The 72,089-nt window shown below is 41.5% G+C and overlaps 4 protein-coding genes across 4 annotated transcripts in view; 2 read left to right on the forward strand and 2 right to left on the reverse strand.

Annotated features, from left to right (window-relative positions):
- The window catches only part of LOC307268678 (uncharacterized protein), a 17,690-nt gene extending 9,734 nt beyond the window's left edge, over positions 1-7,956 (forward strand). The window contains exon 2 of the mRNA XM_080051411.1: positions 5,681-7,956. Coding sequence (XP_079907537.1) covers positions 5,681-6,802 — 1,122 coding nt within the window. The 3' untranslated portion in view covers positions 6,803-7,956. The remainder of the gene's footprint in view (positions 1-5,680) is intronic.
- A 22,749-nt stretch (positions 7,957-30,705) lies between these two features.
- Positions 30,706-57,606, reverse strand: aldh1l2 (aldehyde dehydrogenase 1 family, member L2). Its single transcript, XM_080051180.1, has 23 exons — positions 57,389-57,606; positions 55,516-55,660; positions 53,500-53,734; positions 50,547-50,712; positions 49,357-49,458; positions 48,394-48,483; positions 47,486-47,620; positions 47,174-47,299; positions 46,430-46,521; positions 45,384-45,531; positions 44,376-44,495; positions 43,383-43,510; positions 42,187-42,337; positions 39,445-39,515; positions 39,161-39,266; positions 38,239-38,326; positions 37,455-37,548; positions 37,256-37,355; positions 36,555-36,653; positions 35,776-35,941; positions 34,639-34,744; positions 34,087-34,286; positions 30,706-33,197 (listed from the first exon to the last, which is right to left on the reverse strand). Exons 1-23 carry the CDS (start codon positions 57,434-57,436, stop codon positions 33,142-33,144), a joined length of 2,772 nt encoding a protein of 923 aa, XP_079907306.1. The 5' UTR covers positions 57,437-57,606; the 3' UTR covers positions 30,706-33,141.
- On the forward strand, positions 40,190-41,508 carry LOC307268518 (uncharacterized protein). The gene is made up of 2 exons (XM_080051181.1): positions 40,190-40,695; positions 40,920-41,508. Exons 1-2 carry the CDS (start codon positions 40,192-40,194, stop codon positions 41,205-41,207), a joined length of 792 nt encoding a protein of 263 aa, XP_079907307.1. The 5' UTR covers positions 40,190-40,191; the 3' UTR covers positions 41,208-41,508.
- Positions 57,607-60,234: 2,628 nt separating the features above from the next.
- Positions 60,235-70,652, reverse strand: samm50l (sorting and assembly machinery component 50 homolog, like). The gene is made up of 15 exons (XM_080050710.1): positions 70,513-70,652; positions 69,508-69,621; positions 68,523-68,624; positions 67,845-67,932; positions 67,070-67,176; positions 65,899-66,029; positions 65,166-65,253; positions 64,701-64,829; positions 64,336-64,407; positions 63,812-63,898; positions 63,173-63,243; positions 62,686-62,753; positions 62,420-62,566; positions 61,908-62,049; positions 60,235-61,410 (listed from the first exon to the last, which is right to left on the reverse strand). The coding sequence occupies exons 1-15, from the start codon at positions 70,531-70,533 to the stop codon at positions 61,365-61,367; spliced, it is 1,413 nt and encodes a 470-aa protein (XP_079906836.1). The 5' UTR covers positions 70,534-70,652; the 3' UTR covers positions 60,235-61,364.
- Between the last annotated feature and the right edge of the window lie 1,437 nt (positions 70,653-72,089).

Below are 72,089 nucleotides of genomic sequence, written 5' to 3' on the forward strand. Positions count from 1 at the left end.
CCCCCCATTTCTTATTGGTCCACGGCCCCGAGATCCGATGGAAAATTTTCCGAGCGACAGCCATGTTGTTTTCCCCGCTAAGCGACAAGATGCCCTTAGTACAGCCTGAATGTTACATACACCAACACAGAATGCTTTTGCTCATACTCCACTAATTTATCTTAACCACAGCAGTCTATTAATGCCTCGTTTTTAATAACACAACGGATAGGAAGCTACCTGTGCTTTTTTTTAAACGGTGAAAAGCAATGATTAGGTTGATGATAAAGGTTCAAAGCAATGATTTTCATAAGGTACAGGGATGAGGGTGTGAAGTAAGAGGGTAATTATAATTATATGGATATATATATATACTGATTGTATAGATATGTATGTATATAATATGGATATATTGATTGTTTATAAATATAAATATAGATATATGCATTATATAAATATATAAAATATAAAAAATGTTTAGTATATTAAGTTGTATGTAATTGGCAAATATAGTATCGCCAATAGTACAGAGAATATAGATAAGAGAAGCGAATATAATTGTTGTTTTTGTTTTTATTTTATTTTTTATTTTATTTTTATTTTTATTTTATTTTTTTATTTAATAAATATTTTGATTTTTTATTTTTTTTTTAAGGAAAGGGGTAGGATTAAATAAGTGTATACTTCTTCCTGCTCCTTTTCAGGCATATTTATTGTATTTCCATGCTTTTCATTTTCATTTTGTTTTGTATGTGGATGTCTGAAATAAACTAAATCAAATCAAAAAAAAAAAAAAAAACTAAAATAATAGTTTTTATTGGTAGTTTTGCCTGACTGGTGTATAGCTATTAGCTTTGGGACAAGCAACCAGCTTTTGCACATAACACGCTGTTTATATTCCCCACAGCAGTCTGAAAATGACTCGTTTTTAACATGACAAAGGATGGGAAGATATTCCTGTAGAAATCACACTTTGAAGCTACTGTTTTCACTGGTTTAAATCGTCTGAGTCTTATTTTTAGCGTTAGCGCCCATGTAGCTTCGGTTGTAGCACCAAGTTTTGCTCCTAATACACTAACTTAGCTTTCCCCTTGCAGTCTACTAATGCCTCGTTTTTAATAACACAACGGATAGGAAGCTACCTGTGCTTTTTTTTAAACGGTGAAACTGAAATAATAGTTTTTATTGGTAGTTTTGCCTGACTGGTGTATAGCTATTAGCTTTGGGACAAGCAACCAGCTATGGCTTAGCTCCGGGTAAACACTGTGTTCGCAGTCACGCAGTGTCTCTCTAGTATCGCGAGAGCACGGCAGAGACGGTGGGAGAGCCCCATGGACATATAAAGAAAGCCCGGCAGAGAGGTGGGAGGGGCCAGCCAGATCGCACAAATATAGGTCATCCTGAAACCAGAGGACAATCAGGGTATAGAGGCTTGCTACAATAAATGATCTGAACGGGTTTTTCAGCAAACATCTAAAAAAATAAGTATTAGGGACTACTTAGACCATATAAAATTGACAGCAAAGTGCACAATATGTGAGCTTTAATGCAATCATTCATGCAAAATAAGATCCCAGACCAAGTATTGAGTTGAAATAAAATATATTGTTTTTATAAATATATGAAATTAATGAAAATACTTCAAATAAAAGGTCAACATTTTTTTATTAGGAATAATTTTTTTGATTGGCCTTATGGAATATTCTAATATCGTGAGATGCTGGATTACAGAATCCTGAAAAATTAAAGACAATTTCTGAAATATATCACTTCATGTCTAATACATAATATATGGCAATTTCACTTTTTGAATTAAATTGCATAAATATAATGAGCTTTCCCAAGATATTCTAATAAACAGGTGTGTGTGTGTGTGTGTGTGTGTGTGTGTGTGTGTGTGTGTGTGTGTGTGTGTGTGTGTGTGTGTGTGTGTGTGTGTGTGTGTGTGTGTGTGTGTGTGTGTGTGTGTGTGTGTGTGTGTGTGTGTGTGTGTGTGTGTGTGTGTGTGTGTGTGTGTGTGTGTGTGTGTGTGTGTGTGTGTGTGTGTGTGTGTGTGTGTGTGTGTGTGTGTGTGTGTGTGTGTGTGTGTGTGTGTGTGTGTGTGTGTGTGTGTGTGTGTGTGTGTGTGTGTGTGTGTGTGTGTGTGTGAGGTATATTATTTTTGTATTCAATAATTTGGAGTGAATGGACAAAGTGTGGCAGCTGATAGCCAGGAGGGATAGTAGAAGGTTAGAATGAACTGAAGGTCAGAACAGTGGATGCTCATGTGGGGTGGGGAATGTCTAACCAGGGGCTAATGAATAGGCTCCACTCTTTACTGACTGGTTTGGAAACTCTCAATACATTTCAGACCTTCTAACCTGTCCCATGGTGAAGGAGCTCTGACCCAGCTGTAATATTTCTGTTATCAGAGAGACAACCTGCTGATTTACACATTTGTTCCATTCATAAATCTGCCATTGCATCTATGAGCTAGATGCTAGGGATTTTTTTTTAATTATTTTAACTATGATTGTAAAATTTCAGATCATCACTATGTGATATAGCACACATTAATTTTTTAATTGGCAATCCGAAATTTGAGTTCTAATGTTCTGAATTCAAACAGTTCAGGGCCCGGTTTCCCGATAACGTCCTCTCTTAGCGAGCTACGAAGACTCCTACGTTATGACTTACCAAAGTTGTTTACCTCTGTAGTCGTGGTTCCCGAACGGTGTCTTAGGAGAAACACTCCTTACGTCGTTCGTACACTGCTGAAATTGTTTGCTCCGAGTTCGATTATCCTGCTCATTTCATGCGCAGCTGCATCTGTATGCTGTCTAATCAAATCTACCTGTGCACTTCTAGTGTAATATAAAGTCATACATTAGTTTGTTGAATCATCATCTGTGTTTTGGAACTCTTGTTTTATAATCTAAGTATCTTTAAGAACACTAATCACATTACTTGGTGGGTCAGTAATGAAACTGAAAGTAGATATAATATCGCCAATAGCCTATATAAATAAAAACAGATGGCCCAAACAGCGTCCAAATGAGCTAAAATCCTAAGTACAATAAACAGTAACATGGCACACTTATTTTAAGGTAAGCTGTAATTGATTATTCATTCATTTTTTCGCACGTTTACATGTTTTGAGGCGGAGGATCCGACACACTCTGCCCGGCTCAGCTGAGCTGGTATGGAACACAGTGCGGAGGTTCTAGTGTTAACCATGGTCGAACATACTACCATAGCCTATACTGATTTAAAAAAAATATATAGAAAATATAGAAACAGCGGAGGAGATGAAGATTGTTTACAGCAATTATTTTCATCATGAATGACTTGTGGCAGTTCCATGCGCAACAGGGATGTCACTCGTGTCCGTTTTACGCATCGTGCTTTACGGAAGGAAATGTGGGGGTTTGTATCTCCGGCGATGCCACAGCGATCGCAGGGACTTTCACTTGTGTCATTAAACTTATAAATCTGACTGTATTTTATATCACAGGAACACAGCGATGACTGTATTTAATAACAAACTGATAAAAACGATCCGACTGTAGACTATAGTGTATCACGTAAAGTATTTTCATATTGACGGACATCGCATCCATTCAGTTAATGCTGATTGTCAAGTCAGTTAGATGACTAAAAAGTAGGCTACTTGTTCATATAGTTTGAACACTTTGTGAATCAGAGTTAATGGTATTCTGCTAAAATATATATTAGCCTAAGCATACTATACGTGATATACACTATACAGTTGGATCGTTTTGAACAGTTTGTTATTAAATACAGTCATCGCTGTGTCCGTTTGATATGAAATACAGTCAGATTTATTAGTTAAATGACACAAGTGAGAGCTGAAACATCCCTACGGTAGAGCTAAGAAGACTCTGAGGGAGCTCCAGACCAACCTTACCAACGTATGACGTACGAAAGAGATTCGTAGCAAAGAACGTTTCGGGAAACGGGCGAAACATTAAGTAGGAACTCTAAGTAGGGGTTACGAATGACATAGCGTTAAGAAGGCTCTAAGAAGACTTTCGGAAACCGGCCCCAGAGCTGTTACGATAAACCTATGTATATTTGTGTATATGTGTTGCTCATAAGAATTGCTGTGTTGCTTAAGCCATCACAACCTTACTCTTAACATTACCGACACCAACAAAGAAATATAGAATAATTATGATATCGGAGTCGGAAAGTATCAGTATCGGCCGATATCCAAAACACAGATATCAGAATCGGATAGGAACTAAAAATAGTGGATCGAGGGGGCGCCCTTAACTCAGTTGGTAGGGCCCTCTCCCCCCCCCCCATGGGCCTCGGCCAGCAGCGGACCCGGGTTAGATTCCAGCCCGTGGTCGTTCTCTGCATGTCACTCTCCTCTCTGCCCCATTTCAACTCTGTCTCTACACTAACAATAAAGCATAAAAATATAAAAAAAAAAAAAAAAAAAGTGTATCGTGCATCTCTACTATACACTATTTGGCAGGGCAGCTGAACAAACGCACAATAACTTTTCTGTTGTCTCCCGTTCTGAGCGAAGCATAAACGGTATGCTACAGCGTGGAAGAGGAAGTCAGAATCCGTAGCAACCCGATCCCCACTTTCTACATCCGGGTAGCCTGAAGCAAAGATTAGGGACTCCCCAGGTGGGATCGCTTGGAAAATGTTGATTGAGTGGAAATATGTAGTTAAAGGTGTTTTAACCTTTTTATTGATAGTTGTAGAGCAGAGAGGAAATGGGGAGAGAGTAGGATGACCTGCAGTAAGTGGCCTGGGTCAGATTAGAACCTGTGACCACTGTGATGAGGACTGAGCCAATATGGTATGTGCTCTACCCACTACACCACGGAGGAGTGCCCCAAGCTTTGATTTTTTTACTACATTTTAATATCACACTTTTATTACGAGAGGCAAAATAAATAGTACCTCAACCTCTGTACTCTGTTTCCCTATCCCCCCTTTACACTGGAGCGTTAAGAAATACAGCAGCAGTGTAGCTCCGAGCTGGCTTCATATGTGGCGGCTGTGGCGAAGTGGGTAGGGCGGTTAACCCTCAACCACAGTCGAGCCACTTGTATGCTCCTTGTCTGTGCTTTTTGTCTTTTTTTAAATACTTATGTGTTTTAATCGTGCTATATGTTCATGCACCTTTATCTGTTTCTGTATGCTTCATATTTTTCACACATCACCAACCTGTTATGTGCTGGAAAAATTATTGTGTCATTTTAATTGTCTGTGCTTGTGTCATTCTGTTTTTGTGCTTATGTGTTGTATTTTTGTATTTTTGTATTTTCTTTTTTTAATGTTTCTTTTTTTCTTTGTACCTGCCAGGGACTACAGATGAAAATTAGCCTGCATGGCTAAATCTGGCACATTTACATGTTGAACTTTGGTGCTCATGTTTATTAATGTGCACTGTCCCTTTTTAAATAAAGAAATCTAAAAAAAAAAAAAAAATCTAGAGGGTTCAATCCCCGTCTACCCGCCACAGGTCGAAGTGTCCCTGAGAAAGGCACTGAACCCTAAATAGCTCCCGATAGGTAGCCTGTTCTGTTTGTGAATGGGAACAGGTCTTCCTTGAAAAAGAGTATCCGGTCTCAATGGGATTTACCAGTGAATAAAGGTTTTAAAATTAAAAAAAAAAAAAAAAAAAAAAAAACATCTCACTAACTGTCTCTTTCGCTGTGTTTGTCTGTCACTACAGAAACGGAGTGGAAGAAAGAGAGTCAAACCTCACCGCTGTCAACACTGTGACCAATCCTTCACGACATCTGGAAGTCTAAAGACTCATTGGAAAACTCACAATGGAGAGAAACCGCAAAGTTGTGACCAGTGTGGAAAAGCTTATTCCAGTCTGCGTAAACTTGATACACACAAATGTATTCACAGTGACAAGAAAACATACAGCTGTGACCAATGTGGGAAAACCTTCACTTCACCACGTCGATTAAAAATCCATTATTGCATTCATACTGGGGAAAAGCCACACTGTTGTGATCAATGTGGGAAAACCTTCAGTGAAGCAGGTAAATTAAAAAGCCATTATCTCATTCATACTGAGGAGAAGTCACACTGCTGTGATCAATGTGGTACAGCGTTCAGGCATTTATACACCCTAAGAGTCCACCAGCGTATCCACACTAAGGAGAAACCGTATAGCTGCGACATATGTAGGAAAACCTTCAGCACAAGCCAACAAGTACAGTCCCACCGACGCCTTCACACTGGAGAGAAACCATACAGCTGTGACCAATGTGACAAAACTTTCACTCAGTTAAGTCACTTTACTACTCACCGTCGTGTTCACACAGGAGAGAGACCATACAGCTGTGACCGTTGTGACAAAACGTTCACTCAGTTAAGTCACTTTACTACTCACCGTCGTGTTCACACTGGAGAGAAACCATACAGCTGTGAAGAGTGTGGAAAGAAATTTGCACTGTCAGAACACTTAAAGAGCCACAGACGTATTCACACTGGAGAGAAGCCGTACAGTTGTGACGAGTGTGAGGCAGCTTTTACACAGTTACATAGTTTAAAATCCCACAAATTCACTCACACTGGAGAGAAACCACACAGCTGTGACCAGTGTGGGCTAGCTTTCAGGCAGTTAGGTACCTTAAGAGGCCACCAACGTACTCACTCCGTGGAAAAAAAACACAAATGTGACCAGTGCGAAAAAGCTTACACCACACGAGGTGGTCTAGTAAGCCACCGCCGTGTTCACACTGGAGAGAAACCGTTCTGGTGTGGACAATGTGGCAAAAAGTTTGCTCATGCCAACACCCTTAAATCCCATCAACGCAGCCATGCTGCATCGCTTTGAATATCTCCATGAGCCAAGCTAGCTGCTGTTTCCCCATGTCCACATCCTGACAGCTGTGTGTTTATACCCTGAGCTTCTCTACTAGTTGAGAGTGGACTAGTCTGGCTTAGCGGAAGTAGACAGTTGGACTAGACCTTCCGACTGTTTTGATTAGAAAGCTCCTCCCCTTCCTCCTAAGCACCCGGCATTGTGGGGAAACAACAAAGTGTGTGTGAAGCACCAATGGTATCTAGCTGCACACAAAGACACACGTCTGTGCGTTACGGTGATGACAATGAAAGATCACCTGAAGATCAACTTTAGCCGAGTTGATATAAAGTACGCTCGTAGTTACAATAAGTTCAGCAGCTAACTGCTACAAACAAGCATAAGAGAAAGCTTCTCTGCTTCAACTAACTCTGCAATAAAGGAGTGGGATATTTTCCAAGTATTTTCTCAATTAATCCATAAGTTGAGTATGCTTCAAAAATGACTTATTATAGTTCTGTTGCTTGTCCCTGGTCAGCTGAATGTGTCACCAGCTTGTTGTTTACTTTTATTGCCAATCATTTACCCCTGATTAGTTCTTTTTATATGATGAAGTTTACTTAATTTTCTATGATATCACATGTATTATGTCTTTGTATTCTGCAGTATTATAATTCTTCAATATCCATATTCACCTGTTTCATAAAATGCCATGAATAACTGTATATGCATGTCACTTATATTGCTTAGCAAGATGTAACAGTTGCAACAGGGAAATCCTGTATGATAAGTAAGTGTGTGTGTTTGTTTGCAGAGGCCCTGCGTTTGTTAACATGTAGAAGGTGCTCTTTATTAATTGTTTTGCCAATGTCCCCTATAGTCTGTGCAGGCAAATCGTGTGTATTGTGTGGCCAAAATACGACCTCATGAGATAGAGCTTTTCATTTTGACCATAACTTAGTTGAGCAGTGCAAACTCAATGGATGGATGTACTGTATATTCATGTGCCTTTTATTTGCCTCTCAACTCTGCTTTATTCATGTATGATTTCAAAAGCTCAGTTTTTACAGGGCTTTCTGAGGTCGATTACAGTTTAATGCAATAAACAACGAGTATTAGTGATATCCAACATGTTGAAGTCTCTTATTGCTTCAACCAAGATACACGGAGTCTAGAATGTTCCAAGGAGAAGAGGTGGACTGATGTACATGTGTTTGTATGGAGTGAAATAAAGATTTTTAACTCTGGCTCTATCCAACATCTACATCTTTCGTTTTTTCAAAGAGATGCACATATAATTAGACATATTGTGTGTTGCATATTGTACCAAGCCCTTAGTGTCTCCAGAGGGAGCTGTGTCTGATTAATGTCCTCCAGTGATCAAGTCCAGTGGCGTGGACGGGTAGACCCAAAGTGGTGCTGTAGCACCTGCCCTTTTCCCCTGGCCCAATCAAGTGCCCTTTTGAAAAAAAAAAATAATAATCTGATTTTTTTTTTTTTGCCGACATCTTTAAATGCTCAATGATTTAAAAACGTTTGACAATAATGCCCCAATACATATGCCCCCCCTCCTCCTCTGCACACACTTCCTTTGTGAACGTGCAGAGTGGACACAAACGGAGGCGCGTTGCAGCAGCAGTTCACAGCTGCTGCACACACACACCTTTTCCCCGGCCAGCCCTGCCCCACCAGCGAGGTAACACATTAATTGAGTCAAGAGTGCCAAGCTATAACTTGCATTTATTTGTCTCTGTTTTAAAGTAGCCTCTATCCTGTGTGTCACCGAGTTGAGTACCCAACTCCCGTCTCTCTCCTCGGTCCCTTCTTTTTAATCAAAGGGGAGGTGTCCCTATCCAGAGAAAACTCATGGGAGGAGCCTACCAAGAGAAACACATGAACATCTCCCTTTATCGCCCTCTCTGTTCCCCTTCGTAAATACACCCTGTCACTATCATAACTTACAAAAAATAACCAACACTTCCTTTGTTTTTTCACAATAAACCCACATTTTCTCAACCCAACCGGAAACCAACTTTACTCAATCTGGACTTCAAATTAAAACAGTTTAACACATAAAATGTACGAACGAAACAGTTTTATCACATCTAATAGCCACAATACATAACAACGGCCAGCAACATACCGGTAACTTGTTCCGCTCGTGCTAGCTGTTAGCCAGTTATCTGGTTGATGTCATCTGAAAATCTGATTGGCTGATGTCACACGTCAGTCAAATGTATTATCCAATAGGAGATGGCAGCTCCAAACTACACACACACACACACACCAAAGACACAATAGTCCCTGCAGGATTTGGTTTAGGAACTGCCTAACCTTTCTATCTTTGCATTTAGAGGTCCAAGTGGCCTGCATTTTCCACTGCTTCTTCAAGAACCTTGCGTGTCTTTTTTTGTTAAATGCTCATTAATATAGACATTTAGGCTTTAATGTTGTCTGTCTATATAGTCTATAGAGATATGTTTATCAGGAAGGAAGGAAGTAACCTGAGCCTCGGTTGAATCATCATGGCCAAAATGTTATAGTTACTTAGACATACAGTATTTTTTTTTATTTTATTTTTTTATAACAAGCCATTATTGTGATCAAAGTTATAAGGAAGTAATATTTTAACGAGCGGAACTTTAGTCTGTGTTACACACTTACCAATATGCAGTTTTGAAGCAGAAAAGGATCTAAAACAGAAATGTTGATCTATCGTTTTGCTGTTCAAGATTTAAGACTTGCCATTGTACGGCACACAGACTTCCATTAAAACCACAATGTTTGACCCTCCTCCCAATGCAAGATAGAAAAAAAGGATTATTCTTTTTCTTCCTTGCACTAATGTCTTGAAACATTTAATTTTTTCGTGTTTTTTACAAGTTTGTACCATTTTCTCACATATGCCACCGGTTTCAGTTACAGACTGAGACGTAATATTGCACTCCCCAGACTTAGGCCACTGCAAGCCACATGAATAAATGATTTAAGATACAATGCACTCTCTGTGTTCTTAATAATGGCATAGTGCTGTGTTGGGGAGAACGGGGTAATGTGAGACACTTTTTACATTTGCTCTCCTTTTAGCGAGCTAAAATGATTTATCAGTCGAATTTACACATTCCCCATTAATTCAGGATGTTTCCTAGAAAAGAGCATTAGCAGAATTTATTCATGACAAAGGGCAGTGAAAATATGATTGTTTAAAAAAAAGTTGTATTGTGTCTCAGTTTACCCCAGCTGTGGGGTAAACTGAGACAGACCAGAGAAATCAAGGGGGTAAACTGATCAACTTACTTTTTCCACTCTGAAACTACCAAAACAACAAATGTTGTAACAGTTACAATCCTGACAGCTAGCTAAAAACCAAATATTCCAAAACTAATGTCGGACGAGTAACAGAATCATGGGGTTTGGTCAATTAAGAAAAACATTTTCTAAACACTTGAAAGTAACTCTGATCAAATACACCATATAATTCATATTCAATTATTAACATTCAAATGACAGCTAAAACCAGTTAAGATTAAAACACAGTCTGGGGGTCAGAACACAGGACCCTTAGAGCCAGCTAGTGTCTGGGGGTCAGAGCAAAGAGCAATCAGAACCAGCTAGAACAGCCTGGGACTCAGAACACAGGACTAGACCCAGCTGTTATTTTCCATCTTTTGATTAATATTTTTCTGCATTTGTTTTATTGGGATCATTCATTGAATAAAGACATATTACTTAGAGTCTATTGGTGTTAAAGGTCACTCTCCTGTCCCCCACATACATATGTGCCAAACCATGCCCTTGCTGACACCCCTTCAACCATCAACCCCCACCTCCAGCCCACATTGTCTTTTGTCTTAATCAAACTAGTCTCCTTGCTACCTGAAATATAATGGATTCATTAAAAGGGGGCACAGACAGTCTCACTTTACCCCACAGAATTTGTCTCACTTTACCCCACTGCCACAATTTGAGAAAAAAACTACCTCTCTCAGCAAATCAGGCTAATCTTCAGTTATCATCATCACATGGTTTCATATGTTGGTAGTTCATTGACATGTATGATAGAAATTTTTCTACCAGAATCAATTTGCTTTGGCACAACAATCGATTAAGTTGACAGCAAGAAAATTTACTTTTACATGCAATAAAGACATTTTTCTGAAAACAAACGATGCTTACAACATCACCATGAGGTCCTCTCTTTTATGGCCAAGGGGAAATGAGAGGGGCTTGAAAACATATATCTCACATAGGGCTGTCAAGCGATTACATTTTTTTTATCTAATTAATTACAGGCTCTGTGATTAATTCATCTAAATTAATCACACACTTATGACACTTTTATGCCTGATTATAAACAGCTGTAGGCCTATAGGCTACCGTTCGTTTCTCTCTCTCTCTCCCCGTCTCTCGTAACTTCTGTCTCCTCCAGTCAGCCAGGTTTCTACATGAAATACATTTAGGAACTACTAGCGCCGAAAAAAAACCACAACAAAACAAGCAGGCTAAATGACGCACACACACACAAAGGAGGAAAAAAGACAGGCATATGCTAGGAAGAGTGAGAGGGAGTGAGTGTCCGTTTGTGGGAGACGATCGCAGCTAGCAAACAAAAGTGAGACACGGAGGAAGATTGAGAGATAGGCCTACTGTTTTGAACCTACATTGTTAATTAGGCACCCACTAAATCAATAATGCATAGACACTGCGGAGAATAACATAAAGCTGAGAACGCGCCCGATCTGGCGCTTGGTCATTTTGTGTCAAAAAGTGGTTCAACGCGTCGCTTCGCAGCTAGTCTCCCCCCATATATTTATTCCCCTAATCAACCATGGCTGCGATCAGAACCGACCCGACACAACAGCGATCATGTCCGCACAAAAACAACAACAACACAGCCAACAATTGTGCCAAAAGACAAATAAACAGCAACTGAACGGAACAAATAGCCTTAAAACAGATTCACGCCACTCGGAAATGAACACAAACAGCAAGGCAGCACCATACCAAACACATTTACAGCAGCATTGTGTGCAGGGCAGTAGAAAATAAAGGCAACTAGCCTACATTACCCTACCTGGCTGTGACAGGGGACCGTGGCTGGCGTAGATATAAACACCGGTGCTTCGCTGTACTCGTTGTGAAAGTTCCCCGGACTAAGCCGTTATGTTTGGCTTCATTAGGCTATATGGAGGTGGTGGCCGCACACAACCGGGTGAGTTAACTAATGCTATCCGACCGGTGCTAACTTGGTTTATCGGCTAATGCACAGCCGCACATATTCACTGAATTAACCAGGAAGCCCATTCTCCTGGTTCACTTTCCCCACTTTCCCCACGTCTTGTAACCCCGAGCGGCTTCATACAGCACCAGGCAGCCAGCCGTAAATACATTCCCTCCTCGGTGTTTGCCTCTGTGTTGTCCTCCGCCTCCGGTCCTCGTGTCTGTGACGTCGGGTCAAGCTCACCGCTGATTGGCCAACGCGGCTAAACGTCACGCAACGGAGCGTTGAAAGTTAAATTTTTTCATCTTTTTTCATGGCACGTTGACGCTTTGCTGGCGCGTTGACGCTTTGGTAACGCTTCCAAAGCGCCCAAAGCGCCGCTTTGCCGTGGCCAACGGATCCTCGCGCCTAAACCAATGGTTCCCTATGCAAAAATAGGATTTTTCAACGCCGCCACCACACCCAACGCGCCCGGTGTGTTCTCACCTTAAGACGTATTCCTACCTTCATGCTTATTTTCCCGGAACAGCCCATAACACATCCATAGAGCCCTCGGCCCCTTTCCCCTGCTTCTTTCTTTACTCTTTAATCCCGTGCGGGCCGTGTCCGCAAGCTACAGGTGCAGCTCCGCTATCATCTCACCTCTTTTGCACCGGGTGAAAGGGCAATATAGAAGTGCGATTAATCTGCGTTAATTTTATTAATCGTGTTAATTTTTCTGTGATTAATTCATCGAAATTAACGCGTTAATTTGACAGCCCTACGATGACCAAAAATGTGTTCCATTGCCTAGATACAGGGGGTGTCTCACATTACCCGATGGCTCACATTCCCCCGTTCTCCCCTATATGTGTTTTTCGACAAATAAGTATGTGTTCATCCAAACATATTACTGCAATTCCTATTACCATAGGAAATACACTTCAATGAAAATCCATTTTTCTTTATAACAAGCCATTATTGTGATCGAAGTCATACGAAGTTATATTCAGAACTTTAGTAACACCCTTACCAATATGCAGTTTTGAAGCAGAAAAATAAAAATTCTAAACAGAAATGTTGATGTTTATTTTTTATTTGATTTTTTTAGTTATTCTTCTGATGCTTTCTTTATCTGATGTTTACATTTTTATTTTTTATTTTTTGGGAGGAAACCGAAGACCTCGGAGAAAACCCACGCCAACACAATGAGTAGATGTACATTCCTCACAGCAAGGGGGTTAAGGCCGGGATTTGAACCCTCACCTTATCGCTGCGAGGTCAAAATATTGACCACTAAGGTACCTGTCTAGCCCTTTAAGAGACCTGGAGTCCTGTGTCATATCCAGTTTAAACTCTGAGCATACCATCTGAAACAGAGGCTGGTAGCACAGAGAATAAGCTAGACATGATTTGGGACTCCGGGCCCCAATAAACCTTTTTCAAAGTGGAGATTTGGACAGCTGTGAAAAAGGTCTGTCCCGCCCACCAACCCACCCTGACCGCTAGTGATTAAAACTTGCGGCAAAATCTAAAACGGCCAGAAAATAGTTTTTTTTTATGTGGGAGGAAACCGAAGACCTCGGAGAAAACCCACGCCAACACAGTGAGCAGGTGTACACTCCTCGCAGCAAGGGGGTTAAGGCCGAGATTTGAACCCTCACCTTATTGCTGCAAGGTCAAAATATTTAACACTGAGGCACCTGTCTAGCCCTTTAAGAGACCTGGAGTCCTGTGTCATATCCAGTTTAAACTCTGAGCGTACCATCTGAAACTGAGGCTGGTAGCACGGAGAATAAGCTAGACATGATTTGGGACTCCGGGCCCCAATAAACCTTTTTCAAAGTGGAGATTTGGACAGCTGTGAAAAAGGTCTGTCCCGCCCACCAACCCACCCTGACCGCTAGTGATTAAAACTTGCGGGAAAATCTGAAACGGCCAGAAAATACTTTTTTTTTTTATATGTGGGAGGAAACCGAAGTCCTCGGAGAAAACCCACGCCAACACAGTGAGCAGGTGTATACACTCCTCACAGCAAGGGGAATAAGGCCAACATTTGAACCCCCACCATATTGCTGCGAGGCCACAGCATTAAACACTGAGGCACCTGTGCTGCCCTTTAAGAGACCTGGGTTGTTACTGCTAAGTAGGTCTTAGTTAAGACCAGGCATATGTCCAGTTTGTGCAACCAGCCCCTGGAGCTGTGTTTCATATTTAGGTTAAAATCTCTGAGCAAATGCCAAACCTAAGGCTGGTAGCACAGAGAATAAGATAGACAGGATTTGGGACACCAGGCCCCTATGGACCTTTTTCATAGTGTAGATTTGGACTGCTGTGAAAAAGATCTGTCTCACCCACCCTGACCGCTGATGATTACAAATTGCGATCACTTATGAAGTAGGCAGAAAAGGGTTTGCCTATGGTGTAAAAAAAAGATTTAACTAACTTGTTAATGGCGCTCGTTTTTTTGGGTTTCACCATGTGCTGTTTTAGAGTCTCAATGATGTATTGATAGACTACTGGATCCTGTGACAGGAGGTTCATCCTTAGCACCCCTGCACTGCCCATCTTCTCACACAGGTCCTTGTGCACCGCCCTGACAGTCCTTTTCATATGGTGACCACTTGGCTTGACAGCAATGTCACAGCCTGCAATTTCGGCACAAAGCATCTCTTTCAAGGTCTTCATGGCATTTTGTGTGGTTTTCCCAGATAAATGAATGGGATGACCTTTGAAAATCTGATTGACCAGCCCAGACACCATATTTACGCAGCACAGTTCGTCCCACTTACAGACATTGTGTACTGCGGGCTTACAAGCAGATGGGTCGGCTGTTGACTTGCATGCACCTGAGTCTGCTGCATCCTCAGCCTGGTCTTTCTTAGCCTCATATTCAGCTTCATCATTGTTGGCTGGTTCATAAGTGATAAAAGCCGGGGCATCTTCAAACAGGGCAGAATTCTCATTTGCCAGGACTTCTGTAATTGATGTCAGGCTCCCCTGTACAGCATTTATCTGGCTCACAGCAACGGTCACCTGGTCCGTCTTTTCCTCGTGCTGTTGTGACTGACGGGTAAGCCATTGCCACATCTTTTTCACCAAAGTGTCCATTTCGGTTTTAATTCTGACCAAAGCGTTCCCCTGTTGTCTATCTTCCTCTGGTTTCAGGTGCTGGTATACTACCTCACTCAGCTCTTTGGCAAAAATTTCATGCTTGCCGCTGGAAATCTCTTTGGCAATTCTGCCGTAGAGGCAGAGTTCATCTGTGCTGCCTCTTGACCTTCTGTTTTCCTCTGTTGGGATAATGTCATCCACCAGGCATTCCACCCCGTAAATCAGCGATTTGATTGAAGCTTTGTCTTCGTTTCGTGGGGGGCTGTCAAATATAATCCTCAATTTTGCCACCAAGCTGAGGATTTTTTCCTTCGCATATTTATGGACAAAAAGAGCTATGACTTCACTTCCCACTCTGTCACAGCAGGAAGCTTTGTAAGAGGTTGTCTCTGATCGGGACTCCCTCTTAGGTGAGCTATCTGTCTCCAAGTTAAGTTCATCAAAAATAACTTTGACAATCTCAGAGGCTGCTGCATCCTTATCCTTAGAGGTGCTGGACACAAGTTGGTGGTATTCCTCTTCCAAGATGTTTGGCTTGATATTAATGGGACTGGTATTGGTAGTTTGTTTCTCCAGGATATTTTTGACAGCTTCTGTTGTTGTAATAACAAAGCTTTCTTTGGAAGAAACATTTTTTGATGTCTCGTCTTCAAAAACTGTTACAGGGGCATATTCCTCCTCTGAGGTCGTTATATTATAATTACCGACACTGCTTGTAGCTGATCCTTTCTCCAGGATAGTTTTCACAGCGTCTGTAGTAGTAATAATGAAGCTTCCCTCTGAAGAAACTTTTTTTGATGTCTCGTCTTCAAAAGGAGCTAGAGGGGTTCGAGGTGACTCCTCCGCTGGGTCTGCTGCAGCCTCACCTGCTGCTTCAATCACAGGTTTTGAAGCATCATTTTCAATTGCCAGGTTTTCGGTATTTGAGGCCAGACTTCCCAGTACTCCCTTTATCTGGCTCACAGCAATGGTCACCTGGTCAGTCTTTTGCTCATGATGTATTGACTCAAAGGTGAGCCACAGACGCATCTTCCTCATCAATGTGTCCACTTCACTACTGATTTTGGCCAAAAGGTTTGCATTTGGTCGATTGTGCTTAGGTTTCAACTGGTAGTATACTACTTCACTCACCGATCTTGCAAAAGCGTCGTGCTGACCGCTTGAAATATCTTTTGCTATTCTGGCGTAAAGGCACTGTTCATCTGTGCTGCCTCTTAGCTTTCTATCGTCCTCTGTTGGGATCATTTCCTCCACGAGGTAATCCACTACGTAAATCAAAGTCTCAAACGATGAATTGTCCACATGTTGTGGAACGCTGTCAAGGTCGCTCCTCATTTTTGCCACAGTGCTGAAGATTTCTGCTTTTGCATATTTATGGACAAAAAAGGCTTTGATTTTATTTACCACCCTTTTCCAGCAGGAAGTTTGGGAAAATGTTGTCCCTGATTTGGACTTCCTCATAGTTGAGCCATCCGTCTCCAAATGAAGTCCTTTAAGTATCACTTGGACAATCTCAGATGCTGCAGCCTCTGTATCCTTTGTGGTGCTGGACACAACCTGGGCATATTCCTCCTCTGAGATCGTTTTATTATAATTACCGACACTGCTTGTAGCTGATCCTTTCTCCAGGATAGTTTTCACAGCGTCTGTAGTAGTAATAATGAAGCTTTCCTCCGAAGAAACTTTTTGTGATGTCTCGTCTTCAAAAGGAGTTGTGGGAGTTCCACGTGACTCCTCAGGTGCTTCCAGCTTCTCCGCTGATCCTTCCATCGATGTTTTAGGTCCACAAGCTTCCATTTTGGGGCTCTGTCGGCCTTCTTTCTTCCTTGCCTTGCATGTCATCTTTGATGCATATATTTTCAGTATTTCTATGATATGTCCTACCATTACCTTAAGTGTCTGGGTGGAAGGCTCGGACACCGGGGATCCGCTCTCCTTGCTGCTGCCTGCACTGCTTTCACTGAGGTTGGAGAGCTCAGAGTTGACTCTCTCCGTTACCTCTTTAACCATAAGCTTGTTAATCTCCTTTTTGCTCTGGTAACATTTGTGTTTTTCTACACCCATCACCTCTGCAAAAGTTAGGGAAATAGTGTCACCCAGACATCCAAGGACTTGGTATTCTGAAATAACGATGCTCTTCCGTGATCCGCTTGATCCAGAAGAGCTACTGGACACTTTTCTATGACTTTGAGTCAAAAGAGGGCCACCACCCTGTTGGAGGCTTTGTTTAAGTGCCTCAAGAATGTATGTAGATATGTTGTGAATCAAATCCACACACATGTCCGTTATAGTTATTACTGTTGCCCTGTAAACAGACCCGGACTCCAGTTTGGCCCACTGTTTTGAGGTCAGTAAGTCCAAGTACAGTTGGACGTGCGGCCGGAGAATTTCTGTTGTGGCAACTGGAAAGTCCAATTCCATCTTCCCTTCTCTTGTGTAATCCATCGAGTGTGCTGTTTGTAGTCCTTGCGTACCTTTCCTTGGAAAAATGTAAATGTGCCCTGAAAAATCAAAACGAGACCAACCATCTGGATTTGGGTCCTATTTATAAACTTTCATTCTGCTGTTTTATGATGTCATCTATTACCTCATTGTCAGTTGCTTTGAATGACATCATGGCATTCCAATGACTTCATAGAGGAAAAGAACAAGAGTTTTAATTAAACACCATTTGAACATAGCAACTGTAACTATGCTGGAACCTTCAGTTGCCTTTGATCTTTTAATGACATCATGCAATTGCAATGGCTTCAAAGGGAAAATGAGAGTTTTAAGATTGAACTGTAACTATGGACAGGACTGACTACTGAAGTGAAATGAAAATTGAGCTGAAGTAGGTAGGCGGGCGGAGCCAGGCTAGTGTCTATGTACAATTGATATCATTTGGTCATCCATCAAAATAAATATTGTGTTATTTGGCTCAGAGATTTCCAATTGCCTGCAGAAAAAGTTGCCTTATGCCTTGTTATGCTGCACAAAGTGCCCTTATTTTGCACTGAGCACCTTCCCCCAAAATGCCTGTGCACACCACTGATTAGCATGCAGGTTTAACTCTCCTGTATAGATTTAAAAGTGAACAAAAACTTAACAAATCAACAATACCTGCCCTCTGCCACAAAAAGTGCACACCACATGTGATGATGACACACTCAAACGTTACAACTGTCAAAAAACATCCGTCATAATTCCTTGCTCACTCCAACTGTATGTACTGCCTATGTCAATATAACTTTTCCACCGACTACAGATTGAGCGGGCGTGAGCTCTAGTATTACGCATAAATGACTTCTAAATTAACATTATTATAAAGTTTTACCCATTTACAAATACAAGTTCCTATCAAATATGAGTCTGTGTTTGTATTATTTCTCCATATGAGTTTTACAATATTAGTAATTTTTTTAACAATACGTGTATAGTCAGTATTATTTAAAAAAAAACATCAAATAAACAAACTTTTCAACTTTAAGTGCCAGTTTCACAGACATGGAGTAAGCCTAGTCCTGGATATGGAATTTTGAATGGAGATTATCCATTGACAGTACAATTTAGTCGAGGACTTGGCTTAATCCATGTCTGTGAAACTGCCCTATATGTCAGTGATTCTTGAGAAGTGGGACAAAACAGGGTGCAATGTTGAAAAAATACGTTTCGGCAAATTAAATTACATGTATGTAACCAACATATACTAAGCTACTGAGCTAAACTTTGACACAACCTTTTGTTTTTTTACCATCATTGTTCTATCACCACCGTCAGATGTCAACTCCGTCAGATTTCCTGTCTGACGGTGTTGACATATTTAACGTTTCTTAAACATAACAAATGGAGGGGCGCCCTTAGCTCAGTTGGTAGGGCGTCCCCCCCGGGCCGGGCCCAGCAGCAGACCCAGGTTCGATTCCCGCCCGCGGTCATTCTCTGCATGTCACTCCCCTCTCTGCCCCATTTCACCTCTGTCTCTGTGCACTATCAATAAAGAATAAAAATGCCAAAAAAATATCTTAAACCTGCAGTGTGTAGAATTTTGGGTTTTATTTCCTAGCAGATTTTGTAGAAAGTAATTATAATGTCCATAAGTACATTTAATTTAGTGCATAATAGCTGAAATTATTTTTTTGAATTATTATTTTTTCCCTTAGAAATGGTCTCATATACTGTATGTCCATATTTCTGCATATTTTGGACCAAGGCCTAGTGCCGCCATCTTGAAAGTGTCATAGTTGGAATGTCATCAGGTGCATTGTTTAGAATTTAGAATAGTTCTTGTCCTTGAAGGCCACTGTAGCTTCTGTTATTATTCGAAAGGGTGGGGTTACCCAGGGAGCGTTGCATTCTAGAACTTTCTTGATGATGTCATATTACACACTGCACCTTTAAAAAACTAAACAAAAATAAAACATAACAAATGGAATTTATCTAGTAGCCATTTGGTTTTTCTCTTGATGTTAGGTGCTAGTAAGAACTACTTCAGGAAAATAAAATGATCAAAAAACGTCAAATAACTTCTTCAGAAATTGTAAGTCGGTGTTGACATATCATGGTTGTGACACAGGACTTTCAAGATTCGGAATGTAAAATATTCTAAAACTACAACACTTATCAGAGCCTGTCTGACTCTAATGTACTCTGCAGAGGTAGAATTTGACAAGAGGTCCTTCAAAGTGACAGCTGCCCCTTATTTCGCCTGATTTTATTACATTTTACATAATGAACTGTCTGACGGTGTTGACTTACAGTACAGTGGTCCCACCACTTAGAATCCTTATAAAACATGAATGTGTTGTAGAAAAACAGTTTTCATTGATATGAGAGAGTATATAGTGTTGCTTTTGATGGAAAAAGCTCTTTTTAATCATTAAAGTACATTTTTAATAGGTTTAATTGCATATGAAAGATTGAAACCTTCTCTGAGGACACACTGTTTTGGACGTTGTGAGAAGATAGCAAGTGTCATACTTTTAAGGGGAATTTAAAGGGATAATTGTTTTCCAGACATTATATTCTTAATCCCTAATAACATCTACAATTTTAAATATTTTTAGTTTTAAACATAACAGCAGTTACATATGGAAGACGGCCTTTTGTCCCGGTTCTCAAGAATCACTGAAATATTATTGTTTGGTCTAAATTACTGCTAAAATAACTTATTGTTGGAGAACTACACAAGCAGCAGCTGATGAGAGTGACAGCAGACTGAGGACAGTCATTGGTGACATGTGGACCTGATCTCAGGCCTTTAGCAGGCTGACTGGATGAGACTTCAGATCACTGAGGTCAGGTGTGACTGGAGAAACACACATGCACAAGATGGTGGTGCAGGGTTCCGTGGTTGCTATGTTTGGTCTCCAAGGTTTTGTGTATTTTTAATAAAGAATCTTTTATGAATGATGCACATGGAGACTCCATGTGCATCATTCATAGAAGATTCTATTTGTATTGTAAAAATACACAAACCCTCAAACGGTCAAGAAAAGAGTTTCGTCATTTTCACTGGGAGATTTGTTCCAAACGAACGCTTCTGCTGAGGACTTCTTCCCCCTGACGAGGACGACACACTCACACAGACTGACCAAAGACTCAACTAACTTCCATCATGGACAATGTGAGCTCTCAACACTTTGAAAGGCTTTCACAACCCTCACAGTTCACTGATATAATACTAATAATTACACACTAGGCACGTGTGCAGCTGAATATTATGGATCACACAATACAGACAATATGAAAAAGTATTGTAAAAGCAGAAATACTAAACCTTAAAAATATTCCGAAAGGCTAACAAGTTAAAGCCTGCTGTTACCTAAGTAAAAGTATGTAAGTATAGTAAGGAAAAATAGGCTACTTAATGGAGATGTGATTGTTCTACTATTATATAAGCTATTGCATTATTATTACTCATGCATTAATGTAATTTAAAGCAGGTTGTGTAGCTTGATGAAGTGGAACTCATTTTGCATGGGACGGCAAACACATGTTATTTTCATTGAATATTTAAGTATTTATTATTTATAAATTGTTTGCTTAGAAAAAATAAAAATTATTAAAAGGAAATGCAAACCCTATAAAAATAGTCAATGGCCAATTAATTTATATCAATTATGTTATTGACAAATTTTTCATTTGTGCATGTAGGCTTGTTGGGTGGCATACAATATTTAATACACTCTTCATATCTTTTGTGTGCAAAAATCTTCATTGTTAAAGTAACTAGTACCTTCAGTTATCAGATAAATGTAGTGGTGAAAAAATAGAATATATATGATTTTATTTTCCTCAGCTAAATGCCATATTATGAGGCAAAATCATATTAGATAAATGTTTTAAATCAAGCCAAAGCTTAGGTCTATAAACCACTGTGTACAAAATAAAAAAACAAGTTTACATATTACAAATGAACAAATAGATATATTTTCTCATGAGTAGGGGAGAACGGAGTTATATGTGACACGGGTTGGTTGTCACAATCGTTATATATCTCAGAAGACTGCTGAATTTGAGGTGAGAGACTGCTGAATTTGAGGTGAGAGGACTGTTTGTGTTTTTCATGTCAAATTGAAAATATTTAGCTCCTCAGTATTTTTCCCTTGATGGGGTTGGTTGTCACAATGTGTAAGGGTGTCTTTGATGATTAATTTCTCTTTATTACAATAAGTTAGAAAAAGTGAGGGTTACACATTTCAAGCCAACACCTTAAGCTTCAATTTAATGTAGGAATGACTATTGAAAGATGTTTAGGTGATGAGCAGTTCTCACTAGAGTAAAAAGTGTGCCTACTATCCCCGGTCTCCCCTATAGTGATGTTCAAATGAGGAGAAATGTTTAATTGATCAAACATGATGGTGAACACTTGGTAAGGTTTGTTAGGCTGCTTTGCTTTAAGAGTTGTGTTCATTGAAACTCTGCTGTGATAAGTAAATAACTAAGCGAAAGCAATGGTTAAATATTGTTATACGGCACCCGAATATACTCACAACCTTCATTATTTACATGTTCTTATAGTCAGCACAGGAAACACTGTCCATACGGCACAGATACATGTCTAACATGTGTGTATGTGTGTATTGCAGTGTGACGTACCTAACCATCTGCTAGAACACGACTATGGCAGAGTAAGGAGAGTGTCAGCTCGCCGGGCAGAGGCTGTGAGGAAGACTGGATCCTCCTGCAGACAGTGTCCATGCTGCAGAGACGTCCAGGTCAGACATTTGGACTTTAATGTTTTGCATTTAAAGGTGCAGTGTGTAATATGACATCATCAAGAAAGTTCTACAAAGTTCTAGAATGCAACACTCCCTGGGTAACCCCAACCCTTTCGAATAATAACAGAAGCTACAGTGGCCTTCAAGGACAAGAACAATTCTAAATTCTAAACAATGCACCTGATGACATTCCAACTATGACACTTTCAAGATGGCGGCACTAGGCCTTGGTCCAAAATATGCAGAAATATGGACATATATGAGACCCTTTCTAAGGGAAAAAATAATAATAAAAAAAAAAAATTCAGCTATTATGCACTAAATTAAATGTACTTCTGGATATTATAATTACTTTCTACAAAATCTGCTAGGAAATAAAACCCAAAATTCTACACACTGCAGGTTTAAAAATGTCCCAAAATGTTCACAGTTTTGAAGATGAGATAATTAGTCAGCTTTAGAACGTGACAAATAAAAATAAAATTGGCACGAAGTATTTTTATTTGACTAAGTAGTCCCCTGCAGGACATGTGATGTAGATTTACGTCTTGTGAAATTGTAAAAGTCAGTTGTGAATGACCTGCCATCCAGTCCTGTGTCACTGACTTGTCCATGTCCTGAATATTAAAGCCAAAGCTCCAGCCCTCTGCTGCTGCTGCCAGCCGTCCCCAGAAGAGGAAGCGGACCTCTGTGGCCCGTCCTTCCAAAGCTTCTTCTGCTGGAGATGACCCTCCCTCTCCTCAGCCCTCCACCCAGGAGGCTGCTGATATTCCAGGCTCGCTGGATTTGGTCCGAAGGCCTCAGTCTCCCATCTCACCTGCCGACCTGCCGGTGGCTTCAAACGTGGCCCCCGGCCCCCAGCCCTCCACTGCTGCACTGCACCATGATGACGGCCCTCTGAAAATACACAACCGCTCAGTAGAAGAGTACCAGAAGATCTACCATGACGTGGTAGATGACATGCTCAAGTAGGTTTGTCTCAAAAATCATGAGCCTTTATATCACATTTTCCACCACTTCAAAGTGCAGTAATACCTAACCCAAGGGAATGGTGTTTTTCTGAACAGACTTTGCAGAAATGTATTCTAACATAATAATACAAAACACATCCTCACTCACTCATCACTAATATGGCAGTGGTGGATGATGCCCTCTTTAGTAACTAGCTTCCAGTCCTTAGAGGCCACCATAGCTTCTGTACATTTTCCCAAAGGGAGGGGTTTACAAGGGAGCTTTGACATGTAGATTTTTCACCACTAGTTGGCGCCAAAACGCACCTTATTACACACGTTAAACTCTATAAGTTTCCTTCTAACTATTTAATCACAAGTATCATGATGATGTCATTTCTGTTTCTTCTGCTCCTCACAGGTACAAGAGTGGCCGCCCGCGTCCCTACAGTTTAGATCTGGGACGTCGTATCAAGCAGAAGCTGTGGGAGAGACTGCAGCGTCCTGTGTTTACGGAGTCGGTGGATGAAGACGGGCGCGTGCATGTGGACGTGGCGTACGGCTTCTCTGGAGACTGTCCACCCTCTTATGATGTGGATGTTTCAGCAGAGCCCAGCCCCAAAAGAGCTAAGTCTCCAAGCTCATAGAAGTGAAGCAGTAGCATAGTTCAATAAGTTAGAACACCTGTACATAATATTGTAGTTGTAAATAAGTCACACCACTCAAAGATAAGATAGGTTAGGATAAGATAAGATAAGATAAGATAAGATAAGATAAGACATGCTTTATAAAGTACTCAAGTTAAATTAACATTGAAGCCTCCACCTGTTAGCCTGTTAAACTGCAATCCAGCTCAAGAGGTCTGTTCCATCTCCTCCTCAGCCTCTTCAGCCACTGTATCCTCCACCTTCAAAAGCAGACATCCACCTCAACCTTCTGGCTGCCAGGTGAAGAACCCCTCACAGCCTCTTGAACTCAGCTGTGGCTCTAACCTCTGCCTCCAGCCCACAGGAAACATCTGCTGCCTTCAGCCTCCACCTTTAGCCTCTTCCAGTAAACCTCCACCTGCACAGTCTGGTAGTAACCTGCAGAACTAAACCTCAGACCACAGTCAGTAGCCAACGTTTAAATGACGTTAGAGAAAATCAATTGGTTAAGTCCGACTGAAACTGCACTTTTTAAGTATGTGTAAAAATCTTAGACTGAAACTGTACTAAATCAAATTCTAAATCTAAAACATCCAGGTAAGTTGAATCGAATTCAAGCTACTCCAAGCACAGTCCACAGTGTCCAGCCTGGGGCTTTGACCCGTAGGTTGAATAGCATTCAGTGCTAACAGAAGAGCAACAACAAAGGAAGAATAATGCCCAGTTCAGACCAAAGATTCACCTCGCAACGAGACGCAACTACAACTGCTCGCAACGAGCTGGCCTGGACGTTGCAACAAGCAGTCCCCACTGCTGCGATTTCTCCCCCGTGATGTTCTAAAACCGTATCGTTCAATCGTTGCGAGGCCAATCTTTGGTCTGAACTGGGCTTAAGAAAGCTGTACCCACTTACAGCAAAAATGTGTTCACAAAGCTGTATAGTTATCTATATCACCACTCGACATGGTACTAGTTTTGCCACTGTGATAACCGTTAGCCGCATACTACCAAGTTAGGTCAACCGAAAAACAGTCCAATACTCACAAATTGAAAGAGGCTCGAAGCAGGCATATTGCCACCTATCGCAGCGGAGTTGGAAATACTTCAGTCAATAAATTGATTAACCTCCTATTAATACAAATACCTTTTATTTTTTTATTAAAAAGTTCCTCATTAGATAGATGTCGCAGCAGTCAGCTTCACTTCCTTGGGTTCACACATTAGTTCAATTAAACAGCCTAGTCGAGCTATAACCGTAGCGTACGTTCTCTGACACCTAGAGCTATACGTTTTGCCAGAATATACAGCATTTCATCCACCTACAGATTCTTACAGAAAGCATAGAAATGCCACTTGAATCTCCACCTTCAGCAGTTAATAGAATCTCTATTGTCCACTGGAGTGGACATTTGTCTTTGTGTTCACCAACTGAACCAGACATAAAAGAATGCCTGAAGACGGTTTAAAACAACAAGATTTAACACATTAAATGTCAACAAACAAGTTAAGCAGTCATTAAATACATTAAAAAGTAGTCAATCGGAGGGTTGCATATTCTCGGTCACTCGCTGAGTTTACCAGCAACCTTTAGCCTCCACTTGCAGATTCTGACAGACAGCTTCCGACTGAACGTCCACCTAAAGCCTCTGCTAGCAACCTGTAGCCGCTAACTCCACCTGTAGTTTCTGACAAACAAGACGCAACCTGAACCTACTACAGCTTTTGCCAGAACATGCATGTGCTGCCTTCATATTCTAGCAAACAGCTGATGTTCGAACCATCACCCAATAGCCTTATGCTTATTGCAGTCACCGGAAATGTTAGTGTTGCGTTGAATTAGTAAGTGATATATTTCGCTGGCCCATATTTTCCACAAAAACTAATATTTGCGTTGCATAAGGGGACGGCACTTATCAGCAACATTTATTTAAACAATTTCTCTCTATCCACGTCTATCGCGTAACCCAGTGAATTGTACCTCTTTTGGTGTCTTTACCGTTCTTTAAATTTACTTACGTACGCATTTGTATGTATTTAAGTAAGTAAAATAGACCTGCTAAATGCGCAAAACATGTTTGGTGTGAACACCCCTTTCGCCAGCAACTGCCTCCACCTTCAACCTCCTCCATGAAGACCTCCACCTGCAGCCTCTACCAGCGACCTTAAGTGACTTCCTCCACCTGTGAATTCTGACAAACAGACACAGCCTGATCCTGCTTCTACAGATTTTGCCAGAAAATGCCTTTGCCGCCCCCATCTGCACATTCTGACAGGCAGAAGTTTGATCCTCTACTCACATTCTTGGCTAGTAACCAACAACAACTTCCTCTACTGATAGCATCTGTCATTAAACTTCTGCTGCCAACTCCACCTTCCACCTGCGGACTATGACGGACAGAAGCAGCCTGAAACTCCATCTACAGCTTTTGCCAGAATTTGCAGCCTTCCCCGTCACCTGCAAATTCTGGCAGAAAGCAGACAGATGTTAGCCTGGCGAGACCAGCCAGATTCAAAGATCAGTCTGGACTTTCTCCAATCTCCCTGGGGAGGAGCCAATCGTGACCCGCTTTCAGACCTAACTGTTGTTCCTTAAAGTGAAAGGCAGCTTCTGATTGGTTCACGTAGTCGTCAATCTAGCCTTGTGTAACCAGCAATATCTCACAAGCTTATTTGTCGATCCATCTGAACGTTAATGATTACAAGAACCCATCAGGGTTGCTTCCTATAACAGACAGGGCCAGGCTCCTACCCAGGGACATTGGAGACATTCCAGACTGATTTGCAGCTGCAGCCTCCACCTATAGTTTCTGACAAACAGACACAGCCTGAACTGCAAACAAGCCACTAGTAGTATGCACATGCACCCTCAGCTTACGCCAGAATCTGCTGCTGCTACCTCCATCTGCAGATTTTGGTAGAAAACCCGAAAATACCACCCGAACCTCCACCCACAGCATCTACCAGCAAACTCCTGCTGACACCTCCACCTACAGGTTCCAACGGACGCAGCCTGATCCTCCATCTACAGTTTTTGTCAGAACATCTTCAGAATCTCGCAGCTGTATCTATTGTCTCCAATCACAGCCTTTGCTAGCAACCAACATCATCTTCCTCTACTGATAGCCTCTGTCAGTAACCTACAGCCACAGACTCCACCTGAATAGAGATGCAGCCCTAGACGTTTGGCCAGAATATGAAGCTTTCACCTCCATCTGCAGATTATGGCAGTTGAAGTTTGAACTTCCACCCACAGCTTTAAGACGAGTTCACACCAAAGGAACACAACACAACTGTTTTAGAAAGTTACAAGGAGGAGTTGCAGCTATCTGAAATAAACCGTGGGAGGCAAGGCGCATCTTGTGTATAGACTATCCGGTAAGTTCAATATAAATATTTTTAGTTTTTATTGACAGGTTGGTATCACTCACGTTTTAATAGTTATGGGAACAATGTAACAGTTACATTGCGTCGGTGCGAACTGGGCCTTAACCAGCAAACAACAGCAACTTCCTCCACCCACAGCCTCTGTGACCGGCTGATGCTTCCACTGAAGGATTCAGCCTGAAAGCCTTAGCCCAAATCTCCTCCTACAGCATCTTTCAGCTACCTACAGCAGCTTCCTCCACCTACAGCCTCTGCTATTAACCTGCTGCCTCCATCTGCAGATGTGTCCAGACAGACACGGAATGATGAGCTGTTTCCAGAATGTGCAGCCTTCTCCTCCACCTGCAGATTCTGGCAGAAGGCAGAGAACTGGTCATGTGAGAAACACCCACAGCCTCTACCAGCACACTCCTCACAACACCTCCACCTACAGGTTCTAGCAGACTGAGCATGATCCTCCACCTATACAGCTTTTGCCAGAACATGCATTTGCTGCCTCCATCTGCACATTCTGGCAGATAGCTGAAGTTTGATCCTCCACTCAGAGCCTCTGTCAGTAAGCTTCTGCTTCTGACTCCACCTGCAGATTACTACAGACAGACTCAGCCTGGACATCCACCAAAAGCTTTTTTTCAGAATGTACAGCCCGTTCCTCCTGCTGTAGATGCTGGCAAAAAGCAGAGAGATGCCACCTGAACTTCCATCCACAGCCTCTGCCAGCAACCTGCAGCCTCCACCTGTAGATTATGGCAGAAAGCTTCAGACCAAATCTCCACCTACAGTTTTTGCTAGAATATGGACCTGCTGCCTACATTTCTGACAAACAGCTGTATCTTTAGCCTTCACCAAAAGCATTTGCCACCAACAGCTCTTTCATCCAGCCTCTGTCAGTAATCTACATCTGCCTACTCCAGCTGTAGATTCCGGCAGACAGCTGAAGTTTGTACCTCCACCCACAGCCTTTGCCATCAACAATCAACTACTGCTGCCTGCCTCTCATAGTAAGCTTCTGCCTCTGACTCCACACGCATATTCTGATAGACGGACACAGCCTGATGCTCCACCCAAATATTTTTCCACAATATGCAGCCTCCTCCTCCACTGGCAGATTCTGGCTAAAAGCAACGAGAAACTGCCACCCAAACCTCTATTTAAAAGGTCTGACGGAGCTCAACTCATCTACAGGTGGCTGCTTCCACTTCCGCCTGTAGTTTCTGAATAACCTCCACCTATAGCTTTTGCCAGAACATCTCGCTGCCTCCATCTGCACATTCTGTCAGACAGCTGAAGTTTGAACCTCCAACCACAGCCTTTTACCAGCAATCAACTGCAACCATAGCCACCACTTCTTTACCTGCAGTTTTCTGTCACTTGAACCTCCACCTCCAGCCTTCTCCTGCCTCCAGTCCCTGCCAGCGAACCAGCAGTTCCAGACTCCAGCCTTCATGTACAGGTGACACACATATGTAGCTCCAGTTTTTGTTAACCCACAACATGTATCAAAGATCCATATTATTTACATCGTAATCAACTTCAAATTTCACATAATGGATTAAGACCTTGTATGCGTTTTACAATCGTCATATCCCATGACATCTGCATACTGTAATTCCAACATGTAAATCCTTTAGTTGCCATTGGAACATATGCCTTGTAGAGTCATGAAATATTGATGAAACTTGTCCTTCTTTTTACAGTTGAACAGAATATGGATGCATTTATTCATTCACTGTTTGATGGTTGACATCCTGAGACTTGACTCTGCTGCTCTGCTTTCACAGGAGTCTCTCTGACATGTATCATCACCGAGCAGCTACCAGAGCCTGCTCCAACCCTTTGGATTTGATGTCATGACCCCAGAGTGTGTCTCACTGAGATCAATGGACCTCCAGCCTGTGCAAAGTCAGTACCATTCATATCATTCATTCATGTTTCAATCTTGAAGTCTATTTGCTTCTTAATCACATAAAAAAAAACAATGTATAGATCATATAATTAGAAAATAATACATTTTTCATCAAATATTTTATTTGGTGTACCTGTTAAATAGTCCGAACTGAAAGATCCTCACAGTTATAAACTACTCATATCTCTGACTTGGATGACAATGCAAAGCCTGACCTGCATGCTTGTTTCAACTCAGCTGCTTGTACTTTAAACAATACGTTTTGACCAATAACTGAACACTTGTATTATACTGTATCCTCCAGTTACCTGTATCCAGAACACATGACAATTCATTCCCTTATCTCCTCTGCGCTACAAGCTTCTCCCATGCTCTGCCCTCACTCCTAAACTCCACCTGAGAAGAACCTGACACACCTGGAGAAATGATCCATGACCTTCCATCCTACTTCCACCTCCACCAGTTTATGTGCCTTATACAGTACTTTTAAAATACACCAGTTACTGTATGGATGTATGTTTTTCTATTAAAAAAAGATGCCAGTTAGCCTGCGCTATTACTGTGATATGAATTTGTTCTATACACCTTTGTAAATTCAGTCTCAGTAGATATTTCCTTATCACTTTTCTAATGTGTTGTCTTTTGTAGTAGCTAGCTTTATTTATGAGTCTAAATGAGGAATGAGGAATATAAACTACAAATTATTCAATGCATTGCAGAAGAAAAAAAATCGTTGACATAAAGTTTACATGTTGTTTGAACATCAATAAATAAATGATCAGCAGTTTTAAGTTTTATAAAAACCTGTCTCTGAGCTTGGATTCAGTAGAAAGTCAGAATGTTTAGATACATTTGTTCTTCAGGTATGGAACTAGTTCAGAACGTATACCATGCAAGTGTTGACTAAATGCAAGACGGATTGAGTTTGGTTTATTCAACTCAAGTCATCAAGTCAAGTTGTTCAGGAACATTATTATTAGATTAAGAAAATAATTCCACAAATGCAATGTATTCATATTCTTTGGAAGGCTTGATTTGTAATTCATTTTCTTTTTAGTTTGAAAAGGTTATAATGGAGGGCTGTGATTGAAGAAAAGTATTTTATAATTATACTGCCAGACTTCCTTACCATCAGACGCTCAGTATTGTCAGGTTAAAGTCACCACATTTTGACATATAGAGGTTAAGGCTCTTGCCCATTGCAAGTGCAGAGCCCTATGCTATGGTTAATATTAAGTAATGGCAAAAGCATTTAATGCAAAGGAACAATACATTTTTGCTGTAGTCCATTTGAGTACTTTGATTAATTTAAATAAGAAATGGAGGCCACAGTAATGTGCAATTCTCAAGAGCATATTTCACTTCATCACGTGTCCATATGATTCTAAAATCTGTGGTGCTGCTGTGTAGGAGAGAGTCACATTAGTATTGTTGTTGGGAAGTTATATGTCATTTCAGTTGCATGTTGTTTGACAGGTATATTTACACAGTAAAAGGAAACGTGCAGTAAAATTCAAATCATTTTATTTCCCATGGTATGACATAACTGGCTGAAGACATACTGTTTATTGAGGGGGACAGCTCTCACCTTTTTTCCACAAAGATGGAGTAACACTTCTTAGCCCTTGCTGCCTTTACTGACAATGTGAGACACATAGAAAAACTAATTCCACTTGACTTCTTCACATTAGAGATTGCGTCAACACATGTAGCTGGCGTGTCCTTACTGAATGTCATATAGTGTCGTAGCATCATACTCTTCCCGTCTGACAAAAATATATCAAATTGTCCTTTTTCCCTTTTTTTTTTTGTTAAAAAATATTTACAAAAAGTCTAATTTGACAAAAAGAAGAGTGAATGACTAAAGGGTTGTAAGCAGGATCAGGCAGCTGCAAAAAAAAAAAAACATACCATAGTATTGACATGGGGACAATTAAATACTGTTAGGGTTCTAAACACTGTAAATGCATCTGTGTAGATATGCCTTTTAAGAAAATACCCTTTTGCATTCATGTCAAAGACCTTCAATTCTGACTAGAACCATTCATGGTAGCAATGTGAAACATGCCTTAAGACAGTTCATTTACTTCAGTTCTTTTGCTATGTTTTTGTTAAAGTGACAACGTCGTCAGGTGGTAATGGCTAAGCTGTGTGCGGGAAGTGCTTGCTGTGTTGGAGTAGAGATGATCTGACAACCTCATTTTCATTTTTGATTTCCTCAGGACATAACCTGTGGCTGTTATGCTGGGAAGCAGCTCAATCGCAAATATTTGAATGACAAAGCTGCGTGCCAAAAAACATCAGTAAATAATTCAGATAATCAATAAACATATAAACGACCAAATTTTCCCCCTCAATGGGTTAGCTGTGGTAACCAAGTGTCACATCTCTGAAAGATGATGTGTATAGTGTATTAAACTCATTCATTCTAAAAGTGTGGTTCTCTACAACCTTGCATTTGGCTGTGGTGAGGTCGCTCCTCATTAAGACTTTAAAAAACAAAAATCAATACCTTCTTTCTCTGCTTTGCTTTGTTTGTGAGAGTGTGAAGCTTATTCCTGACCTTTGAAATAATAATAATAATAATGTAACAACATATTGTCTTAAAAAAAGCAACAGGCCCTGAAAATCCCACTGTTGCTTACCTTCTAGTGGTGTAACTTCTTATTATGAAACAGACGAGAAACGTTTGAGCAGAGGGCATTGAAACACTGATTTTCTGCCCCGGTGTTAGGGTTCTATTTAATAAAAAGGTGGACTAGTAGGGATGCACCAAAATAAAAAATTCTTCACCAAACTGAAAATTATTTAATATTGATCTGAAGGTCGAATAACGAACGTGTGTTTTTTGCGCAATTTTTTAACTGTATTTTGCCACATTTTTCCTCCACTGCATAAATGGAATAGTCTAAATGTGCTTTTTTACAACACTGAACGTTTAAACATTCCAGCAGATACTATACAAACAAAGAAATAAATTAATCAGTTAGGTAAAGAATAAGTCTTTTCAGTTATTTAGCCAAAAAACCAAAAGTGCTTTTTGTTGAAACTATTTTTCCCGGTTGCCTAAAATTAGATACATCCCTAGTTGAAAGTATTTTTTTAAAACTAGTGAATAATACTTTATGAGGATTAAGGTTGGCAGCACATATCTAACTTTTTGACATGTAACCTGTTCTCCCATCATAACGTTGCTAAATTATTACTATCCAGTCACTCAATATATTATTATATTATATTATATATATTAAAGCACTTTGAATGGCCTTGTGTTTGAATTGTGCTATATAAATAAACTTGCCTTGCCTTGCCTATTATATAGGCTATATATATATATTTATAATTTGATTTTTTTTGCTAACCAGGGTGCAGCTCTCAAATTCAGGCTATTGGCTACTCTAAAACTCAACCCGAACGCACGCTTCAAAAATCACATTCACATACACTGAGACCCAGAAGCTGCCGACGAGTAAGAGAGGTATTAAAGGAATGGAGAATGAGAGAGGCGTGGCTTTAGATAATTTTTCTCATTTTGAACAGGATTGATTGGCATCATTGATTATAATGGGAAAACAGGTTTCAGGTTGACGAAGGTGTGTGTGTGTGTTTTAACATAAAACACACTTTCATGGACATTAAAAAAAAACCTTGTCAGACCGGGCTCGGGCCCCATCACAGAGATTTTGTGTAGTTATACTTCAGGGCTTAAACTACACGTGTCCCTTGTCATTCCATTTTCACGCGGGAAGCCCAGGGAAAGACAGGCACGTTGTCCAAACTGTGGTTAAGATGACAACAACGCTCTCCTCTTACCGTACAGTACACACACACACACACATACACACGCACGCACCACACACTCTCTCACATACACACACACACTGTCCAGAAGCAATGCTAGGTGAAGCTGGATTTCTGGCTGAAGCCTTCCAGTTCAGAGGAGGGTCAGAGTCTGTTAGTAGAGTGTGCGCCTCAGTACTCTATAGTCACTGCTTTGGTCTTGAGGTATTCCAGGAGAGCGTCTTCTCCTGTGGACCACAACCAAGAAACAAAACAACATCAATCCACTTTCAAATGTTTACCCTAGTATACTGTATATGTTTCCATTACGGATGACAAGCACAGACGGCTCTGCCATTTTAGCCTAGTCTAGTCTAGTCAAGGATCTTTGGTTTAATGCCATCATAACTCATTGCATTTTTTAATTTGTATCTTAAAAATTAAAAGTACCACACTAAGGCCCTATTGTCAAATGTAATCATTTATTTACAATATAAATGTAACCATAACGTGTTTCACCAGTCAATTGGAAAAGAAAGAAGATAAATTAATCTAGTTAATGGTTCGCTATTCGATTCTACCTTGAAGTCAAAGAGTTAGAACTATTTTTGATAAAGCAACATGTCAGCTACAGAGTGAATCCAGAGATCCTGTTATCCTGTGCTGACATGGTCAGAGCCACAGAAGAATCAACAAGAGATCTTAATGTGTATTGTCAGCGGATATATAATCCACGTTATCTCAATCGACACCTCAACGACTGAACAGGCGCTCAATTAAAGTAGGAAACACAATCCACCACTAACACAGTTTTCTAACCTGCCCCTGCGTTCCAAATCACATACTTTTCCTTCTTACTACACTACATCCTAAAGTACAGAAGAGTTTTAGGGCCACGGGAGAGAAAAAAAATCAGATAAGGAAGATTTATTTTTCATTATGTCGAGAAATGTCAAGAATAAAGACGAATACTCCAAAATGCTATTGGAGTTAGTGAGGTTTTTATGTATTTTAAGCATACTACAATTGACGTGCATGTATTGGGACATCCTAAATCTCTTTCTGGCATACTAAAAAGTAGGGAAGTATGGGGATTGGAACGCAGGGCTGGTCTCCACTAGTCACATGTGTACTTACCGAGGTCTTTGCCAAAGCCGGACTGCTTGAAGCCTCCGAACGGCGCGGCCACGTCTGTCTTGTTGTAGGTGTTGACGAACACGGTGCCGGCCTCCAGGCGCTCGCTCACGTACATGGCCTTGTTGATGTCCCGTGTGAACACTCCCGAGGCCAGACCGTACTCTGTGTCGTTAGCTCTACGCAGCACGCCGTCTACATCACTGGGTGTTAGGGGGAGAATAGGACAGTTAGCTATGATGACCACACCACAGCTCTGCAGCCAAATACTTTTTAAAAATGTTTTATCGCCATGACAAAACAGTGAGAGACGTGACAAAAACACCTTTGGTTGGGGGTCATGACACTACGTGACAAACTTCGGAACAAACGAACAAGCACAAAAAAATAAAAATAAAAATATTTAATAAACAGTATACTGTATGATAATAAAACAGAAAGAAAAAATGTAATAGAAAGAAAGAAACTAGCAGGAATTCTTGATATATTGTAACATAATGTGTGTGACTGTTTATGGTACCTGCAGCCAGATATACTTTCTGAGCGACCACTCACCCATCTTTGAACTTGGAGACCACCATGACGGGGCCGAAGGACTCCTCTATGGCGATGAACATGTGGTCCTCCACATCGGTGAACAGAGTCGGCTCCATGAAGAAACCTGGAGGAAAAATTAAAGGTGAAGTAAGCGATTTATTTATGTTAATATAAGTGTTAAATCGCTCTTTATTCATACAGTGATCACTTATTTAGTGTGCGCGTTTCATAAAGCCGATCTCTCAGTCACTCGCTCTGCATGCAATCGGCAAATAAACTTTTCGGGGATCCCACTACTAATAACCAATCAGAAGAGAGAACGCTACAAACCGGCACCCGTCTCCCGGCCGGTGCACGCCAGAGCGACATATTAGTGAATGTGTATGCGCCTACAATGGCAGAGCAGGTAAAAATCATTCCCAATGTCTGTTTTGATGGTTTTTATCATGTTTTATCACACTTATGGATCTGAGATGATGCTAGATAACTCGCTGCTTGAAGACCGCAGTGCATTAATGTGGTGACGTGGGGACGAGGGAGGGGACTGCTAACTGCGGTCACTGACAGGAAGTTAGCTAAACTGACCATTCCGCTTACCGAACCTTTAAACGAGGAACCATATGATCTCCTGTTCTCCATCACTGTGTCCTGTGTTCTGAGTGTCAATGTGACCGGACTAGGGCTTATCTCTTTTTTTTATTTGAAATTAAAATAATCGTTCGGGAGAGAGGGGGGAAAACCTAATTTTTTTAAATTGAAATTACCTGCTCGTAGGCTGCAGTGTCACAGTCGTATAAGACCATTTGAAGTAGTTTCCCTTGTGATCGGACAGGAGAGGGCGCTCTAATCCTTTTTTAAAAAAAGTTAGACCTATTGCATACCCTATAATTCATATCATTGAATTAAGCTAATGTTTATTTGTTATTTCTACAAAAATGGCAAGTAAATGGAATTTATCCAAACTTTTGAAAATTGCCTACTTTATTTGAACTGTTTTTAATTCAATTGATTGTACTGTATATTTTTCTGATTGTGCAGTGTCCTTGAGAGTCGTGAAAGGTGCCTTTAAATGAAATATATTATTATTATTATTATTATTATTATTATTATTAGAGTCAGTTTCCTTCAGTGTGTGTGTGTGTGTGTTAATCCTACCTGGCCTGTCCACCTGTCTGCCTCCACACACCAGCGTGGCCCCCTCCTTCACGCCCAGCTCACAGTACTCCAGCAGCTTGTCCATGTGGGCTTTGTGGTTCTGAGGGCCATGGTCTGTGGAGCGGTCCAGGGGGTCTCCAATCTTCATCTTCTTGATCTCCTCCACCTAAGACGGAAAACGATATAGGAGAGGAATAGAACATGTTTCAGGCTTTATATTGTCATCTATTTGACTCATATTGACACTATTAATTAAAGGGTTAGTTCAAAAATGTAAAGTGGGTTTGTATGAGGAACTTAGGCATAGTTAGAGAGTGCGTCAGTGCGACGTCTCCCCCAAACTCCTTACACACTAACTATGCATAAGTACCTCATATCCCTTTATGAAAATATTATTGCTAAGTTCACTCCCCAATTGTTAATAATGTGTGTATTTGCTAAATCTAACAATTTATTTTTAATTTTTTACTATGTTTCTTTTTGAATTTTAATTAAAAAAAATAAAAAGTTAATGTTTTTCCAAGGATTGTGTGGGGTGTGTGAGGTGGGTAGGGTTGTTATTATGATTTGTTTGTTTAAAAATTCAAAACATTTCAATAAAAATCGTTTATGGAAAGAAAAAAAGAAAAAAAAAATATATATAGGCCTATATATATATATTATTGCTAATGTAGTGTTTTTTTTTTGCAGTTTGACTGATACTAGGGACTTAAAAGTTAGGATATCTCAGTGCCGGAAGTAAGCCCTTTAGGTGTACACATCACGTGACTCTCACTCACCACTCGGCTGATGTATTCATCGTGAATGGACTCCTCCACAAACAGGCGGCCGGCAGCGATGCAGTTCTCCCCTTTGTTGAAATACACAGAGCTCATGCCCTGTGGAGCAGCAGATACACACACACGCACACGCACACACACGCACGCACGCACGCACGCACGCACACACACACACACACACACACACACACACACACACACACACACACACACACACACACACACACACACACGCACACACACAGTTAAGGGCAGAGATTGTGAAAGGAATTTCTTTTACAATACTTACAATACTACAATACAACACTTTACTTTGAGCATATATAAGCAGTATATTAACCTTTAATAAGAGGCTCATAATGCACTGATGTAGTTGTAAGCAGACATAAGATGATAATTCCTTGTAAACGTGGTTAATAAACAACTCCATACAAGCATGCAGGAACGTTTGGTGATGTTGTAAAGTTTATCTTCTGACTGTCAGGGGACAGCAGGCTAATGTTATCTATTGAATAGCAGTATTTGAGCTAAGCTAAGTAGCAATGAGTGACCTATGTCCATTTTCTCTTCAAAAATGCAAGCACAGTTGAAGGATTGGTTGCTGCTGTGGCCTTGTCTTGTACTTAATTAATAAAACCTTGTTGGTGGGGAAATCTTCTATCTATTCATTCAAGTATACCGGCTCCTTCCCTGTGCCTCACCATGCGAACAGCCTTGTCCATGTCACAGTCACTGAAGATGATCAGGGGGGACTTGCCGCCCAGCTCCAGAGAAACCTTCTTCAGGTTACTGACTGCACAGCTGCAACAGAGGAGAGAGAGAGTGTGTTGGGGGGGGGGTGCTCAATTTTCACTTGACATTTAGGTCAACCAATGAGCAGTGAGTGGTGCTGGGTCCTACCTCTTCATGATCTGTTTACCGATGGGTGTGGAGCCAGTGAAGCCCAGCTTGCGGACGTCTGGGTGGTCAGACAGACGCTGTCCCACCATGCCCCCTGGAGGAGACAGGGAAGAGGAGGAGGGGGGATGAGGAAGCTTCCAAAGCAGGTGATCAATAGCCTGATCTCTCCAGCTTCACATTGGTTTCTATACAGATCAGTCTGGCCTTTTTCCATCTCCGTGGGGAGGAGCCTGGCCCTGTCTGTTAGTGGCGGGCATCCCCTGATTGGTTCAAATAGTTGTTCACATCAACATGGATCGAAGAATAAGCTTGTGAGATATGGCTGGTCTCAGGAGGCTAGAATGATGACTACATGAACCAATCAGGAGCTGCCTTCCACTATAAGGGACCAGCGTTAGGTCAGAACGCGGGCTCTAATTGGCCCAGACATCTTTTGACCGGGCTCCGCCCCATGGAGATTGAAGAGAGAAAGGAATGTGAAGCTCAGAGATCAGGCTGGGTTCACCAGGCTAGGTGAACAAGGTGTCAGAAGAAGCCATGTTGGGAGTTGGCTGAATGATCTAATAGTGCTTAAACACTTTCTTTTCTGTCTCCAACAACCCATACGTATACAGTCGACAATACTGTATGTGTCAGAGAAAGAGAACACAGTGCAAAGGCTGGTGTTGATCTATACTTTAACTGATGTAACTGCTAGAAAAGGAAAGTGGGCTTTATGTTGTAGTAAATACTATGAGTTGTTGTAAATGAGTTTTGTTGTATTTCCTGTATGGTGTTCATTTACCTGAGCCTGGCACAATGTTAATGACTCCTTTAGGGATGCCAGCTTTCACTGTCAGCTCAGCAAACTTCAGCGCCGTCAACGGAGTGACCTGTAAATGTTGGACAAAATGTATGAGACACAAACTACTTTGACACTCGGATGTAAAGGATAACACAAGACCAACTGTTGGCTGTATTTCGCAGTTCAATTTGATGTATGAAATTTCTGAAGGGATTAAACTGTTTTACCAGTTGTGGCAGAAGGTATCACAATAGTTAGACAGCTGAGATCTTTATTTAAAGATGGAGTCAGTGTTTGTGTGTTGTCAAATGATCTTTTCGTCAAAATCCGTGAATATCTCCTCAGGTTCTGTTACCTGTCCTTTCAGTGTGTGTGCTGAAACCAAACGATGGTCTTAATACACATCCTGGGCTTTGTTAACGGGCGTGTTGCTAGCTATGGTGGGCCCCTTTATTTACATACCAGTTTACAGAGCCTAGGCTGTGTATTAACATCCAGACCCATATCTAGAACGATAGAGGGTCTGGCCACGATCAAAAGACCTTCCCAACTCAAGGGGCGGCACCTAAGCTTGAAATTCAAATACCACTGCACGCAATTGGATAGCACTACAACCAATCAGAGCAATGAACAAGGTGACGTATTATTTTTCTATCTGATATGCCCGCCCATATCAGATAGAACCAATTGAAACGTAGCTCAGAATTTTCTGACATATTTAATGAGCTTCAATGGAGAGTGTCCAGACCAACAGGCGCAGCAAATTTAAATTGCCAGCGATAGGTCTGGATTTCCAGGTTACGAGAATTGCTGACTCCACCTTCAAAGGGAGTGTGTGTGTGTGTGTGTGAGTGTGTGTGTGTGTGTGTGTGTGTGTGTGTGTGTGTGTGTGTGTGTGTGTGTGTGTGTTTGGTGCACTCACCTGCGCGGGTTTAAGAACCAGTGTGTTTCCGGCTGCGAGGCAGGCGGCGCTTTTCCACGCCAACATCATGAGAGGATAGTTCCATGGGATGATTATGGCACACACACTGCGACAGAAAACATACACACACACACCTCTGCTTTACTCAATGGGAAAGCACAGGATATATAGATACAGCGGGCGAACAGAGATATTGGGGAATAAAAAACTAATAATTTTGCATGGACAAGAATCACAAATCAATACAGTTCAATGACAGTATCCATAACATCCAAAGTTTTTACCCCAGAGGTTCTTTCTTGGTGTAGGTCAGATTACGATTGGGCCTGGCTTGGTTGATGGGGATCGTCTTGCCCTGCAACCAACATAATACATAATATATAACATATATAGGGTTGACCCGTTAGGTGGTGTTTACACTGAACATGGAAAGGTTTTCCTTTTATGTTTTCACTTTTCCCTCAAACAAGTTCCTGGAGGGCTAGGCTTCTCAAATTGTGTTGCTGCGCTACACTGAAATCTGCGACCAATACGAATATGTGACCATAGAGCCTGCATGCGCAAACCGAAAATCGGACTGGGTGTGCGACCAGACCAAATGCAGTAATAAAAACTATATAATCTTTGCACTGATGGTCTCGTTTGCTGTTAAAGGTGATTTATGATTATCAGAGGAAACATGAGGCTGTTTAAAAGATATATGTTACTCGTAGCTGCTTTAAATAGGTTTAATAATGCTGTGAAAAGGCCTATCTAGCACGGGAGTCAATGAGAAATTGATCTGTTTTGAAACATGACCCTAGTGGCCACTAGGTTAACTGCATTGTTTGTCACTTCTGCATTGGATGCTGGTAGAATTCGCTGTGGTTGGGGCTTGTGTAGTACGCATGCCAGGCCAGTAAGTGGCGGTGCACCCTAGTAGTAGATAACATTTCCGGTGCATCCGGTGTCGACTGTAAGATCCGGTGACCCCGAGCACAAAAGCGCGCGCCTGGGCATGAAGGTTTCTCAGCTCTACGACAACAACAAACATGGCGAACTGTTTTGTTTGGACCGACGACGAAGCGGAGTTGCTTTTGAGAGTGACCCTGGACTACAAGACAACGAAATGGCAAGAAAACACCGAGTGGGAATCTTGCAAGTCTAAATATTCGGACATTTTGGAGGCCTTTTTGTCGCAGTATCCGTCGAGCGAAATGGCAGGAGAGAAGGAGTTCCCACACGACAAAGGGACAATTTCCAAACTCCAGCTAACCTCGAAGCTAAAGGCCATCTACGGGGAATACATCCAGGCAGTGGACTCTGGTACATGGAGTGTTAACGGCCGTGTCGTTTCAATTGTTTTCGCGCTGTGCGAGGATTTGTGGGGTGAGTCGCCTGCAACGCGTGGCATAAAGTCCGGCATTGAATCATCTGATCTACAGGTCAGCTCTGAAAACACATCGGATTCCAGCACCATATCTGACTCCTCTATGGTTTCTCCATCGAGCACACACTCGCCTGATGCTGTGAGGACGCGAAGACATTTGCTTCAAGTAAGTTTGTTCATTACTGTTTAGCACCACGTATTTTAGGTATTTACTGTAGGCCTATGCTAACGCTGGTGCCCTCGTGCATGTCTCATACAACTCCGTGCAATATGACTGCTATAAACCTTAAAGTTCATCATATTTTTTGGGATCATTAGTTTTCCCATGTTAAAGGTGTGGAGGTGTGGTTAATTATTTAATGAACATGTTTTGACTGTTCTTCTTTCAAGGCAAAGCTCCACAGCCACAGAAGGGACAGGCGTAAGAGAAAGATGGATCCAGCCATGCTAGAGGACCTCTACTTGAGGAGGAGTATGCTGGAGCTTTTTAAGGAGTCTGAGAGAAACAACACTGAGAGTTTCAACAGGATACAGGACAGCTTCAACAGGCTACAGGACAGCTATGCCACCACCTTCAGTACCATCAACGATGGCTTTGCTCTACTGAGGCAATTTATGTCCCAGCCACAACCCCTCCCCGCTGCCTTTTGTCATGGTGATGATGACACACCCATGTGAGAGGACCTCCTCCCAGGCTGTGCACACCTTAGGAACAACCACTTGACCCGTTCACACCCGCACCCACTCACACTAATCCCCCCCACACCGTGAGTCTCCTTACAGATGCACACTCCTGCAAGATGAGGATATTTTGAAACCTGTAAAAGACTGTAGAGACCACTCTGACCAGTGAATGTAAACGCCATTTGTTGGTGCACTGACACTTTTATAAATGAACCTACCACTGTGATGTGATGTGATGTAATGTGATATTTTGAATATTCACTGTCCTAAAAGTGTAACTGTTGCAGTTTTCAAAGTGTTTGTTTGATATCTAGATAGATAGATAGATATACATTAGACTGATGCTGCAGCATATGCATCTTGTTAAAAAGTTATTTTCAATAAAAATACATTTGGAAAAAGTTGTTACATTTTATTTCACCCTCCACACAGATGTAACTGAACCACTGATATGCCAGGTGTTTAATAAACTGCTGAGCATTAATTGCACCTGCAACAATAAACTGATCGACAAAAATAGTCCAACTGCCTTCATAAACCACCTCAAATTAAAAACCAACAAGTCAACTATTAATAATTAATAAGACTAATTACAAAAGTATCAAGTACAAATGACTAAAATGTTACCCTAGTGAAACTAAGTATGATCAGGAAAAATGTACTTCAAGTATTAACAGTGACTTTCCTATTAAACATTAGATTATTACATTTAAAAAATGGCCGATTAAATGTCAAACCTCCCGATGAATCGACTAATATTTCATGTGCTTGTAGGCCTATATACTGTTGAATGAGGCGTGACGTCAGCGGTACCAGAGACCAAAAGTGTACGTTTTCAAGCCTGCGTTTGCTGTTATGTGAATGATAGGCTGCATCCGCTAAAATACGGATGCTTCGTTACCGTTTCCAATGTAAACACCACCTTTAGAACACTGCAGTACGTGTGTCAGTCTGAGCCGAGTGTTTAACCTACCTGGATCTTGTCACACCAGCCGGCAAAGTACCTGAAGGTCTGGATGGACATGCCCACGTGTGTCTTGAGGGCCAGGGTGTACACAGCTCCTGAGTCCATGGACTCTATGGTGGCCAGCTCCTCCTGGTGCTGCTCCATCAGGTCTGCTAGCCTGGAGAGAGAGAGGAGGAGGGGACAGGGAATGAGGCTGTGTTTCATACAATGCAATACATAATACTTCAGCTTTAAAAGGAATTTTGAAGTGCAATCGTTCTCTTGGCTAGGAACTTGAAGTTTGGTTTAATCTTGAATGTTGGCCACAGTTACAAACATGATGTGAATATTATATGAGCAAAATTAGAACCGAGCAGAAACTCAACAGCCCAACTCAACAAGTCTAGTCTTTGATATTTAAATGTATAGTTAAGAGTTTTTGATTGCACTACACCTGAAAGTCTCCCCTAGGCTGTGTTTTTAATTGACAATCCATGGCATTAACTATCTAAACAGACTTGTCAACTGATAGCAGTAGGGTGGGAAAAATAATTGATTCTCCGATGCATCGCGATTCTCTCTAGAACGATTCGATTCTCGATTCAGATAAGTTAATAATCGGAATACAAAATAAATAAATAAAAATGAATCGGTTAAGTTTTTATATACTTCCATATTGTGTTGGAATGCAAGCTGCATTGATAATTGCACTGTTCATAGAAAGTCATATTTATTACAAGAAAAGCTTTTTCTCTAATAAAATATTAGAGAAGGTAGTTCATCTGTTGATTGTCTTTAATGATCATCACAAAAGTAGGAAGTGATTAGCAAACTCTGAGTAGCAAACTCAGATGTATATATATTTTTGAAAATCACGCATGGAAATGTACATAAAAAAATTGTTACATCGATAATCGGTTTAGAATCGAATCGTTGACCTCTGAATCGGAATCAAGTCGTGAGGTGCCAAGAGATTCCCATCCCTAGATAGCAGTAACTTAAGAGTGAGGACAGGAAAACATTTGTAGTTTGGGGACATTGGCAGGTAACCTTTTGAAGTCCAACTGAAATTGAATTAACTCTCCCCTTTGCAGTCAAAAATAATGTAAAAAGTTATTGTAAGATATACTGTAATATTGTTTTTCATCGTCAGCACGTGGAGTGTTTTCTTTCTTCTTCTGATCATGTGATTCCACTGTGGTCCTCTGGGTGGGGCTACTCACTTGAAGAGCATAGTTCCTCTGTCTCTGGGGTTCATCCTGCCCCAGGGCCCGTTCTCAAAAGCTTCTTTGGCAGCTGCCACCGCGCGGTCCACATCCCCCACTGAGGCATAGGACACCTTGCAGATCACCTGGTCAAACACACACAGTCAAATGATCAATACAGGATGTTAAAGGTGAAGTAAGCGATTTATTTATGTTAATATAAGTGTTAAATCGCTCTTTATTCATACAGTGATCACTTATATAGTGTGCGCGTTTCATAAAGCCGATCTCTCAGTCACCCGCTCTGCATGTAATCGGCAAATACACTTTTCGGGGATCCGACTACTGCTAACCAATCAGAAGAGAGAACGCTACAAACCAACACCCGTCTCACTGCCGGTGCACGTGCAGAGCGACAGATGGGTGAATGTGTATGCGCCTGCAATGGCGGAGCAGGTAAAAATGCTTCCCAATGTGTGTTTTGATGGTTTTTATCATGCTTTATCACACTTACGGATCTGAGATGAAGCTAGATAACTCGCTGCTTGAAGACCGCAGTGCATTAATGTGGGGACGAGGGAGGGGACTGCTAACTGCAGTCACTGACAGGAAGTTAGCTAAACTGACCATTCCGCTTACTGAACCTTTAACATACAAGTTTATTATTGTTCCGAATATTCCAGCATCATAACCACTAGGAGAGAAATGTGTAGAAAGTCAGCATGTTAAAAACCTTGTTGGGCTGCTCACTAATCGGACTGCTTTTATTCAAGTATTTATTGTATTATTTTATCATACAAGTATTAATGTTCGGAATATTCTATATGTTTTTTAAGATTGTGTTCAGCCTGAAAAAGAAATCGATTTTTTTATACCCAGACATTTCAAAATAACATATTTGACAGCTGTAATCTCAATACTGTGATTCCGTGGTATTTTAGCTTAAGGTTATCATACGGTCAGAATATCATACCGGCCCGTGTCTATAGTGGATATGTTCATGTGACTCACCGATCCATCAGTAGGGTTGATGGTGTCGTAGCTCTTGCCGTTCTCTGCGTCCTCAAACTGGCCGTTGATGAAACACTGGTATGGCATTTTCAACGTCATGTTGTTTGCTTCTCTGATTGCCTAGGTACAGAGACATCCAGAGGGAAATACAACAATCAAAGATCAACCCATCACAAAACGCCTACCGTTGTACATATAATGAGTGATGATGAAATATCAAAAATAAATCTACAATCTTAAAATCTGATTTGGAAGTTAAAGCCCTCTGTGTGTCTAGAGACTCCCAAAGTATGAGAATAAAACAACCCTCTCTCTCTCTCTCCACCTGTCTGAACACCTGTGTTCAAAAGCCGCAGTCAGATTTATTTCCCCTTATGACGTCATAAGATGATAAGCCACGCCCCCTCATTACCAACCTAACTTAGCACTACCTCTAGCTGTGATCAACACATCCCCAGATCCCCCTGAATCTAACTGACAGTTACATTCAAACCAACAGTTAGAATCAGGGCCAATCAGAGCAGACTGGGATTTTTTGGAAGGCGGGGCTTAAAGAGAGACAGAGGCTGAAAACAGGAGATTCAGCAATGGCACTTTGAGAAATACAAAGGTTTTTTTTGGACACTACACGCCATGAAAACGGTTTCTGGTAGTTACCAAAATGACAACTTTGAAGCTGAAATTGAGCATTATTATGTGACCTTTAGAGACAACTAAGCATACTGTAAGACTTGACTGAGACAAGTCAAGTACAGTGGCTTGAAAAAGTATTCATACCCGTTGAACTTTTCCACATTTTGTCACGTAACAACCACACACGTACATTTATTTTATTGGGATTTCATGTGATAGACCAACACAAAGTGGCACATAATTGTGAAGTGGAAGGAAAATTAAACATGGCTTTCAATTTTTTTTATAAATAAAAAACTGAAATATGTGGCGTGCATAAGCATTTAGCCCGTTTTAGAACCACCTATCGCTGCAATATCGCTTCAATATGCTCACATAGTCTATGATCAGCTCCTCCTCCTGGTCCTCCCCCCTCAGCCTGCGGGTGAACATCTGGATGAAGTCCTGGAAGGTGGTGGCCATGTACACGTCCTCTGTCTGCAGCTGCAGCCCGGGACACTTCTGCTTGACCTCCTCCACCAGCCTGCACACACACCAGACCACGGCAGGGCTTACACACTCTTCTCATCTTACGTTTGAAAAGTTATGGAAGCACTCGCACAGTAGCTACACTAGCATTAACGCAGGGTGATTCATTGTGTGTGTGTGTGTGTGTGTGTGTGTGTGTGTGTGTGTGTGTGTGTGTGTGTCGCAGGCGGCAGTTGCTGTCGGAAACAACGTTGTCTGCTTTGTTCAGAGCACGGGAGGACACAAACGTCTGCAGCTTTCAGAGGTGTGTGTGATTAATACGGGACATCAACATAACTTCTGCTTCCTGGCACAAATGTTAAATGTATATATCCACCTTCTGCCATTCATCTTTCCGTTGCTTTAACAATAAACTACAAAGAAAATGAGAATTTTTAGGGGCATATTTCGATTGGCGATTAATGGTGATTTATCATGATTAATCCACAGCTACCCTGTGATTGATTAGATTAAAAAATGTTAATCCTTTGACAGCCCTAATTTGTAATAATTCATAGAGTCAAAGTTAGATTTAGAGTCTGGGTGTCTATTATGGAGCTTTTTGGTTGGTTTGGTTCAGAAGATAGCTAGCTTTAATATTGTTTGTATTGAACTTACTTGAGTAAATGGTTGCCTTCTTACTATTGCACTACTGTTAAATACAAATATGTATCAGTGTGTCAGAAGATACAAATAAAGATGGTTGACGTTGTTTGTTGGCCTAATTCAGACTTGGTATTCAGATTTGAAATGATGTGCAAAATGAAACCCTGTTGAAATATCAGTCCCCTACATCAGCCATCCAAAACCTCAGACAGTCATGTAGTGTGTGCACTTCCTTTGCTTGTGTGTGTGTGTGTGTGTGTGTGTGTGTGCTAAGATAACTTGTAAGTCCTTCCTGCCTCCTCCCTCACCTGACCACATCCATGGAGGCCGCTCCAGACTTGAAGAAGTCCGTGGTGTCTTCAATGGTGGGGACGTTGCTGAGGATGCCCTTCCAGATATTCTAAAAAAAAAAAAAAAAAAAAAAAAAAATATATCAAAACTGTCTTTCTTACCAACACAATCCCTGCGTTCCAATCCCCATAGTTCCCTACTATTTAGTATGCCAGAAAAAGGTTTAGGATGTCCCAATACATGCATGTCAATTGTAGTATGCTGGAAATACATGAATGCCCCACTAACTTCCATAGTATTCGTCTTTATTCTTGACATAATGAAAAAAAACTTCCTTATCTGATTTTTTTTTTTTTCTCATGTAAAATTCTCCTGTACTTTAGTATGTATGTAGTGTAGTAAAAAGAAAGAGTATGTGAATTGGAACGCAGGGAATGTACCAAATAACACAGTGTATTAAACAGGTGCACTGTGTAATTTGGATGTATCAGAGAAGTGAACATGTTGTTAGGTATAGTCTCATAACAAACTTTTGTCACAGGAAGTGGTTGTTTACTAACCGTTTTTGTTCAAGGTGCCTCTAAATAATTTAGTTTTGAAAGATGTTGATAGAATTATTCAATACTAAGAATTACATGTAGAGAAAATATGTTTTATAAAGTAACTGCAGGCTCTGCAAATGTAAAACAAAACACCCTCCCCTGAAACTGCATAGTTCACCTTTAAGTAAAAAAAAAAGAATCCACTGATAGTGTACTTGCCCTGATCTCCTCTGCCAGCTTCCTCTCTTCATCGGACAGCTCCACACTGGAGCTTTCCCCTGAGGAGAAGTATTTAGCTGCTGGGATCATCTTCCCATCTTCAAACTGCAGGTTCTTCACCAGGAGCTGTGGGCCAATCACAGAGAGTCTTACTGTAGCTATGGGAACAAGGCCCCCCAACACATCCTTAATCTGGATCCAGCTGTTCCAACGGAGGCTTGAGCATTGCCACACTCTTTGCCCTGTTACTACATTTGTTTGCTCTGAACATATATTTGTTTTGTAGTACAACAGACTGTAACAGGCACTCACTGCTTTGCCATCAGTTCCATACAGCACCAGGCCGTTCTTGGTGACCAGGCCGGGCTGGGCTGCCCCCTCTAGATCCAGGGGCTGACCGGCCGGAACAGACCCCCCCAACATGGAGGAGCCATACAGGGTCACGGACTGAGGACAAACACACAGAGGAGAGTTACAAACTGATATTTTTGAATGTGTCTCTTAAACTTTAATTAACCTGCAGTGGTAGTTGGAGTGTGAGGTCCAGAAAGCTAATTTGTTTTATTGTTATACATGCAGTAAGCAGTTCCTCTTTGCATTGTATGCGGACCTGTCCATATTTTCTGCCTTTCTGCTCTGAGGTTCTCATGATTGGGGCTTAAACCTTTTTGCTGGCTATTATACAGTAGGACAGTTGAGAGTCGGCTCCACTCTCTTCCGTCTGTACACTTAATATGAACATAAGAACACGAGACAGTTAGCCTAGCACACAGATTGGAAACAGTGGGACACAGCTAGCCTGGGTCTAGTTGTTCAACACTTCACACTTGTCTTTTTTCCTCTTTGTTATCTGTGATTTTTTTATTTATTTCTTTTTTTTTTTACTTTTTCTCTATCTCAATTAAGACATAAAAGTGTAAAAAAAAGAAAAGAAAAAAGGATTACAAATAATATTCAAATGCCGATTCTCTGGAATGTCGGAATAATTTATTATTGGCAAAAGTAAAAATAGACAAAATATCCTATATGCCTTGGTTAGTGATAGCATGTTGTGAAACTGCAACATGCGTACGCTCACATTTCACCCAACCCTGACTAACCGAGGTACTAAATATCTGTCATGCCAAAAATATCAGTCCCCTATATCAGCCATCCATGTGTGTGTGCGTGTGTGTGTGTGTGTGTGTGTGCGTGTGTGTGGGCGTTCCTGGAAAACCCACCTGACCGTCGATGAGAGTCCAGGCACCAGGGACTTTGTCATGGCCGCGGATCCAGTTGTGGATGGCCTCAGCTGGTTGGGCCAGGCTGACCTGAGTAATACAGACACACACACACACCAATGGGGTCAACTTTGGCTGGCTGGGGTTCAGTTTTCCGGGAATTCAGAGGGAAGCCCAACAGCTGGCTTGCCACTCGCTTCGAAGCCACACATGGAAAGCAATGCTGGAAAAATAACCCCCCCCCCCCTCCTGCACTATGAATAGCACACACAGGAAAACTGCCAGCAACGTGGCGCTGACTGACCAATCGGATGGCGGCTATCACCGGCCCCACCTCTGTCTTTTTCCTTCTAGTAAGAGTAACAGCAGCCTGGTCACATAATCTGAAATCATTTGGCCCTGAACAACATGTGGAGCAGGACAGTTACGTGTCCATGCTTTTCCCTCAATGCAGGTGGTGTGTTTGCACCTATAGAAGCTGCAAAAAGATTGTTTAAAAGCCTTTTAGACACAACTTTAAAAGGTTGCACAATACGTCATAATCTTGGGCTTCACCACAACGTTTTCTTTAGATACTGTTACTATCGGTCATAGAAGACTTTAACTTTTTAAAGGTGGAGTCAGCGATTCTTGAGAATTCTTGTTGTCAAAATCACTTTTTCTTCAGAATCAGTGAATATCTCGTCACTGGCTTTTTTTTTCTCCAGTGCACACACGGACAGGTAGGAGGATCGTGAGGAGATATTCACTGATTTTGACAAAGTGATTTAACAACATGCGTTCTCCAGAATCTCCGACTCCTTGCTTAAGCTACTCCTTAACACTGTGCACGAAGGAATAATAATACAAACTGAAATCCAGCACTTCTGGTTTTCACAAAGAGTGTCTCTACAAAAACTTCAAAAATGCAGGAGCCACTCTACGGCCCTGGCTGCTGCTGTGTGGAGTGAGAAGATGCCTCACCTTGGCGTTGGATTTCTTCTGAATGCCTTCATAGCTGGCTCCTTCTTCAGTCTGGGGAACACGAGGGGCCTTTCCATCTGCAATGAGCTGCACCGAATCCACCTGCACAGGGAGACAGTCAGTGCCTTTCCATGGGACAACCAGATAGGATTAAGGGATATACCAAACTTGCCACTCGAATGGACCGCTCCGTCACTTCCAGAGCATGGCTGACTCCGCTATGCTAGGTGGCGCTGTAGCCCTTTCAACAAGTGGTTATATAGCCACGTCAGGTTCCTTTCCGGCAACAACACTACTATTTATTACGTCGTTTCCTTCCACTTCCTTGTGAAATCCCCGACAGGGAACTCTCGAGCAAGCGCAGAACGCAAACTCCGATATGAGATATGCGATCCTGTATACATGCAGGTAGAATGCCGACTATGAACGAGTTATCTAAGTGTTCTTATCCGACTTCGCTTGTCCGTAAATGTGCCGATTTGTGTGCAAAGTAGATCGGATAAAGGTGTTTACATGCATTTAAGTCCTGTTGAGGTCTTATACGTTTATTTACCCGATTATGAGTCTGCATGTAACCGCACTGAGTGTGAGCGTAGCAACTGTACGTGGTGTGTGTGTTTGTGAAGATTATGTTCATACAATGTTGACAATATAAGTAGAGCGGGAACTGGGCATAATGGGAAAGAGTATGAAGAAATTAGTAATACATTTTATTTTCATTAACAAAAGTATATTTTGATAAGGATTAACATATAAGTAATGACTAGGGTTAAAGATAAAAGCAATATTAAGTAAAGTATAGATTAAAATCAATAGGGAAGCTGATTACTCATTATAGATGAATAACGTAGGGAGGAGGGGTGAGTCTAACATAAGTTATTCTTTCACTCCTTTTGAAACATTTAAAGCAAGGACAGATGGGTGAATGTGTATGCGCCTACAATGGCGGAGCAGGTAAAAATCCTTCCTAATGTCTGTTTTGATTGGTTTTTATCATGTTTCATCACACTTATGGATCTGAGATGACGCTAGATTAGTCGCTGCTTGTAGACCGCAGTGCATTAATGTGGATGACGTAGGGACGAGGGAGGGGACTGCTAACCGCGGTCACTGACAGGAAGTTAGCTAAACTGACCATTCCGCTTACTGAACCTTTAACAGGAGAATCTGAAATCCCAGGTGGTTTTTACCATGGCCTTGATGCCCTCGGGGTAGAGGAAGCGGTTGTAGAGTGAGTCCACGGTGTCGTTGGGCTCCACGGCACACTCCCTCTGCAGCAGGATGGGTCCAGTGTCCAGCCCATCGTCAGCCCAGAACACAGAGAAGCCAGCCTTCTTATCACCTTCTATCAGGGTCCTGGTGACAAACAAAAGGATATATTTGGATAGGTGCCACACCAGAGGTAGTTTAAGTGCAGGTAGAGGGTATAAAGGAGACCATAAACCCTGAGCAAAAGGAGCCAAATCAGATAGAGAAAAAGATAAAAGGTGCTGTAATTATGATCTGATGAGGAAGACTCAAGATTCAAGGATTCTATTGTCAGCGTTTAAATGTCTAAATCCGAATGACAAAAATGGTTTAAAAATAAATATATAAATGGTGATATGTAGATTAGACTCAGGATACTTCTCCTACTACTCAGTCTTACAGAGTAAGCGTTAGCCAAGTGACCTGTCCAGGTGGTATAACGTATAACGATATACCGTTTAACAAATGATATCAACAGCACAATTCAGTTTTTTATCAGGGGCTACTCTAAACACAAATTCAACATATGTTCTCTAACTCAATGCATAACAAATGCAATTGGTCAGAAAATGCAATGGTAGGGCGCTCCGGTGGCTAGAGCGCGTACCATATTGGCTCCGGCCTTCGTTGCAGTGGTCGCGGCTTCAAATCCGACCCGTGGACCTTTACTGCAGGTCATCCCCCCTCTCTCTCTGTCTCCCCATTTCAACTCTGTACTGTCTAATAAAGCTTGAAAATGCCAAAAAATAATCTAAAAAAAAAAAAAATGCAATGGTAGGCAATTTGAAAAAATGTACTATCAATGACTATAAAGCTCACCAATTAATATATTTAATCTAATTTGTTATTTGGTGCTATAGGCTATCGGTAATACCTATTTCTTGGCGTTTCTTAGTATTTTTAAACTCTGGATAGAGCTAAGCTAAGCTAGCTGTTACCCCATATAATCAATATACATACACTCCTGGCACTAGCTTCATTAACATGTAACTAACAGACCCAGATCCATATTTATAATAGGAGGGGAAAATGAGCCTAAATGGTGACATTGAGATAAGTAGCAAGAGTTCAAATGTTCAAGTCAATGTCTTTGAGGAGATTAAAGCACAAGTTGTGTAATTACAGTTACAACAAACGGAAGCTCTTCACACACAGTGATAACAGTAGGAGTGAGATAATAAGGGTGGAGAGCTACGAGCTAGCCAGAGGAGAGATAAGAAAAGCAGCTAGCTAGGAGGCTTTGGTCAAACTGAGCTGGTTCCAAACTCCTGCTTGTCTCACAGATAGTAGCAGACCCATGTTCGCCTCACATAGTGGACTTGAGGCCAGTGAACTATTTTCTACGTTTAGCCTTTCAGTTCTTCCGGTACAGGATAAAAACCTTTGGTGAAGAAGCTAGCTTGTGTAACGTAAACCTAAGACTGTGTTGTGTAATAGATATTCAGAGAAATATCTATTAATTATGTTAATTTGCCACAATGACCACATGGCATGCCATACATAGGCTAACATAAATTAGCTATATTATATATATATATAGCAAAGCGTGTGATACACTCCCCTGATGGACTGCTACAGCTGAAAGTCTCTGGTACAGGTCCCTTGGCAGTGTGTCCCCTGCAGTTGTCAGTTAATTCATAAAGTGTCAGTGTGTGTAGTTTCTGTTGGTCGGCCCCCATCTGTTCCCACACACACACACACACACACACACACACACACACACACACACACACACACACACACACACACACACACACGATAATCCCTAGCTTGTTTGAGTGTAACGTATTATCTGTCATTACTGTGAGGACAACCATGCAGTTTTGTAGGTGGACTCACAGTGATGTTGACGTCACTGTTGTTTTACTACTGTGAACCCATGTGGGCCGTCAACCAAAAGCACAAGGTTACAGCAGTGCATTAGCCTTTAACCTGAGAGAGGATGTTACATTTTGCAGACTCAGGCTGTCCCTCCTGTGTTTATCATGCCTCCCCTACGGCGATAGCCAATGGCTGCAAGCATTAAGTTTTCCGGTTGTCTGTCCGTCCGTCCATCCATCCGTACATACAGTATGAATGTCACTTTGAGGTACAATTGTCCACTCTAATTCAAGGATGAACTGATTAGACATTGGATGTCAAAGGTCAAAGGTAGCTAGGAACCTTACATATTGTCAGGTCACAGTTACCTTGTACCATAATATAGCTTCTTAGGAGCTTAAACCCTTTAACCCCTAACCACCAAAACAAGTAACTGTGAAGATGTGGCATGGTTGAGGTTGAATTTTCTGTGCAACACAGTTTTACAGTGGGTACATTTCTTATGACTTATTTTTTTTTCTAAATGTATTTTTCTGCCCCTTTAAAGCACTTTGAATGGCCTTGTGTCTGCATTGTACTATATAAATAAACTTGCCTCAACAAAAATCATTTAACTGCCATCTACTGTTTTGCAAATAATGTATCATAAAGTTAAGCCATTGTGTCAATGTTTCTGAAATAATACACACTCAATAATTTTTTTTTTTTTAAACGTGCTTTGTATTCTAAGGTAGTGAACAGAATGTGACCTGTGCTTCCTACCCAGCACCAACAGTGGAGCGCACACACACACACACACACACACACACACACACACACACACACACACACACACACACACACACACACACACACACACACACACACACACACACACATTGAACCCCGAATTGCTCCCGATAGTTAGCTTGCACCCTGCTATCGGTGTATGAATGTGTGTGTGATTGGGTGAATGTGTACAAAACAATGTAAAGCGCTTTGAGTCTGTGAAAAACCAGGGAAAAGCGCTATATAAGTGGAGTCCATTTACCATTTACAAACACATAAACATACACACACGCCCCGGTCGCTCACCAGTTGATGGCAGAGGCTCCTCTGTGCAGGGGCAGGATAGAGGGGTGGTATATGATGGAGCCGTGCCTGGGGTTGTCTATGACGTTCATGGGGATGAACTGGGAGCAGAAGGGCATGACGTTGAGCTCGGCGCCCACGGCCTTGTAGGCGTCCACCACCTCTGGGATGGGCTTCCCTTTGACACGCCACCGCGGGAACTTAAACACCGGCGTACCGTCCTTCTCCGCCGCCACCGCTGAAAGCAAAGAAGACCCTTTAGTGATTGAGTACAGGAAGCAGACATTAAGCGTGGGAGAATGAAGTAATCATATTGTAGTACCTACTATGATTTATTTTGATTTATTTTCTAAGCTGTTTCATGGTTGGTGACCGTTTAAAAGTGTGAGTCAGCGATTCTGGAGACTACTAGTTGTCAAAATCACTTTCTGTCAAATTCAGATAATATCCCCTCATGATTCATGATTGTCCGTGATGTGTGTGTGCGTTCTGTCTAGGCTCTGTAAACAGGCATGTTGTTAGCTAGCTACAGTGGCCCCTTTTGTTTACATGGCAATTTACAGAGCCTAGGCTGTGTATTTCCTCTGGATTTTTTTTTCAGTCCGCACAAACAGTACAGACATATCGGCCGACATGCATACTGTCCCCATTCTGCCTCTCTGTTCCTCCCTCCAGCATTCCTTTCCCACTACCCAAACTTGTGCATTGACATTCTCTACCTGTCCCCTATATGCCCCCACCTGCCTGGGAATTGGTTCTCTAAGTGAAAAGTAATGAATCAGTCAAGGGCCAGAAGAGTTTACTACTTCTAAACCGCAACAAGGAATTACCAAATGCATGTTACAGTTTCCACCATGTATATCCACGCTCCCACACTGTTACCTCACATTCACTTCTCAACACTGGAGCTTACTAACACAATGCTTTTTAAATCAGTTTTCCATTGACCTTTGTCTTGTGACACAACCAATAAACAAGGGAATATGATCACAAAAGACACAAGTAGTACAATGTGGGCAGCCCCCAACACTTCAACATTAGTCAAGTTGAGCTTAAAGCCAGTTGCACCTGTTGAACCAGCCAAAATACAGTACACACACACACACTGTCAAGAAAGATTGATTATCTCACACTGCCCAAAGAATAAACAGCAAAAATACAGGATGTTGTGTGATGACAGACAGAGGTGTAGAGGCAAGTGGAAAGCCCATAGCTGAACATGACTATGATGATGTTTCCTGGAAGGATTGCATCATACTAAAGACTTTTTTCCCATCAGAGCTGCTGCATCTCTGGGCCTCTGTTGCTCACACAAACACACAATGGAGCCACTATCCCGCGGCTAACGCAGGGCTAACGCAGGGCTAAAGGCCTGTCTTTGTGCATGGAGCAGTGTAGAGTCAACAACACACTTCTACCTCAGCCACACAGCAAGGGGGTTCACCAGGGCCAGACAATGCTCAGACCATCTGCTGTACACTAGGGCTGCACTATTCATCCTATAACAATCTAGACCTTTTTTAATTTTTTTATTAATTTTTTTTTTCTCTTTTATTTTGTGTACATATATTATAGCCTACACTGTCGTCCCAAAAAAGTTGGAATAAAATGATTGTGATGATGAGATTTGTTCTTGATAGATAAAGTGTATTTATTCTCAAAACATTATTGATCAATCTCATCCAAACATATCACAGTGAAAATTAAACCACAATCAACCTTCCGGCTTTTACAGCATCCTTCACTTTTCTTTTATATATATAGAATATAAATAAATATATTTTATGCAAAAAAATAAAAGAGAAAGAAAATTATAAAATTATAAAAAATTAGAGAAAAAAAGTGAAATACTTCAATTAAAATACATTAAAAAAGGTGTATAAGTGATATTAATACTAGAGGAGAAAAAATGGTGACTGACATTTACAGTAAGTGAAAAAAGGTGCAGCCCTTGTGTACACACACACCCACATACATTACACATTCACTGTGCAAAGAGCAGGGAATCAATGAACTCACCCAGGGGGTCGGCCTTGCCATCCTTGTCAGGGACTGTGAACACACCCACCACCTTGTGACCCTGCTTCCTCAGGTTGCTGTACACCTCCTGGCCAAACTGGCTCTGGCCAATGATGGCTAACTTCAGCTTATTCTGGTAGTAAGGCTGGAAAAGAGAGCAAAGAGAAACAAAATACACAAGTGTAGTGTAAGTAAATCTGCAAAAAAAAAACTGTCAAAATAAATCAAAATATTCATGTGCAGTACGCTGGAATTCTCTGAACCTGATACACATCTCCATGTGTACACAGAGCTTTAGTAGAAGAGCTTTCTCAACACTCTTTCTTGACCTCTTGTTCCCACAGATGTTACGCAACAGACCCTGCGTTCCAATCCCCATACTTCCCTACTATTTAGTATGCCAGAAAAAGATTTAGGATGTCCCAGTACATGCACGTCAATTGTAGTATGCTGAAAATACATAAATGCCCCACTAACTCTAATAGCATTTTGGAGTATTCGTCTTTATTCTTGACATTTCTCGACATAATGAAAATAAAACTTCTTTATCTGATTTTTTTTCTCTCCTGTGGCCGTAAAACTCTTCTGTACTTTAGTATGTAGTGTAGTAAAAAGAAAGAGTATGTGATTTGGAACGCAAGGCATGTTGTTTCTTGATTAAAGGTGCATATCTCCTCACGATCTGCTACCTTTCTATACTGTGTGTGCTAGAAAAAAACAATAATCTAGTGTTGATACACAACCTAGGCCCTGTAAACTAAACTAGCATGTTGCTAGCTACTGTGGGTCGATTCAATCCCCTTTGTTTACATACCCGTTTACAGTGCCTAGGCTGTATATTGACACTGGGCACATTTCAGTCTGTACAGGGAGCAGATTGTGAGGAGATATTCACTGATTTTGACTAAAAAGCCTTCTCCAGAATGGCTGACTCCACCTTTAACCGATTGGTCTCACCTACACACAATGTCCAGATTACACATATTGTGTTGTTTTAGCAACAGTCCCAAACCAAGTTATGAATAATATTCCATTGAACAAGTTTGAAATCAGCAAATAGCAAACGATCAATTGTTGCAAAATATTCTAATCTTATGATTATGATGATATTTTTTCATAGTCATAAGGCCTGTGTAAGTGTTTTAAAATCCTTAAAAAGGGTCTGGGGGTGGGGTAGAGGGGGCCCCATGCCCTCTCCCAGTGGCCCCATAATTAATGACTTCTCTCTGGCTAGAGCGAGCTCTGAGGAACATGGCCATGAACTTTCTGACAGCACATGTGTGAGGGTTTCAGGTTTCCCTCGCGCACACATGGTCAAGTGCATTGGGGCGCAGTGTCTTCTTGGGCTGTTAACTGGCAGCCTACAACGTGCCAATAACGACAACCGAATGAGAAGAACTGTCCATTTTATACAGTGCATTTCTGTTTCGCAGCCCTGCAGGGTGGTCAACATAAGCCGCCGGCCGTGTACAGTGTGTATCTCCCAGTCCCAGGCTGATGCAACTCCTACACATATTGTACAGTAAAAAGGCCGGTTCAGTCAGAGCATGCAGCGGGAGAGAGAGGAGGGGAGGCGGGGTAACGAACGTGGCATAAACACATGCACGAATTCACACCAGAATTCACCACGTTTGTTGTACATGCATAACGTTATAGGAGGGCTATCGATGAAGACCTGGACATGAACTAATATGACTCACTGATCCGGATCAGTAGGCTACTCGTCCTGTCATTACCACCTGGCATAGGTCTCACGCTCAGTCTTTAGCAGTAGGCTATGTTTATCTTTTATGTATCAATGCAACAAATGTTAGCTATTAAATCCACTAGCCTATGCATTCATTCTGTGGCGGCAAAAAGCAACGTTACTCACGGAAGAGGTGGAGAATTTCCTTAAGACCTGACACGCTGTCCACAACATGATGGCGGTGCTTTGTATATAAGGCTATAAAGGAATTAAAAAATAAAATTAATGAATGAATCCAAATCGTTCTGCCGCCGGCCACACATACACACCTGCCTGTGTGCGTGTGACTTGTCAGTGAGTGTGACTGGACAGAGGAGTGGCCGACCGTTGCTATGGGGCTCGCAGCGGCAGGCAGCTCGAGTTTATTCATACTAACTCGACACAGCGGCTGTACGTGCGCGTTCACGGGGCGCCCTGTCCGTGCTCGGCCGCGCGGTCACGCGTGGGAATTCATCACACAGCAGGCAGGGCCACGCTGACATTATTTTTTGTTTTCACAGTCTATGATTTCAACATGTGTACTATTTTACTGTACATAAGTAATACAAAATTAATAATAAATAAATAAATTATTGATATTGGTTTCAAGTTAAGGTGCATAATCCATGAATCATGTGCAATGCATGGAGATTAACCATATATGTTTCGCATGTTGCCACTGTGCCAGCTTTTATTTTGAAATATTCAAAATGTAATGCTGACTGGCCCATATGTCACAATGAAACAAATGAGCATAGTTTAGCACCAGAAGCTCTTTTTCCAGACATATCCAAAGAAAGGACAGTAGAGTAACCAGGAGTGTGGCTAATGGTAACTGTGAAATACCACATTGTACCTCATTTGGACAGTCAGCTTTCTCTTTAAAGGGCAGTCAAGTCTGGAACACATTAAAACCTGTTGAAATCAAATTAATACCACATATTAAATTGTTCACAACAAAGGTTTTAAACTTGTTAAAAAACAAACAAAAAAAGCCTGTACCCATGTTAAGCTTACGTTCGCTGCTTACAGGTTCTACTGTTTGGTAATGTGATGACATAGTACAGTTTGTGTTGCTTAATTTGTTTTCTATTGTATTCTGTATTGTATTAATTTTACTTAATATGTCGATCAATACAGGCTTTGTATGTTGATTAAATCCCAAAAAGGGACAAGGGTTGTAAATCAGCGAAAGCTCTAAACTCTCTGTGCAGGACATCATTTACTCTCTTTGTATTTGGAACTATGTGAAACTTCACCATCCCTATATCCCAAAAATCAAATGGAAATAAAGAATAATAAATAAGTGCAATATCCATGCCATACTTGCAAAAGTTTCACTCAAACAAAGTAGTGTAATATGTAAGCCAGGCCCTTTATGTGGCTCTTTGATGGCAAGCGCCAAGCAACCAGTAAAGTCTAAAATCATTATGTTCTACCACAATGTATTTTAAAGTTTGCTGGCACTATTCTGCATCATTCTAAATATCTATCCCTGCGTTCCAATTCACATACTTTTTTATTTTTACTACACTACATACTAAAGTAAAGAAGAGTTTTAGGGCCACAGGAGAGGAAGAAAAATCAGATAAGGAAGATTTTTTTCATTAAGTCGAGAAATGTCAAGAATAAAGACGAATACTCCAAAATGCTATTGGAGTTAGTGCGGCATTTATGTATTTTCAGCATACTACAATTGGCATGCATGTATTGGGTCATCCTAAATATTTTTCTGGCATACTAAATAGTAGGGGAGTATGGGGATTGGAACGCAGAGTATATTAAACTTGGGCTCAGAAGTCATACTGGAAATTGCTCTTGTGCACCAGCAGCACTTGGTTTTTCAGGGTAAACAGATAAGCTTTTTAAACTATCTTCATTTAAAGTTGTCCTCTCCTTGCAGTATTCACCTGCTGTGCACCTGGCCACTCTCCCACACACAGAGCAAGCTGTGGTCAAACACACACACACTGGCACAAGCCAAACTCAACTGCCCTGCACAGGTTCCTGTTGGGTAAAGGTTCAAATAGTGTCAACTTGCGACCAGTTAAAAACACACACACACAAGAATGGAAAATGTCTCCTTCAGCTTTGACTAGACCGTTTAGACCTGCTAACTTCCAGACATGCATTTATCCATTCATCCACTCATTGGATGACCCTTTATCCAATAAGATAATACAACTATTCAAACATCAACTATAACACTCCTTTGCTCGCTGATAGATATTACACTGCAAAAATTCAAAATATTACCAAGTATATTGGTCTTAAGTATGAAGTAGAACAAGTAGGCTACTTCGTTATTGTACTTAAGTAGATTTTTGGAGTATCTATACTAAAGATTATTTTTTGGCATTTTCAAGCTTTATTTGATAGTATGAAGAGAAACATAGTTGAAATGGGGAGACAGAGAGAGGGGGTATGACCTGCAGTAAAGGTCCACGGGTCGGCAGTGGCGAAGTGGGCAGGGAGGTCGCCTCTGGAGTGCAGGGTCAGAGGTTCGATCCTCCACATGTCGAAGTGTCCTTGGGCAAGACATTGAACCCCGAATTGCTCCCGATAGTTAGCTTGCACCCTGCGTGGTAGCTGCTGCTATCGGTGTATGAATGTGAATGTGTACAAAACAATGTAAAGCGCTTTGAGTCGGTGAAAAACCAGGGAAAAGTGCTATATAAGTGGAGTCCATTTACCATACATTTTAACCTCCAAAAGAATAAAAACTAGCCTGCTAGAAAAAGAAAATCACCCCCCTCAATGTTGTCATGGGGATATGACCTAAACATACAGACTGGAATATTTTTTTGGACCAGGCCGTAAATAGATTTAATAAGACTGTGAAAACAGCCTGTGAGTCAACAAAAAATTGCTCACTTTTGGTACCACCTCGTAGTGGCCACCGGAAGCTACTGCAATGTTTGTTGGAGCTTGGTAGGCATTGCAAGTGTACAATGTTTAACTTTTTATAACAAAACAACAAAAAGCACACAGGATCCAAAGAGAAAACCAGAGGAGCAGCTGGGATTTATTTGTGAATTGCTTTCGACAACATTAAAAAGAAGACTAACGTTTAAAGAGCGCTGCTGGTGGATGCGGTCACATATCCACCGGCTTGTCTTCACATTAGATAGACATATGAAAAATAAGAAAATAAAAGTGCTTTGGCGTGAGGGGTGAATTGTGTTGAAAAACACCGCCTTTCAATGAAAAAAAAAGGGGGCTGGTTTCTCTGGGTTCATTCCACCGCCAACTCCACAAATAACAGGTCACAAGAGCCGTGTGGTGCTCGGTTAAGGCTGTTACATACTCCGCGAGAAGAAAGAACAAAGTTCTCGGTGACAGAGCTACGAGAAGAAAATGACGTACTTTTCTTCTCGCAGCTCTTGTTCAGCTGTTCTCGACACATCGCCCGGGCCGAACTTTCTTCTCGCGGCTTGTCCGAGAAATATCGTGTGATTGGTCAGTCTGAAGTCAATGAGGAAAATCCAAGTATGAAATGTCCAGACCAGAAAGAACTTAGTTCTTGTTCTCGCAGCTCTGTCACCGAGAAGTTTGTTCTTTCTTCTCGCGGAGTATGTAACAGCCTGTTCACAACAAGAATATCAACATGTTGGGCTCCTGGGTGACAAAAAAAAAAGAAAAAAAAAGTCCAAGGCAAACAGAGGAACATGCCCAAAAATCTCTTAACATTCTGGAGAATAACTGACTTTGTGGGTGTGTGGGGGGAGGGGGTGAAATCACAAGTAGACATTTTTTTCCCCCAGACAAGGTGCCAGTGTTGGAGATTTCAAAGCTAAAGGAAAAGAGGAACAAGAATTTATATCCACCATGATTTTATTCCCCCAATATCTAGCTACTTTAAATTCTTTCGATGTACAATGTGTTTTTTGTACAGTAAAAAGTTTCACTGGTTTGTCTGGTCCAGCACTGGCACTTAGCTGTTCAAAAGCCTTAACTGGTGCATATTAAAGAGGGTGGGTGGGAGGGGGGGGGGGAATCAGGCACGTTTAACCAGGACATAAGACCCACGCTAGTGTTACATACTCTACAACTAGTTACAGGTGACAAGATGTTCTCCCTTTACAAGTCCCAGTCTGTGCTGGAGCGCTGAGGAGTGATGAGGTCACAGGAAGCGGATCCCTGCTCCAAACTGCACACCGTCACATATCCTGTGAGAGGAGAAGAGAATTTACTCATGTAGAATGAAGATCTAGAAACGCCCTGCTCTAATTTAATGTTGTATGTCTTATGTTTCCACTGTCAAAAGTTGGAAAGGGTACCAAAATAAGCCAACCGTGCTGTATGTATTTTTGTCACCCATTTATTTGGGGTACCAAGCCATCTCAGAAGGGTCCAAAAAGGATGATGATTGTCGACAAAGATTGTGTGGCGTTTTTCATCTTCACTGAATTTATCAGCGGGCTACACTGTGTCCCGCTGCTATGATGTCACCATATAGCTGCTATGATGTCACCATAATAACATAGCTGCCGTTTAACGGCTCTGACCTATAGACTGTCCGTCAGGCATAAGCCTACCACGTAAGGGTACTGTCGGCAGTGGAAACACAAACCAGATCTAGGGTTACCGTGCCCTCCCGAACCGTGCCAAACTAAACTGTGCTGCTCAGTGGAAAAAGAAGTGGCATAAGTGACTTGTAGTCTACCTGTCTCCACTCTGGACTCCCATGGGCACACAGTAGTTAAGCTCCAGCCTGGCGATGTTGCCCAGCCGCAGCACGATGCCGGCTCCATACGACCAGCGGATACACTCTGCTAGCTTCTGAAGGTGAGCCCCGGGACCTTCGCCTGCACACACACACACACCACTCTACATGTTAACATACCTCACACATAAAGCGTTCCTTATATAACCCTAGAACAACATTTCAATATTTTTTAATTATATTGTATCAACATTTTATTATGTGGTGCCGTGTATTCATCGGCCAAATTCCCCGGTGTACCATGACTTTATTAAAAAAATTATTAAATGGTGTGGTGTACACACATCAGTCAACAATCGTTAATGTTCTAGAAGCACAGTGATGAGGTTTGACACATTTTAAACACTAAAAACAGCTCCTGCAGTTTAGGTTAAATGAGGAGAACATTTGTAATTTCCATTCATTATTTATTTTAAAACACTCTGCATCGGTACAATACCCAGTCCACCCACCATAGTTGAGGTTGCAGAGGTTGCCCGCGTTGAGGAAAAAGTGCGTTCTGAAAAGGTCTCCGAAGCCTCCCTTTCCTGGTCTGAAGGGCAACGGAGTGTACAGGTGAACCCCACCTGCCCAGTACGCCTCTCCACCCAGATAGTCACCTGGAGAACACGCACACACAGACACAGACACAGACACACACACACACACAGTATTAAGCCAAGAGAAACTGCTGTTTCATGTGCGATGTCTATGATGTAACGGTCAGAAGTGTTTTTACCTTCACTCTGTGGCCCAATGCTGTACATCCCAAACCCTCGTACACTGGTGGGACCTCCGAGGTAAAACCTGGACACAATGCACAATACAATGAGTTATGATGGTAATGGCAATGAGGACCTCGTTCATTTATCATTCATGATTAAAGTTGCAATCCGTAGTATTTGAGTTACGCTGTTGTTTCTAGCGACTGTGAATGAAAATTGCAGGCGCTTATGGACCAGAGTTTCTTTCCAAACTGAACATTATTGACTGCATGAAGTTCAATAACAATTGTTCTAACTAGTTGATAGATAGGAACTTAACAGAAAATATACTAGATGATAATCCTACAGATAACAACTTTAAGTATTTGAATAAATTCGAATTTTTTTGTGGGATGTTTTGTGTTTTAATAGCAATCTCTTGTGTTGTAAGGGGGAAGTGTTGTGTGAGGGCTCCAGCATGTGTCATAGGCAGCTGACAGCTCTCTGTTAAATGAGTTGTACCTGTCAGCGATGCAGGAAGGCTGATCTCCGATTGGATAAAGCATCCCACCCCACAGAGAAGCAGACAACACCTGAGGACACACAGTGTTTATGTACACACAACCTTGCACAACACCATTCAATGAAACAGCAACAAAAACCGTCAATGAATAAATCCATTTATCTCCAAACTAGTTCACGCCACATTATCGCCCACTGGTGGTTCCTTAGTGCAAGTACAAGAAAAACTGTAAAAAAATATATATACAGTATATACAGCTCCGGAAAAAATTAAGAGACCAGTCTGGATTTTTCTTAAATCTTCATCTCTACATTACTTAATGTAAATACTCTTAATGACAATATTCTAATTGAGAATTTGGTAGAAATGTTGTCAGTAGTTTGTATTATAAAATCAAAATGTTCATTCTACTCAAACATATGCCTATAAATAGTAAAACGAGAGACACTGAACATTTGGAGTGGTCTCTTAATTTTTTCCAGAGCTGTATATTGCAAAGCGTGAAGCATTCCAATAAATCTCAATGGGGGTCCGTTTAAACATCGTCTAAGAACAAACTATACACCGAGATACAAACTCAAAATCCTTGTTTGTGGAATTGAGAAGGGAGTCCTGTTAAAAGAGGTTGAGAGCCTTACTGAGTCCCAGAAGAGGCGTCTGTTGACCTGCAGCTCAAAGTCCTCTTTCAAGAAGCTGGCGTCTCCTCCTGTGTATCCAGCCAGTTCCTACAACGCATGCACACACACACACACACACACACACACACACACACACACACACACACACACACACACACACACACACACACACACACACACACACACACACACACACACACACACACACACACACACACACACACACACACACACACACACACACACACACACACACACACACACACACACACACACACACACACACACACACACACACACACACACACACACACACACACACACACACACACACACACACACACACACATATTCAGAATTTGCCAGAGAACCGTGTTAAGTTTCATGTCACACATATATTCACATAAACAGATGTAATTTCCGGTACAACACTGCAAACTGTATAGTGTTAAATGTTCTTTGCAATGTATGTCATTCAAACTCAGCTGATGCATTAATATGGACGCCTATGCGCCTACACTGACCTGGTTGACCCGCAGTAAGGCACCTCTGTTGGGGAAAATGGCAGAATTCCTCGAATCGATCGACATAGTGTGCTGTAAAAAAAAAAATCAAAGCAACATCAGAAGTAGAATTGAAGTAGTGCAGCAATCCTCAAAAACATATATATCGTTAGCCTCATAGCATAGTTTCCTAAATCATATCTACTCTACTCTACTCTACATCTACTCTATTCTATATCTACTTTTCGTTAGCCTAATAGCATAATTGCCTAAGTCATATTTTAAGAGTTATAGAGTAGGGTAAAGTAGATATAGATAAAAATATATGATAGAGGAGACTAAACTGCATGAAAACAAAGACTTGAGTGGGAGCGTTTAGGCCGTACCGTGAGGGCAGACTTGAGGGAGTGTCCGCTCTCCTCGCGCACGGCAAACGAGGCGCTGCGGGCCAGGCAGCCCAGCTCCCGCCACACGCCCTCCCACTTCAACGTGTGGTTGGTCATCCCCAGAGGAAACTATACAGCAAGACACACAAGCACAACTCAAAGCTTTTAGTTAAAGAAACACAAGCAGGTACGTGAGCTTTTTCCTTGCAGGTCACACACACACACACACACACACACACACACACACACACACACACACACACACACACACACACACACACACACACACACACACACACACACACACACACACACACACACACACACACACACACACACACACACACACACACACACACACACACACACACACACACACACACACACACACACACACACACAAACACACACACAAACACACACACACACACACACACACACACACACACACACACACACACTTACATTAAGTTCTGCGGACATGCCTCTGTCCGTCTCTTTCAAGGAGCTCCATGGGAACTGACCGGTGACTTTGTACATGTTGAGGGTGAGGCTGGAAGAGAGGACAACAAGTCAAAGACACGTAGCCTCGGCGCTGCATTCAAGCTAGCACAAGGCACCAGAGATTTGAAGGGTCGGCGGTCTAAAAGCATTGTATTCCTTCCCTCTATGCGTCATCATTTTCAACAGACTATTCAGATCAATCCCCTTCTTTGAAAAAAACATTCAGTGAAGTACTCAATTTATTTCGAAACAGACAAAAATGGAAAACATCACTATGGTCCAACACAACAGCGGAGGATATGTCTTACTTTTACACATGTTGCCTCTCGCTTTGCTTTGTTAACCAAACAGGACCCATACAGCGTATTTTCGCTGGTCGATTTAATCGCTGTGTTTGGTAATTATGTTATGTTTACGTCTCGTAACAGCTGCGTTTTGAAATATGGCGGGCATGAGGTTTGAGTTGGTCTGATTGGTCTGGATAATCCCTCCCCCGGCCCCTGATGTAGGCGGTTCGCATTTCCAGTCCAGCTCTAGGTTTGGAGCTGGACTGGCACCAGTTTTTCCAGCCCGAAGCCGGCTCTGCCGGTGGGAAACCATGAAAAAACTGGTTCGAACTGGGGAGCAGCTCCGAACTAGCTCCTGATTTTGCGTCGGTGGGAAAGAGCTACTAGAGGTGTAGTTTGTGACGTACTTGCGTTCAAAGTGTCCGGGCTGGGGCTTGAAGAAGGTGAGGCCGTAGGACGTCTCCTTGGTTCCATAGGAGAACTGGAAGGTGAGTTTCTCAGCCCGACCCAGCATGTTGGGCAGCTTCAGACCCAGCACCTGGAACAAGGGGACACATGCTGCTGTTAGCTGAGGACCAAAACGCTTTGGGAACACTTAGGCCTATGTCACTGATGGCACTGCAGTAGTAGGGGATAATGGGGTTATATGTCACACGGGTTGGTTGTCACATTCGTTATATCTCGGCACCAGAAGGCGCTGTCTGTGAAATTTTGGTATTCAGAATTGGGATCAGAGGTCACCTACATAGTCCTCCTTGGAGTTAGACAGCTGAATTTGAGGTTTTGGTGATGAGAAATGTACACTAGAATAATTAGTGTGCCTACCAACCCCGTTCTCCCCTACCATGTGTCCAGATCTTAACAATGGAATGACCTTGATATTAATTCATCACGCAATAAAGTCAAACTGAGCTGCAGCTGACAATTGGTTTAATACAACCAGTAATCTACAATTCTTATTACAAGTTCCCAGAGCCTAAACTCATTTAGAAATGACTGCTGATTAATTAGTTGCTGATCAAGTAATGGTTTCAGCTGTAAGCATCCGAATACTGACAAGATGATCAAATAAAGTCTGCCTTAATCATATAAAAATATTAAACATTTTAATCAATGGGGAGATTACTATAACTCAAAACTGTCGACTGCATTTAAACACTGGTTACTTTCAATTGCTTGCGTGATCCATCTGTTCTGTTGCGATAGCTACAGCAGTCTAACAGATTTAAAAAAGGTGATTAAAATGTCCACTGGAAAGTGTTTTCCCATGTTGATTGGTTAGTATGTGTCCACGATGTGTGAGATCTAAATGCATGCTGGTACAACATGCTTGAGCCTTAGCATTTTTTAAAGATATTTTTTTGGGGCATTTTCAAGCTTTATTAGATAGTACAGAGTTGAAATGGGGAGAGAGAGAGAGAGGGGGGGTGACCTGCAGTAAAAAGGTCCACGGGTCGGATTTGAACCCGCGACCACTGCAACGAAGGCCGGAGCCAATATGGTACGCGCTCTATCCACTAGGCCTCCGGAGCGCCCCGAGGGACTAAGCATTATTACACATGAGTGATGCTCTCTCACCATGCTTCCTTCATTGTTGCCGACCATGGTGTTGTAACTTCCTGTCAGCCTCTTGACCTCGGTCACCTCGAAGGTTACATCCAGACCATTGGGCAGAGCGTCTTTACCTGAGGAGGGACAGCCAATCAGGGCCAAGAAGGTTTTACTGTCTAAGAAATGCAGCTTCAAATACCGTTAGCCTCATAGCATAATTGCCTAAATCATATTTACTCTACTCTACTTTTACTCTACATCTACTCTATTCTACATCTACTCTACATCTACTTTTCGTTAGCCGTATAGCATCATTTCCTAAGTCAGGGTAAGGTAAAGTAGATGTAGACTAGAGTAGATGTAGAATAGAGTAGATGTAGAGTAAAAGTAGAGTAGAGTAAATATGATTTAGGCAATTATGCTATGAAGCTAACAATACTTTACAAGGCAATTAAATGCAGTGATTTTGTTGGTGTCCTTCATTTTGAACATACTGTAGGTTGTATTGAGTCACATTGTGATGTGTCCAAGTGCTGTTCAGTAAAAAAAGTAGAGAGTATTTGGCACTACTTACTTTAAGGTGATTAGTTCAATTAAATCCTTACAAAAAGAATTGGATACTGCCCAACACTAGCATACAGCCATTATCCCAAAGAAAATACACTATGAAGGCACATTTAAAAAGGCTCGACTTTTCCCCAAAAACATCACAAAAATACAAATAATGTCATTCTGGACACTGACGGGCAGTAGAAAGTGATATTCTTTGCTGATAGAGTTGGAATGTTGTTTAGTGTTTTACCTTCAGATGTATCGATGAGTACCTCCACATCTTTGAAGATCCCCAGGCGGAGCAGCTTCTGCCTGGCCAGGTGAGATTTCTTCATCACCTGTGACCAAGACAGTTAAAAGGTGAAGTAAGCGTATTTAATTTATGTTAATATAAGTGTTAAATCGCTCTTTATTCATACAGTGATCACTCGTATAGAGTGCGCGTTTCATAAAGCCGATCTCTCAGTCACTCGTTCGGCATGTAATCGGCAAATAATCTTTTCGGGGATCCCACTACTGATAACCAATCCGAAGAGAGAACGCTACAAACCGTCACCCGTCTCACTGACGGTGCACGAGCAGAGCGACAGATGGGTGAATGTTTATGCGTCTACAATGGCGGAGCAGGTAAAAATCCTTCCCAATGTCTGTTTTGATGGTTTATATCATGTTTTATCACACTTATGGATCTGAGATGATGCTAGATAACTCGCTGCTTGAAGACCGCAGTGCATTAATGTGGTGACGTGGGGACGAGGGAGGGGACTGCTAACTGCAGCCACTGACAGGAAGTTAGCTAAACTGACCATTCTGCTTACTGAAGCTTTAACAGAACCCTGCTATTTCTATTCTTCCTCCACCTGGACACACATTCATTCAGACAACCATCAGGCCTTCATGTTGTGCAGTCACACATAACAGTACTTACATCGATGAGGTTTTTAGCGTGGAACACATCAGAGATCTCATAGCCCAGCAGGTCCTCTTTAGTTCTCCCCAGACCCTGGATGTTGACATGCTGAACCACCACCTGTCATCACAAGACATTCCACTTTAGGTTATTTTTTCATCATATTTGGACCAAATAAAACACAATTAAAAAAACCTATTCGGCCAAAACTACTTCATATCTGTAATATCAGGTCATTTTCAGGTATGAAATTGTGTTTAAATTTGTGGCTTTGACCAATCGTCGAGGCAGAAATAGTTCAGGATGGTGAACATATCATAATGTCATAACTGGTGGTGTGTTTTCCTGTGGTGCCAGACTTCTGGACCGCCACTGAATATTAGCTTTTGGTCTCTTTTTGAATTCTAAGAAGAGATCAGTTATGATTCGCAACAATGTCTGCACCATTGTATTATTTTAAACGCGTCCTAAATATTACCAGTCAGGTGACTGCTGGAAGTAAAAAAGATGAACATAGACATCTTTACATTAAAGACCTACTTCACCGGTGGAAATATGAAGGTGTATTGAACTCTGAGATCCTATGCAGTATAAATGTGCAAACATGTTAGAAATCGGTTCATCCTAGCCTGAGAAAAGGCAGAAAGAGTGTCGTCTAACCCTACATTTTACAATTTTGTGACATCACTCATGAACAAAATGTAGGGTTAGGATTAACAGGACAGCTGGGCCAAGGGAAGACTGAGGGAAGAAAAACCTCATTCATTATATTATAATAGTGATTTTATAATGACATAACGGCAGTTGCGTTTGGGTGAAGTATTCCTTTAAGCAAATCATATATTAGTTGACATTTTTTGTGAAATGTATAATCTTTTAAATTAAATAAATCTCCAAAGACATTGTATTTCTTAACTAATGAATGATGATTGAAGAGCTACCATGGAGACAGGAGACAGTCACAGACAGTACTACTGACATATTCACTACATCTACTACTCACGTCTTTGTTCTCCAGGACCTCCTGCTTGGCCTCATGCTCCGGCTGTGGAGGCTCTATAATGTCATCGGGGTGTACTGCCAGGTCCCTGCCGTGCATCGGGAGAGGATCCAGACTCTGGGACAGCAGATAAGCACAATGTTAGGACTTTGAGTCATCAAGCCGCCTGCACTATCAGCCCTGCTGCTAGGAGTGTTACCACTGGCTCCTTGAGACTGTGGCGTTTCAAAAGTTTGGAATTATAATACACTATACAGCATCATCAAGCGATTTATCATAGGCCCCAAGACAGTGTAATACAACGACTTCACAAAAAAATATATATGTAAGGGAGCTTTAAAGGGCAGCTGTCATTGCAAGTGAAAGGGCAGTGAAGTCGGTCGGTGGGTGGGGCTTTCAAGGAGGGCTCGGAGAGTGCCTGATGTCAAATGTCACTGCACACACCGACAGGAAGCTGGATTTTGTGAATTACATGAATTATGTAGGTTATGTTAGTGTAAAAATAATGCATTTTGGAATAGGAGACTATACTACATATGTATAGGTCTATGTATAGTAGGCGTATTTATTTATTTATGTTGGTTATTGTAAGGTTGCGACAGAGGTGGATACCTAAACTGTAACACTATGACAGAAAAGTAAGCACATTTTACTGATACGATAAAAGTGTTTTGGTCTCGTCAACTGGCTTTCTCCTAATGTTCTCTCTAAATACCGTGTGGGCCACTAAAATATTTGAATAACTGTCACAAATACTTTGACAATGCTGTCCCCGGACTATATTAGCAGCATTACGGGCATGTAAACTAGCTGAAGTCGGAGATATGTGGTTTGTGCGCGTGCGGTTCGCCGGTGACCACGCAGGTTTCTCCACCTGTGCGGAACAAACGGATGGTACATCGAGTACCAACCACCGCTGCTGAAGCTGCATTGTGGCTGGGCAAGGCAAGGGAGGTCATGGCCAATTGTCACACAAAGGCCAGCTGTGAAGGAACAAGACGACTATACCTTAGCGTGGACTGCCCCCATGGTAGCTCTCTGCTCTTACAAGCCTCTTCAGTCGGCGTTAAATGCTCTGTAAACGAGCGAATGGGGATAAATGACAGCAGCTACTTTCTCCAGCACCAAGCCCCCTTCAAGGGAGACGCCATGACAGTTGGTGGGGTCTCGTGTTGCGTTCATGTAAGTCTCGTAATGTACGTCATCTTCAACTTTAGTCTCCAAATCATTGTGCACTTCCAAGGTTGTTTTCAATGTAAGCGTTAAGGCTTCTATATTAATAGTAAAAAAAAAATCGTTTTTAAAAGTCCCTTTCATGGTGGAAATTATAATAATAATGAAAATAAATCTAAATTATAACAATGCCTCACTAGCCTACAGTTGATTGAGTGGGCTAATGGTCAAATCCTGTGAAGTAGCCTACCTGCACTGTTACAATTCTAGACCTAAGAACAAATACAGACATACAGCTGCTATACTGGAACATCGTAATGTGTATATCGTAACTAGCCTATGAAAACCATTGGTTCTGGACAGAAAGAAAAGGCGACGAAGGCTGTCGAAACGGACATATTTCTTGCTCTTAAAGGCACCACGCTCCCCTCTCTCTGTGATTGGATATAAATGTAAACGCATTGAATAGGGTGGGGAGAGAAAAGTCACGTTGAAAGAGAGCTTCTCCAGCAGGTGGCGTTGTTTACCTTCTATTCGCCAACTTGGCTTCACTAACTTGCAGAAATTGGCAGCAGGCCCATGTCTACCCGAACGAAACAAGGGTTGATGAAACGTTCGGTGATTTCTAGATGTTGCCATTTTTCTCATTAAGGAACACGCATTGTATCGCTATATAGGGGACTCCAGTCCCCTTCAGTGTCCAAGTCTATAGCCTATCAGAAGAAACACAATTTTTCTCCTTTGACTACTAGGCTATATTAGGCCATGTTTGCATTAATAGGCTATTGGTCTAAAAAGTCAATAACACTTGGCCTACTTTATTTGCACATTCAAAGTTACCTGAAGTTTTTTTTTTAATTAATAGCCTAAAACAAATGTTTGACAAGTAGCCTAGGCCTATTGAGTGGATGAATTAACTTGTTAGACAGTCGCCATTTCTGTGGTATCAATCCTTCTTTTGATTGGTTTTATGTAGGCCTAATAGGCATGGATCCCCCCCCCCCCCTCCATAAACTATGAACCATAATCAGCTAAATGTTTAAAAAAAAAAATCTTGAGTGTATGAAATAATCACTTTATGAATGAAATTATAGAAAAAACGTCCCACGATATTCAATATTTTTGGAGATGTAGCCTACCTGTATACAGCCTACACATAGACACAGGACTGAGTACTAAAAAGGCTTCAAGATCAGGTGAGGCCCCATACTTTCAATATTGATGTTTACTGAACGAATCTCTTATCATCCAGGATCTATTTGACCTGTTAGTAATTACATTTGAAACCACTAGGTGTCAGTACTTCTTAACCCTTTTCAAACCTGTAGAGCCCATCAGGATTCAGATTGCAATTATGTGAACCAGTGTTGAAGGAGCAAATGACTGTGTATTAGCCTTTATAGACCCTTTGA

Source organism: Ammodytes marinus, assembly GCF_949987685.1.
Source record: "Ammodytes marinus genome assembly, chromosome: 22".
NCBI lineage: Eukaryota > Metazoa > Chordata > Actinopteri > Uranoscopiformes > Ammodytidae > Ammodytes > Ammodytes marinus.

Bases quoted from the DNA above. Each gene is read 5' to 3' on its own strand.
- LOC307268518 (XM_080051181.1), top strand. From the start codon at position 40,192: ATGGCGAACTGTTTTGTTTGGACCGACGACGAAGCGGAGTTGCTTTTG. The intron at 40,696-40,919 runs GTAAGTTTGTTC...TCTTCTTTCAAG, and splicing joins CGCGAAGACATTTGCTTCAA to GCAAAGCTCCACAGCCACAG.
- aldh1l2 (XM_080051180.1), bottom strand. From the start codon at position 57,436: ATGTTGTGGACAGCGTGTCAGGTCTTAAGGAAATTCTCCACCTCTTCC. The intron at 44,496-45,383 runs GTGAGCATATTG...CTCTGTACCTAG, and splicing joins AGGAGCTGATCATAGACTAT to GCAATCAGAGAAGCAAACAA. The intron at 39,267-39,444 runs GTAAAAACTTTG...TTTCTGTCGCAG, and splicing joins ACCAAGAAAGAACCTCTGGG to TGTGTGTGCCATAATCATCC.
- samm50l (XM_080050710.1), bottom strand. From the start codon at position 70,533: ATGGGGGCAGTCCACGCTAAG. The intron at 62,567-62,685 runs GTAAAAACACTT...CGTGTTCTCCAG, and splicing joins CATTGGGCCACAGAGTGAAG to GTGACTATCTGGGTGGAGAG. The intron at 61,411-61,907 runs GTAGACTACAAG...CTCCTCTCACAG, and splicing joins GGAGTCCAGAGTGGAGACAG to GATATGTGACGGTGTGCAGT.